This window comes from Macrotis lagotis, chromosome 1, assembly GCF_037893015.1.
Source record: "Macrotis lagotis isolate mMagLag1 chromosome 1, bilby.v1.9.chrom.fasta, whole genome shotgun sequence".
NCBI lineage: Eukaryota > Metazoa > Chordata > Mammalia > Peramelemorphia > Peramelidae > Macrotis > Macrotis lagotis.
Genome location: NC_133658.1, coordinates 410,438,862 through 410,499,809, shown reverse-complemented (window position 1 = coordinate 410,499,809; position 60,948 = coordinate 410,438,862). Strand labels below are relative to the sequence as shown.

The following is a 60,948-nucleotide window of genomic DNA, read 5'->3' as shown; positions in this document are numbered from 1 at the left end:
CAAAGACCTCTTACCTTATACATATGGGAATCCACTGGTAGTAGAAAATATATACCTATGGGCATCACAGAATTAAAGTGGAACTAAGTACACAAAAGTATATAAGATTAAAGGTGAGTCAGAGGTTATTTAATCCAAACTCTCCATTTTACAGATGAGAACATTGAGGTCCTGAGTAAGTGACTTCCCTGAGTCATAGGTAAAAATTAGCACTAATATGAATTTGAACCTATGTCATCTGATCAGAGAAGGAAATGGCAAACCATGATAGTTTTTCTGATCAAAAAAACCTTCTCCCCAACAGAGATGGATAGATCATGTAGAGTTGGACATGACTAAAAAAAAAATGACTGAACAAAATCTAATTCCAATCCAACATGGCCTTGCTATGTGTTTATTTTTGTACTGACAGAGCAAGTGTTTTCACTTGCAGACCTTGACAGAAGAAGAAATGGCTATAGAAATGGAAAAGAATGACTATACCCTCAATTGGACTGGATTTAAATCAGACCTAATCAGTAACTAGTGACTTTGTACCAGTTACTTAACCTTTTTGTCAGTTTTCCTTTTCTGTAAAATGGGGGGGGGTGTTAATAATACAGTACCTGGCTCACAAAGCTGTTGGAAGGAGAGCCTTCTGGGGTGTTGTGAGACTGACTGCCAGGTTCTGTCTCTGCCTCTCACCTCTAGACAGTAAGGACCCCACCCTGCTCCTCTTCTCCCAAGGCAGGCAGTACTCTGGTGCAGTCTATTTTCGGAGCTAGGTGCCGCTACAGGCGGCAGATTGGGTTAGGCTCTCTCTGAGGCCACATCCCTCACCTGTGTCATTCGTTAACATTCGTGGAGCCTGAGGCTCTTGGGAGGAGATGCCGACATATTAAACCAAGCTATGATTTATGAACACTGCTCTCCAGAGAACAGCCAATTAGATGTCCTCACTCCTCCATCTAAGAGAGACAAAGTTTGTGGAACCTGGAATAGTCAAGAAGAGGGAAGAAGAGGAGAGAGAAGGAAGAAGGAAGTTTTCTTGACCCCTGGGGTCCAAGCAAGACCTAAAGTGTCTTCCCTGAGTCCCTCAACCTCCCTTGAGAATCAGGAATCAGACTCCTGCTATCAATCCTACTCATTGAAGTGAGTCCAGAGAAACTTTCAGAGCACCCAATTCACAGTGGAGATGGTGTCCCTGGCAATAGTACCTGTTCAGGGACCCTGAGACCTAAATTTGAGTACTGCTAGTTCTTCCACTGGACAGTAAGTTAGTAGGAACTGTGAGGGTGGATGGTACTGGGAGGAGTTGCTGGGTAATCCTGTGGGTGTGAGGTGGGGTGCTGTGGGACAAAGAGGGGCATTACAGACAATCATCTGGATGGCTTGTGTCAGGAAATCATGGCAATAGGCGTAGGTGGCTGGCAGGAGGGGATAATCAGAGATAAAGAATGTGCCCTTGGCTGTGTCAAGGGCCGAGTGTGGAGGGGGACAGTTGGTGTACAAGGGTCCCTGTGCTTAAATAGGTATTTATGTCAGGGAGACTGTGGGAGTGGTGGTGTCAGGGCCGATACTCAGGAGTGTAGGACTGCGTGGGTGGTGGTGTCACATAGCCGAGCCAGATCGCTGCTGCTACCCACGCTTTGCTATTCAGAGGAGTCTTTGTTTTCTTTATGTCTGGAGGCGACAGGAAGCACCGGATCCAGGTGAGAGTAGAGAAAAAGAGAGATAGATTCAGAGACAGACAAGAGAAGAAGTCAGGATAGAGAGATAAAAAGTCAAAGCCAAGAGTCAGACAGAAAGGTCAGTTAGAAGGCAAGGTATAGGACTCTAGGTGGAAGCCAAAACCTCTTTAGTCCTTATCAACCCGGAAATCCATTTGGAAGATGCTTAGTAGGTCCAAGTAAGTTGCTGCTAGGTAGTCTGGCCTACCATCCTCATCCCCTGAACACCCTCCTATGACAGCAACTGAAATCTGACACCACTAACACAACACTTTGGTATAGTGCCAAGAGCACTGGTACTCATAGGCAATAAACCATTCATCATCTCCAGAACCCAGATTCTGTGAATCTCCATGGGGCCCACTCTCCAGGTTGCTAAGTCTTCACAGACTCTAGCTGGCAGTGGCCTGGCACATAGACTTGTAAATGAGTTTTTAGGCATACTGTCAGAGCAGATTATACACTCCCCCCCCCCACTGTGGGAGCTGATGATATTTTAATAACCTCTCATAAAGATGCACAACAACAAAACACAGTTCTGGAGATGGAAATCAAGACTGAGTTCTGGATCATAGACTTAAGAGCTCAGTAACCAGGGGCCAGTCAGTGAACTTTTCTGAGCTTCAGTTTCCTCATCTGCAAATTGGGGGGTGGTGCTAAAATTCATACCTCTCATAATCATGTGTAATATAACTTATAAACCTTAAGACACTACAGAAATACAGTATCATTAACCTCCTGGTTTCATAGGATTCCCCCTAGCACTTTGTAGCTTTCCATCCACCTTTAACATTCTATTTTGCATTATAGTTATCTGTATCTCATTTTTTTTCATAGATTATGAGTTCCATTTAGGTAGGTACCCTATTCTACAGATTTCTGTATCTACAGAGTCCCTGGGCCCAGGACCTTGAACACAGCAGCCACTCAGTCAATGAATATTAACTGTTGACACATTCTTCTCCTTCACATACTTTCTGCCTCCAGCCAAAATGGATTTCTTGCTGTTCTTAACACTACAAATTTAGACATTCCATTCTCTTGTTTTTAGGCCTCTGCACTGTAGGCTAGAGTATAGCCCTTCCTTGTTTCTGTACCCTTCAAATTCCTAATTTCTTTTGAATCTCAGCTCAGGCCCCACTTACAATGACAAACCTTTTGAGATCTTCTCAACTGCCAGTACATAACCTACCTTCTTCCCTTTCTGGCTACTCCTTCCATTATGTTATATTTATTTTATGTATGTAGAATGAAAGAAGCATCTATTAAGTCACCTGCTAAGTGCTTTACATATATCTCATTTGATCCTTCTAATAACTCTAGGTAGGACCTGATATGATCTTCATTTTACAGTTGAGAAAACTGAGGCAGACTAGAGTCTTCCTGACTCCAGGTCCTGCACTCTTACCACAGTGCCAACTAGCTGCCAAGTTGCCTCTTTATACTTACTTGTTTTGTGCATGTTGCTTCTCTTGGAGAATGTACCATACTTGAAATTATTTTATTCTTTCTTTGTATCTATAGGAGCATAGTGCTTGTCTGGCAAAGAACAGGCCTTAATTCATATTTGTTGATTGATGGATTGATCAAAATGGCTGAACAAATTATGGTATATGAATGTAATGGCGTGTGAGACCACGACATCAGGAAGGTGATACCATGACAAGCACATGAATTGGATTTGAGTGAGGGGGTGCTGTGCTAAGTCACCAGTCTCACTCTCTCCTTCGGAGTCATCTGGGTCAAGTGGCCAGGTTGACTGGAGATGACCCTGATTTGAGGCAGTCAGGGTTAAGTGACTTGACCAAAGTCATACAGTTAGTTAAGTGGCAAATGTCTGAGGTTGGATTCAAACTCCTGTCCTCCTGAATCCAAGGCCAGTGCTCTGTGCCACCTAGCTGTCCAATGGAATACTATAACGCTGTAAGAAATAACAAAGCAGAAAGCTTCAGAAAAACCTGGGAAAACTTACATGAACTGATACAGAATAAAGTGAACAGAATTAGGAGAACAATTTATACAGAAACAACAATATTGTTAAGACAAAAAACTTAGGAAGACTTGCTAATACTGATGAATACATATCATGATTTCAGATTCACCTCTTGGCAGAGAGATGCCATCATCTCCTTGAACTGAGAGCTCTTTGAGTCATTTTTAAAAACATGACCAATGCAGGAATTTGTTTTGCTTGATTATATATTTTTTTTCAATAGGGTTTTGCTTTTTCTTTCTTCTCATGGGGGAAGGACAAGGCAGGGAGGTGAGGAGAAAAGTCAGATTTTCATTTTAGATTTCAACTAAAAATACATAAAGGGGACTAAATTGATAGTCAAGAATTGTAGATGTCCCAAGTTTTGAACAAGATTCCCTTCTAATAATATAAGGTAGTAGGTAGCCTGATGGACTAGGGAGGGTGATGAGGCCCATTCCTAGAGCTTGGAGAAAAGAAATGAAAAATAGCATAAACTTAGATAAGAATTTTCTATCCACTAGAGGAAAGTGTTGAGCCTTGAACCTGGTAGGAGAGGATCTTCCATCCCCCTTTCCAAGTTGAATGGCAAATGAAGATCAAATATTCATTAGCTGACATTTCCTTAAGTGACACATTTGCTGTGTCGGATGGCATTTCAAAGCGGTAATGCCGGCTGTGCATGAGGTCAGAGGGCAGCTTTGGCCTCTCACAGGTACAGACACCTGCCATCAAGACCCCATGTTCATATCCCCTTCCCCCTCTTTGAGTGCATGCATATATGCCAGTGCCCTTTCCCAGCCGATGTTCGGAATGAGAGACAGCTCATGGTAGTATTAGAGGGGGACAAGGGGCCCCCCAGAAGCTAGCAAGGTTCTTAGCCGTCACCTCCAGGGCCTGAGACATCCCTACTTTGCTCAGAGGAATCCTAACTCAAGAAAGTTCTTCTGACAGCGAAGGGACTACAGACTAGGCCCAAGGATAAGTAAGAGATTAGCATTGAGGCCCTCCACCACGACCCGACCGACTGGAGCAAGGGAGAGGCTCGGGCTAGAACACGGACTAGGAGGGACAGGTGCCCCAAGCATTACTGGAGTCTTCCTTCTCAGCCTCCTCCAGGTAAACTCTAGTGGGCGGAGGGCATCTTGGCCGCTCCCTCCAGCCCTCCCCCCATTCCACCTCCGGAGTTGCCCGGAGTAGACCCTGAGGGCTTCTCCGGGCCTTCCTGCGGTCAGTACCGGGCTTTCGGAGCCTCCCCAGGCCGGCCTCGGGAGAGGCCCCGTAGGGCAGGCTGCGGAGGCAGGGAGCCCCCGCTACCCTGGCCGTTCCCAGTCTAGTCCCGCTCAGCCGACATCAGCTAGGTCTGGCTCAACTCCGGCTCTTTCCTAGGCGGACCTGGCTTGTTCACTCTCGAGCTTGGCGTTAAGAGATTGTCGCCGTAGAGCTGAGCCGAGAGGCTGCGCCCATAACTTACAGCTGAAATCTCATTACAGTCTGCGGCTCCGGGGAAGTCTGGCTAAGGCGTCCGGCCGCAGCTCTGGTTTGGGGTGGGGTGGGGGTGGGGCGGGAGCCTGCCTGGGGAAAGGGGGGGCGGAGTTTAAACTGCTAGAATGAGGTTTGGGGTCGTCCCTTTGGGGCAGAGACCAAGGCTGAGGTACAGCGCAGTGCGGAGGGAGGATCTAGGCGGTGGGGATGGGGGGGGGGGCGGGATAAGGACGTCCCCAGGCTTGGGGGGGGGGGCTCAGTGCGGAGTGGGAGTGGGGAAGAGCAGAGAGAAGCGCTTTGCTTGGGCAGCCGCAGGCTTTGTCTCTCTCCACCTCCCCGCCCCCCGCACCCCACCTCTCCCGCCGGGAACAGCCCTGCTCCCTCGCTCATTAGGCAAAGATGTAAAAAATAAATGGATAAATAAATAATCACAGTAATAACTGAGCGAGAAACAGTTTTCTCCCTATTTCTTTTTTTCCAAAGCTCTTTCTTTACAGACTCAGATTCCCGGGGCTCTTGTGATGGGATCTGTAACCGCTCTCCCCTCTACTGTGGTCCCCGGCTCCAGAAATAGGGGGCCTGGGACGCTCAGAGAAGGGCAGGGAGTGGCAGGTGTCTCCTGGGGAGGCCAGAGAGAGACCCTATCTCTGACTAGAAGGCCGGGTCTGGCAGCAAATCTGGGACCTTTGCAGATTGCAGATGGAATACAATCCCCTAGTGTCCCTTCTCTGGCAGGGTCCCCGGAGTCCTGGTTAGAAGCTGAGCAGCAACCCCCGCCCCTCTATTCCAGGGATGTTGGCAGAAACAGGGAGCTGCAGGGCGGGGAGGGGGGAGTGGGGGGGAGAGACAGACTAGGAGGTTGGGGGGAGGTGTGAGAAAAGGGAAAAGCCGGATGCTGAGGGAACTGAACTAGGAAGGGAGGGAGCCATGGAGAAAGAATGAGCCAAGAAGAGCTGGGAATAGTGAAGGGGTTGGCAGTGGGGAAAGAGACCAGAGGTAAAGGTAAGAGAAAAAGGGGTCCTGAAAGGGAGGGCAGGAGACTATGAGGCAGTCAGTGAGAGAATTAAGGGAAGGAAAGGATGTAGGAGGGAAAGAAACATTCCCTGCTCTGTCCTCTGAGGAGACTGGATGTATCTGAGTTACTCACAGCCTCCCTTTGCCTTAAGATTCTTCCCTTGAAAGAGATAGCTGGAACTATGGAAAGAGTTCTGGGCTTGGAATCAGTAAACATTGATTTAAGTACTACTACTACTCATTACCTAAGTGATTTTATTCAAGTCACTGCCTCAGTTTTTTCACTAACCAAAAATGGAAATAATAGTTGTACTATCTACCTTCTAGGGTTGTTGTAAGAAAGTACTTAAACTTTAAAGTGCTATAGAAATGTGACCTAGGTGTATTTTTTTCCCCTTCTCAAAATAGGAAATCCATCCTTCCTTTCCCAAAGCCCTTTCAACACCAAAGAAATTAAATAAATTAAAAAAAACAAGGTAGTAAGATTAGAAAAGGAACAGGCAAGGAGTAGGGGAAGCTTTGGAATCAAAGATGAGAAAACAGCTTTTTCTGGAAATGTTCTGAGTTTGAATTGAAAGGTAAACCCAGCAGCTGAGTCTTAATGAAAGTGGAAGCTCAGGATGAGGATTCAAGTTGAGGTTAATAGTTTCCTGTCTATGCCTGTTATCTGCAGCAATCTGGAGGGGTGGGGTAAAGAGAGACTTTAGTGGGAATGATATAAAGGATGCAATGGGAAGAGCAGTGGGAGAAATATGTGAAGTTCAGAACTCATCTCTGGGGCCTGATCAGAAGGGCAGAAAGAAAGCAACTTGTAATATTAGAACATGTAGCCTAGGAGCCAAGATCATGCTACCCTAGGCCTAGAGCCTCGGATCTAGGCCCAGAAGACTTGTTCTGTAGTAACTTGTGTTCCCATTCCAGCATTACCCCAGTTTGGTTTTATGAGTTTACCCCACACACATACATACACTCTTTCCAATTCTTTTTGGATTGCTGAGGAAGCCAAATTTCAGAAATCCTGGGAAATCCCTGGAAACCTTATTCTAGGAAGATAGATGAAAATTAAAGCAGGTGAAGCTAGGCTCCCAATTGGAAGAAGCAGAGAAGTAACTGGAGAATGTACTAGAGCATATGTTAGAGCTTAAGCCTGTCCTTGGACTTGAGACAAAAGCATGTTCTACAGTATTTGAGATACTAAGGCATGTCTGAGAGCATGGGTTAGAGTATTGCTAAAGTGAAGAGTGTTGTGAAAGGGTTGCTACAGTATGTAGTGAAGTGGGGTTGCTAGAGAATGAAATGGATAGAGTATAGGACCTGAAGACAAAAAGACCTGAGTTCAAATCCATCCTCAGACATTTACTAGCAGATTGAACCTGGGAAAATCCCTTAACCTCATTCAGTCTCAGTTTCCTCATCAGTAAAATGGGGGTAATAATAATAGCAACTCCCTCCCAGGGTTGTTTTGTGAATATCAACTGAGATAATAGTTGTAAAAAGAAATTATCACAATGCTTCTCACATTATTTTTATTGTTTTTGCTAATGAGAACATGTTCTGGAGTGAACATGTGTTAAAACATGTTCTAGAATGAACTGTGTTAGAGCATGTTTTAGAGTGATCATGTATAAGAGAATATGCTGGATCTAATTGTTACTGAAGCAAGTAAAAGGTTAGGGGTCCCTAGTTCCCAAGAATTCACTAATCATTGATGCTGTATACAATATATCTTTGGTTAGAACTCAACTATGTCAATTAGGTGGCATTTAGAAGAGTCAGAGAGCAGTTTTGGCCTCTCACAGAAACAATCATCCACCACCAAGATCCCCAAGTTCACATTTCCTTCCCATTCTTTGAGCATATACATGCCAGCACATACTTCAGTTCTCAACCTGAATTTGAGTACATTAGAGATTGGCAAGCTTCTTAGAGGCCATCCCTGCTTTGCTCATGTGGAATCTCCCAAATGGGAGGTGACTAAGGGACTCCAGACTGGGGCCCAGAATAAGAGACTGGGCTCAGAAATGTGATAGCAGTTAGATGGCATAGTGGATAGAGGTTTGGACTTGAAATCTGGAAGACCTGAGTTTGAATCTTGATTCAGATACTGACTTCAGTCATTGTGTGACTCTGGACAAGTCACTTCTTTCTGTGTTAGTTTCTTTATCTTAAAATAAGGATAATAATGGCACTTCAAACGAGATATTTTCTAAAATATGTTGCAAACTTTATAGTGCTATGTAAATGTTGATGGTTATCCTGGTGGACTCTGATTTCTGTGGTCTCTCCTTAATCATCTCACCCCTTTTCACCTAACTTTGGTTTCATTGCTCAGTCTTGGACCTCATCTGTCTCCTGGAGCCCCAGAGGCTCCATTGATCTCTGGGTACTTCAGACCTGGATCTTGCCCTGACCAATGAGTTCTCATGGCTGAAGCATTTCCTCATAGTCTTAGGCTCAGAATTCTCCATTTTTCCATATCCCCAGGCCTCTGTCTCCAACAGTTTTTATCTATCCCCTATGTGACCCCAATTTTACCACCATATCTCCTGGAGGTATCACAGTATAATGGGACATTCATGGAACTGAGTAACAGAGAATCTGGATTCAAGTCCTATCTTGTTCACTGTGTGACCTTAACAAATCACTTTACATCATTAGGCTTCAGTTTCTTCCTCTGTAAAATGATTGGGCTGGACTGTCATCTCTAAAGTCTATTAGTGCTCTGACATTTTGTAAAGCTATGATGTCCCAGTCCAGCTCTATTAGTTCTCCCTCCCCATTTTCTGGATGGGTAGAGAAGGTAGGAATATATAAATTACATGAAGAAAAAGATCATCGAGCCCCCAATCTCCAAATATTACAGGGGCTTTTTGATCACCATCAAATAGAAGTGATTATCTTGAAAAGGAAGGAGTCAGAGGCAAAAAATTAGTTGAAGGGTATTCTGTAGCCCTGGAGAGAGATGGTATATAGACTTCCCCACCCCTAGTAGTGGTCTAAGCAGAGAATAGCTCTTGGCCCCCTCCTTTGAGAAGCTGGAGAGTGGAAATGGGGAAAGATCTTCAGGAGAGCAGAGGAAAGGAGAGAACTCCTAAAGCTCCAGGGTTTTAAAAATGGATTTTGCTAAAATGGAAATTTCCACCCAACCCTGAAATAACCTGCAGAATTTAGTCAGCAAGGCCCAGTAGCCCAGGGAACTGTGTCCATGCCCAGGGAACTGTAGCCAGGTCTGCTAAGGACACATTCCACACCAATTCCACACATACCTATCCCCTTGATACCCACTCCCCTTTCACACTCATATTTCACAGCTCACTCCTTACACAATTACTCTTCATATTCATTTCTCTAGCACCCACTCCCTCTTCACACATTTAACTACCTGGGGAAATCCAGGGTGTATGTTTATTGGGGTTGAAGGTTTTCATGGGATGGGGTTAGCCAAACTTGTAAGAGACAGGATCATGGAGTGAGTGGGGATATGGGAGGAAAGGAGGCAAGATGTGTGTAGTGGGGGAAGTGGGAAAGGGGTGGGGGTGGGGAATTGGACTACAAGGTTTTCAAACAGAGAGATATTGAATTAACTCACCAAGCGGCTGGGCGGGGAATTGCTGCCCAGGGAGATGATGCGGAGCTACAGTTCAGCCAAGCCGAGGCCTTCTCCCAGGCTGCTGTCCAGGTGCTGAGGGGAGAACTGCGGAGGTCCTAAGGGTGGGTAGGACTCGAGAGTGAGGGGTGGGAAGGCCTTTATCCTGAGACGAATTAATTTTAGTTACAAGGGACGAAGTTCTGTGGAGAAAAGGGAAATCTTCGGTGGACAGAAGGGTCAGATGTAATGGGGGGGGAGAAAAATGGAAAGGGGAATGTTAGGTCCCAGTTTTAAAGTCGACATACGCAGTTCCCGCCCCTTTCCTCAGTAAGTCTAAATCTCAACCTTCAGGCGATCATCGGATTTTAGGGGACTGCTGAGAACCCCAGAATTCTTGTCGCTGTCGCCATGAGCTGCAGCCACTGGAGGGCAACGTGATTCCGCACCTAGGGAAATAAAAAAAGAGGAGGGAGAAGCAGGAAGCTGTGATCTGGGAGTGGGGGAAGAAAGAGCTGGAGGGAGTGTGAAAAGAATTGACAGGAGAAAGGGCAGCTTTAGCAGCTGAGTGAATGGAGGAAGAGGGAATACTAGAGGAGGAAAGGTAAGGATTGGAAAGCAGAAAATGAGAAGGGGAGAACAGGTGGAGGAGGGGAAACATAAGAAAATGGTACACAGAAAGGAAGGGCTAAGGAAGGAAAATAGAGGGAGGACTATATAGAAAGAGTGTGGGAAAGGGAAGCATAAAGCTAGAGAAGTAAAGATCCTGAAAGAACAATGATTATATATTTTGTTTGTTTATTAGAACATGTGTGTTCAGGAGCTATACAATAATGAAGAACAGTAAAGATAATAAATGTTTTGCAGTGCAAAAAAAAGACAGGCAGAACATTTCAATAATACAGTAAAGCTCTATGGGAAAAGAGCCACTGTCCATAGATGCCACTGGGAGGGCTACTCTGAGATGAGGGGAGAAATCAAATATCATGGGATAATTGATTTAATCTAGAGGCAATTTAAAAAGCTATCTAGTCCAACTCTCTTATTTTACAAACAAGGAAACTGAACCCCAGATAAGATAAGTGAATTATCCAAGGTCACCTAGATAGTATCAGATACAGGATTTGAACTCAGGTCTTCTACCTCTAAAGTCAGTACATTTTATTTTTATTTTTTTTTATGTTTTTGCAAGGCAAATGGGGTTAAGTGGCTTACTCAAGACCACACAGCTAGGTAATTATTAAGTGTCTGAGGTTGGATTTGAACTCAGGTACTCCTGACTCCAGGGATGGTGCTCTGTCCACTGCATCACCTAGTCGCCCCTTAGTCTCTACATTTTAAGCTGAACTACACTGCCTTTCTAATCAAAATATCAATGAATAACATAAGGAAGTGGAAGTAACAGCAGAATAAAGAAGTTGGACTAGGTGTAAGGTTAGTGGAGTTGGGGGAGGAGATAGAAGGAGAAAGAGCAAATATTAGCGAAGAAAAAGTAAGGATTGGAAAGCAGAAAATGAAGAGAAGCAGAGAACAAGTGGAGGAGAGGGAACACAGGGAAATGGCACCCAAAAAGGAAAGGTTAAGGAAGAAAATTAGAGGGAACCCTATTCAGGAAGACAGTAAGTGGAAGCTGTGACCATATTATTTTGGATTTACTTTAAATAAGGTGATATTTAAGGTATCTCTCATCTTTGTTCTCAGTCATCAAAAACCCAGGCCTAGAGTCTATTTAATCAATGAAATGGGTGGTGCTAAAATAGAGGCTAAATTAGGTTAAATGTGGAATCATAGGAACTTTTAACTCCAGTCATACTTTAGGGACTGAACCCAGTACAGTTCCATGAGATCTGCTTGGAAAACTTGGGGTGAGTTTGGAAGACTTTGGTGAAATGCCTATGGTCACTGGAGACAAAAATTGTAAAGGAGGTATCATGTGCAGAATAAGGCATGGGATGACAGGGGAAACTTCATGGATGTAACAAAGAAATAGGGACATGAGAGTAGGAAATAGGGACATGAGAGTAGGGCAGTCAAGGGGATGTGGTAGGAGTATTGACCTAGATACACTGTTGGTAGAAGTACAGAAAGGTAAAGGCAAGTATTGTGTATGGGATCCCCTTTCCCATGATCCTCAAAAAAGAGGTAATTGAGAGTGGCAGTAAGGAGGGAGAAGAGATCTCATACAGGTGGGTTGATGGAGGTCATATTTCCCCTTCCTGCAAGCTGTCTCCAAGTCCCCCAGGACCATGCCCATCAAGCACAGCTGAGTAAAGCAAAGCCCACATGTGCCTTAATCCTCTAATTACATGTTGACTTATTACTCGTTATTAATTAAACATGAGCTCTGTGCAGGGGCTGAGGATTCCTTCTTCCCTAGCCCACAGAATCCTCCTCTTGGAATTCAGAGTTAGGAGAAGGCACTAGAAGAAAGAAGAGAGGGAGCATGGGGACCAGGAACAAAAGGAAGATGCAGAGTCTGAAGACATGGAGAACTGTGTGTGTGTGTGTGTGTGTGTGTGTGTGTGTGTGTGTGTGTGTGTACATGTGGGTGTATGTATGTGTGTATATATATATATATATATATATATATATATATATATATATATATATATATATGTCTATATATGGATGCCAACTCAGTTTGACCTGAGGTAGAATCTTCAGGGTTTGTGCTCTGGGTAGAAAAAGTCACTTTGAATTGAAGGATAACAAGAAGGGATTAGCAGGGGGGAAAAAAGATTTGGAAGTACAAGGGATGAGAGGCCCACAGCATAAATTGAGAGAAGGGAGAGTAGAGACAAGAGGGGGCTTCCCAAACCTACCTACCTACCAAAATTTTCATAATCTTTCTTTCCTTAGAATCCAGGGTGGGGGGGGTGGGGTAAGAGGACACAGAAAGTCAATGTCTCTCTCCATAAATGGCATCCCATTATGACTTGGTTGTAGTCCCTGGACATCTGTGTATGGCTGTGCCCATAGTCTATTCATGACTAGATTTGTGATTGTGTGTGATTGACAATGTATACTACAGTATCTGGCTCTGTTGCTGTGCAAGTTTCTCTCAGTGTGACTGCATAACTGTGACTGTCAACAAGTACATGTGTATAACTTTGTGACTGTGGTGGAGGCTGTAGGATTGTCATTTTATTAGTATCTGTATGACTCAGTCATAAAAATCCAACACTATTGGAGGGGGAAAGAGGAATAGAAAAGAGTTGACTTCCCTGCTTATTTTCTCTTGGGACATGACAGGTGGAGCTCTATTTATGGTCCTATCATGTTATTCGATTTTGAACTCCACTAGAGGGCAATGAAGCCTATCCCAAAGGACTTGTGGTGTGGGAGTCAGGTTTGTCCTTTCAGTGGAGAGGAAGCAGCAGGGCCCTGAGCCCCCTGGACCCAGTCCAGTGGCCTAACATCATGGAGTTATGCCTGAACTCCTCTGGGAAGGGTGTCTGGCCCTAGGACAGCCACCTGTCCCCCAACTAGTGATGTGTCTGAAATTGGCTTAGGTTCTAAAGCCAGAAAGAGAGAGATATCAACTGTAGGTCTGACTCAGAGGAACAATCCTTAGAGCTATGATTACTATGAGAGAAAGCAAAGGAAAATGAAAAGGAAATGTATGTTTTGAGTGACCTGGGTAGGAACCTACATATCGGAGGCTGAGGAGGAGGAGATAGAGAGGAGAGCTCCTTCACAAGAACCTGGGGAAGGGGGCTTCTGAGAGAAGGGACTGAGGAGAAATGGATGTTTGTGTCTGTGTATTTACTTAAAGATTTTGCTCTGGTTATCGCCTCATTGGCCAGACATCTGGTTTTCCCAGGCATCTCTGGGGGATGGAAGTCAGACAACATTACTTCAGCAGATCTAATGCCATCCACCCTGCACATCTCAGGAACACCAGCCTACAGACTATGGGGAGCCCAGCCAATCCAGGGTGTGAGGAGCCCTCGCTGAGAGATCAAGGCTGATGCTTGTTGTCTCTAATCACAAGCTCCTGGATGGGAACAAATGGGGCCAGACACCCACGCTCCCCACAGCCTGTTGTCTTCATTCTGGGATGGGTAGAGGCAGCCAACAGGATGTCATTGAGTAAGAAAGGGCAGAGAGAGGGAAAGAGGCAACAGAAGACAGAAAAAAAGATGAGTGACTTTAGTAATTAGAGTTGACTAGGGCTTCTGGTGGCAAACTGGAAGAACAACTTCTTCAAAATTCCTCCATCAGAGACCCTGGAAAGTCAAGAAAACTAGAACACCTGCCCCAAATTTCTACTGAAGTGCCTTTAGCAAGAGTCCTAAGTCTAGGCCAACAATGTTTTAGAATTCTGAGAACAAAGTCTTCCTTAACTAACCCACATCCCCATCCCTAAAGAGAGGTAGAGGTAGGGTTGTGTGTGTGTGTGTGTGTGTGTGTGTGTGTGTGTGTGTGTTGGGAGAGAGAGAAACTAGAAGTTACTTAGACATGGCAAATGGAGGTTTGGGACCCATGATATAGCGTTTCATGGGATTTTATAGCAATTTATGGCTGCTGGCTCCTTAGGTCAGATACCTATAAAAATGGTATATCTCTTAAAAGATCATCTACTCCAACTTTTTTTTTGCAAGGCAATGGGGTTAAGTGACTTGCCCAAGGCCACACAGCTAGGTAATTATTAAGTGTATGAGGCCCAATTTGAACTCAGGTCCTCCTGACTTCAGGGCCGGTGCTCTATCCACTGCGCCACCTAGCTGCCCCCAACTCCAACTTTTTACACGGAGAAAACTGAAGTCCGGAGAAGTTGAAGTGATTTGCCCAGAGAGAAAGCAGCAAAGTCTTAAATTCGAACCCATCTCCTCGCCTTCCAAATCCAATGCTCTTATAACAAAACTAAACAGTGCTGCTTGGAGATCCTGGGAGTCAGGGTGGGGGGAAAGGGAAGAGATAAGGTGGGGGGGATCATGTCTGCACCGACATCCGACAACCCCCACACACACACACACACACATATACAGTCTGACAGGACGAGCCTTGCCGGCATCACGCCTATTTTTAGTCAAAACTGGAAGGAAACTCAGTTTGGGGGCCAGGTTCTCAGTCTCTCCACACTCCCCCCCCAACTCCCACGCAGCCGGCGCCCGGCACGTGGTGAGTGGGAAGTTGCTTGTGCTGGGGCCCCTCCAGCACTCCTTGTCCCTGGGACTGATGGCAGAGCCAGGTTGGGGAGTGCGGGGGTGGGGGGCTAGGGGCGCTGAAAAGACTAAGACGCCTCATTCCAGCATGACACGCCTCCCCCCCCCCCAATTGTGAGCAGCAGTTCAAAACCACTTGGCTACGCTTTAATAATTTGGGAGTAGACTGGAATCAAACCATTAGTTGTAAGCTTTCTGGTGGAAACACACTGGTCTCCAGAAATGGGACTTCCAGAAGGTACTCTGAATTGTTTCTGTTGTAATATTTGCTTTCTTTCTCAAACTTTTGAAAATGATCGCCATTAAAAGCTGCCTGAAGTCTCCCACTAGCTCTTTTTCCTACTGAGTTGGGAAGAGAAGACAAATCCGAAACTAGCGAACCCGCATCCTCCAGCCCACTCCCCACCCTCCCCCTACTTCCCTTCTCCAACTCTAACGAGGTGTGGAGAGGGGGCGGGAGGAATTAGGGGAAAATCCTCTCGGAAGTGGTCACGTCTGGACAGCGAACGTTGCTGCCAAGTGGTCCTAGAGTCGTCCTGTCTATAGCTTTACCTAAACATTCAATTAACTAGACAGCCAATCCCCAGACCGAATTCTGCCCAGAGAAGCTTATGATGGATAGGCTGCAATAGGAGATGCATTAGATCTTCCTCACCTGCCTGTGTGGATGATTTCAGAAGATTCCTACTCTCTGGCTACGCAGCTCTTGCTGTTTTCTTCCTCAGCTGACTATTTTTCCCTTCAGTCCTTTACCATTCATTCACAACCAAATTCTGTACTCCTGCAACCCCTGACAGAATTGGAAAATGGGGCACCTGGATCAAAGGAATTCAGTGACTCAGTGAGATGAGGAAAAACATTTTTTTAAATCTATATTGTCATCCAGTGTTCCCCCTACCCTCAAGAAATAGATCTTCTAGGTTAGCATTACTTTATATTGATGGCAATGGAAAATAGAGCAGAGGATAAGGGATCTAAGGAAGCAGTTGTCCTGTTGGATGGTATTCTAACAGGGAAGGTGAGGGTTTGGGGTGCAGGAATTTAATAGGGAAGGGAACTTGAGGAGCAGCTCACCCCATCTGGAGATGTTGGGTTGGTCCAGTGGCCTAAGGAGCCAGCAGCCATAAACTGAGCCACATCCTGCTACAGACACAGGAGGCTGTTGTCATGGCAACTTCATATTTATCCACTTTAGCTCCTAATTAAGGGGAAAAGCATATAACATATTGGATGTCAAGGAGGCTTTGTGAGCCTCAATTTAGCTGCCGTGCCGGGATGTCAAACTCCAGCATGATTGCTGTTAATCACCTTCCAAATTACTGAGACGGGTCACAAAGGAGACAGATTCCCAGGCAGCAATGGCAGCTGGGCTCTGGGGGTGTAAGGGGAAGTAGAGATGGAATAGTTTGTCCAGTCTCCAGACCCAGGGGATTGGTGGGTGCATGTTGTCTCTGTGGGATACGTGTCAGACAGAAAGCTCTATGTGGACAGGGGCCATATCTGATCCAAACTCTCTGTCCTCAAGACTGGATTCTTGATCTTCCTGACTTAATTATTTTGGTTTGAATGCCTGACTAGAAGGGATAAATGACAAATCAGTAGTCCATGACTGGCTGGCCATGGGTAGCCATCTGATGATTGACAGGTGACTAAGAGACAAGTGATTATTGAATGATGACCAGAGATAGAACGACTGACAACCAATATGTGGCTGACTAGAGAAATGATGATTCTCTGATTGACTGACTAAAAAGTAATTGAATGACTGCCAGGGTCAGTCCATTTGTGACCCCAAAAAGGAGGGAAAGTAAATCTGAAGTATGTTCCAAGGGAAGAGGTCAAATTGCTTTCTGCTCTCAGAACAATTGTCTCTCCCAAAAAGGGGCAGAAAGTGAGGGCAGGAACTAGCTCAAGTTCACTTGACCTCTTTGAGGGCCCTCCCTGCTCTCAGAATCATCTTCCATAAACTAGATTGCAGTAACTTCCTACAGAGTTCTGACTCCTGCCAGACCACACCAATGGCAGTGAAGAAAATAGTCAGAAAGACAGAACCAATGAGTTGGGTGGACACAGGTGCTCTGATTCATGAAGACTTTCAGCTCCTGACAGCTGCCTGCATCTCTAACTAATTGTTCCTCCTTATAGAACCTATTCCTTGGCTAGGAAAGTATTCTAATGAAATGAGTTACTCAGTATTGAAACTAAACTGATCATGGATAGAGAACTCAATTGGGACAGGGCAGCACCAATAATTCAGATTGGTATCACTCTTCATCATCCAAATTCATTTAAAGAGTTCAGGATGGGGTGGCTAGGTGGCGTAGTGGATAAAGCACTGGCCTTGGAGTCAGGAGTACCTGGGTTCAAATCCGGTCTCAGACCCTTAATAATTATCTAGCTGTGTGGCCCTGGGCAAGCCACTTAACCCTGTTTGCCTTGCAAAAACCTAAAAAAAATAAAATAAAGAGTTCAGGAGACTAGAACCATGTCCCTGTAAACTTTTGTTAAGTTTGCTGCCAAGTGGTCCTATAGTCTTCCTGTCTCCAGAAACTCAACTGTGTGTTCCCCTTCTACTGACATTCCTTCCCTTTGGAAGCATCCTTTGTTTGGGACTGTGATGGTACTACTACTATAAAGGGGGGAGTGTTGTCACTTTAGGCACAAGAACAGGCTAAAGCACCCCCATGTCTGAGAGGTTGGAAGAAGCATGGGGAAGTGTCTCAGGACCTCCCTTTCATTCATTCAACCAATCAACAAATATTTGCAGAATATCTACTATGTAGAAGGTATTGTTTGAGGTAGGCATGTAAGGAATGTTGAGTTCCTACCCATAAAAGCTTAGTATTGAATTGAGGAAGCAAGATATCCCTATGAATATATAGGCGACAAATTCATTCTTCAAAAGTATTTATTGAACACCAGTTAAATACTTTCTCCCAAGCCAAGAAGTATCTTTCTTACTGGCAGCTTCCACTTTTTCAAGACAAGAATATTGATGGGTGGGGGGAGTAGAATTTCAGGTTTCTAATTCCTCACACCCCATCCTTCAAGTCCTCAATCAGCATCTCAATTCTTTCAGCAGACCTTTTGAAACCCATCAATTTATACACAGGCAATTGTTTCTAGGATTCATAGAGGAGATTAGAGAAAGTTGAGATGTGATGGAAAGAAGGGAGCAAGTCTGTCCAGATCTCAGATTTAATGTTTGCTGATTGAAATGATCATTGAAGGATAGAGTTTAGGACCTCACCCTTCATATCTCACATGCCACTAACTTGTATGTAATTTTGTGCATCATAGCTGAGTGTCTTTTTAAAAATGGGTTGATTTATTTTAAAGTCACTTTCCTTTTTAGATATAACCTTTCCTCTACCCCACCTAGCAAAATCATCCTTTATAGCAAAGAATAAAAAAGAAAGTGGGTAGGAAAGAAACAGCTCAGCAAAACTAAGCAACACATCAACTTAGTCTGACAGTATATGCAATGTTCCACACCCAGAGCCCCTCCCCTCTGCAAAGAAGAGAGAGGATACATCTTTTCCCATCCATTCTTCAGCATCAGAATGGGTCATTATAATTATGTTTCCTTCTTTACCCTGCAAAAGGTTTTAAGTTGGGACAGTGTCTCATCTAAATTTTGTATCTCCTCTAGCCCCACACAATGTTCTGAATGCAGTAGGCACTTAATGAATGTACCTTGAATGTAGGCATGCATGCATGAAGGAATGAATGAATGATGATGAAAACTGCTTGAGCCTACAGCTGTAGTTAATAGATGAGTGAAATAAATGTCTCCCTCAGGGAAGCCACTGATGGTATGGACTGAGACTGTCCTATTCCTCCAGATCCTAAGCATGGACCTCGGAAGTTACAGAGCAAGTTGAAAGACACTAGACAAGATGAAGGGTGGTCACAGGAGGGGGGTGGGGGTGGGAGCAGACTCAGAACAAGAGGAATAAGCTTAGTGAATTGTGTCCCTGGCCCAGTGGGAGGAGTTGCTGTGGCCTGGTTTCCGCAGATGTGGGCTGCAGGCGTTCTGCTGAATGGGAGGCTATTAAGGGAAAATACTTTGTGAGGAGCTGAGCAGCTGGGAGTGGAGATTTGTCAGAGTATTGCAGGGGGGGGTGTTGTCACTTTAGGCACAAGAACAGGCTGGAGCACCCCATGTCTGAGAAGTTGGAAGAAGCATAGGGAAGTGTCTCAGAACCTCCCATAAATGATGTGCAAATCCTATTCTATTTCCCTGCCTCTACCTACCTTCTCCCAAGCCCCTATCATTTCTGTCTTCTTGACCTGTCCTGCTCATTCCTCTCTTATCCATATACTCCATACCTCCTCCCTGTTTGCAGCCCACTGTCCAGGCAAGAAAAGCTGCTGAATCCATAGCTGGCTCTACCTCTCTTCCTCCAGGGCTTTTTATCTCTCTAGATCCCAACCCTGCTGAATCCTTTGGAGCTGATCAAGAGAAGGGTGAGAAACCCAGGAAGCAGAGAAACCTAAGGATTCTGTCATCTCTTTTCAGGATTAGAAAGATTATTTCCCCCAATGATCAGTGACTGGTACTTCCTCTCTCTAGTTTATGAGATTGCAGGTTCCTTGAGGACAGGTGCTATTTTTTTATTCTTTTTATATCCCCAGTGCCTGGCAATTGTAGGAACTTAATAAATATTTATTGATTATTGATTGATTGATCCATGGAGAGTTCCAGGACATTAGTTCTCCTGTGGGAGAACTAATGCTGTAACAAAATGATTCTGGCTAGAGAAGAGAGGGACCTGGTCAACATGCTCCTCAAGAGTAGATAGTGACTTCCTTTGCATCCTCTGGAAGGGGGTTGGACAGAGAAGGAGAAAAACCTTTCCCTTAAACTCTCAGGGTTAAAGCTTCCTCTACTTTGCCAGTCAAGTTAGGGAGATGTGAGCTCATCCTTTCAAGTTTTAAGAACTAGACATATGATAATCTGTTCCAGGCTTATAACTATGGGTTGGAAGGGAGCAATGCAGGGAAGGGGGGGGGAGATTTCTAGGGTTCAGAGCCACCAATAGAGAATGCTCTCCTCATTCAGTTAACATTTGGTGATCTGAGCTTCCAAGGAAATGAAGAATTGGCAGCAAGCCCTTCCTGTACCAGCTCACCATCCTAGCAGAGAGTCAGGCAGATAGACAGACAGACAGACAACAAAATGACAGCAGGTTGGGGGGAGGGAAGGGTGGTTTAACAGCCCACACTGTAAAGACGATCATCTTCGTCACCGGGTGTCTTGAGGGTGTATGGTGGTGGCTCTAGCTAGGAACACTTCTTGGGGAACAGAGAGTTGTTCTTTCCGAGTGGTTGTTTGGAATGTTTTGCACATTTCAGGCTTAATCACTCGACATTTGATGAGTGTCTACAGCAGCAACTTGGCTTGGAAGCCAATTACAAGATTGACTTCTACTGTTCTCAGAAGGAAAATTTCCCCAAGCTTCCTAGAGCTCAGCAGAGCCAAAACTGACCTTTGACTTGATCCCTGCCTCCAGAGGCTCCTGGAGTCTGGACCTTTCACAGAATGCTCTTTTCTTTCTCAGGAGTGTGAATTTGCATCCTTTTAGCTTTTTTCCCCCCCTCCTCATCTGCTAGGTTGGAAGCAAACAGGCCCATTAGGCTCTGAGCTAGCTGTGTTTAAATTACCCAGCGAGGTGTGCCGGTGCAGCTGAGCAGGCAGGCGATGGCCCCAGCAGAGGCCTGCATTATTCACTGCCCCCCAATCCTGGAGCCTCCAAAGTGTTTTTCCAGCTCTTATTCTACTCCCCACCCTACCTCACCATCCTTCCAACTGCAGCCTGTATGGATAACACAGTGGCCAGCGTGGATTCCTGCTCCATAACTAGGCAATTCTGGGCCAAGCTGGATGAAGACCGACTTAGGAAAGGCTGGTGATAAAGTCTCCTGAGTCTCTCTAAGTAGCTCTGGCTTGGTGCCTGAAGTCATAGGACAATGGGAAACATGGGCAGGGGGGATATATACAACAGTGGAGAAAAACTCACCCTTTCACAAAGTTCATGGATTTGGTGCAAATGAGCTTTCCTCAGGTCAGCTTTTCTACAAACTAGACCAGGAGCATGGGGATGGTGTGATAATGAAGAACAAACAGAGAAGTGGGTTAGAGTTAGGATAAGAGATTGGTGTTGGGGATGGGGTTGAGGTTGCCTTGAGGAATGGTTTTAGAGTTTGTTAGTCAACAAACATTTGGGATTATTTAGGGAATGAGAATGGGAATGGATTTCAGGTAAGGGTTTGGGTAGGGATGATGATATTGCAAAATGAATTCCTATTCCTTTATCTATCAGGGTCCAATTTCTGCTTCCTGTGGGATATGTAAAGGAAAATGGGGGTGAGATGTCTCATTTTAAAGATGACCCTTCTTTCCCAGAGGACTTTATAGCTAGGTTTGAATATTTGACTCTCATAGGGGAGAAAGATCAATTTTGTTGACTTGGCCTTTGGAGGAGGGCTATGCTGAATGCATTGGGTAAAAGGTAAAAGAGGTAAATTTGAGCTTCTAAATCTGTTCAAGGATAGAGTGGGGTGATCTGCCTTGGGAGATTGTGGACTCCTCATCATTATAATTCTTTAAGCAAGGACTGGATAACATTTACTAAGTAAATTTTAGGCCAGTATGGAGTGGAATAGATGGCCACTGAGATATCTTCCATCTCTGAAATTCTGCATTGCTGGTTTCTTTTTGGCCTCATCCTCTTCTCTAGCTTCCTTCCCATTTTTCCTCTCTCGTTTTCCTTCACTCTGGCAAAATCAGAATTATGTCTTGCCCCCAGTTACTGAATTCCAGGATCAGGCTAAAGTCAAGAGACAATTCCTGGATTTCCTCGCCCTGGCAAAGTGCATGTCCTTGGGCAATTTTCTTTCCCTTTTGCTAAAAACTCAGAGAGGAGCTTCAAATAAGGCATTCTGAGTAGAAAATCCATCAGCTGCAGCCCCTCTCTTAGGGAGTGTAGACATTAAAGGTCACTTCCTCCCCTTTCTGGGACTCTGACCTCTCCCCACCCTTCTCCCTGGGGGCCCAGACTTCTCCATGCCCCCTCCACACCCTTTCTCCCTCCTCAGGTTGGCAGGCTGACTCATTTCACAGTGCTGCTCCTGGGTCAGGCTTTTAGAGCTGTCATCAGAGGAGACCTCAGCCCCTTTCTTCCCCCTCCCCTCCTCCCATGTCCCTTCATGTGGAAACTGCATCGGGGCATGAAACTGAGGACAAGCATTGTACCACATTGCATTTTAAATGCACGTAATTAGCCAATAAATAAAATATAGAACCAGCATTCCAGCCCCACTGCTGTCAGTAACTTAGCAAGCATTCCATTCTGGGCCTCAAGGGAGCTGTCTGACATGGGGTGCTTAGTCTGAGAAGGTAGAGAACTGCATCTCAAACATTCATCAAAGCAGGGACCAAAATGTGCCCCATGTGCCTAGAAATTGCCACTGATATGCTGAAGAACTGATCCATAACCCTGACAGCAATATTCTAGGAGAGTAGAAATTGGGGGTTAGGAAGGTTGGGGAGAAAGAGAGAGGAGGTAAAGTCCTAGGGAAGGGTGAGATAAAAAGGTAATGTCATCTAGATAGAAGAAACCATAATAGAGAAAAGGATATATTGGGGGGGATGAAATTAGAAGCAGAGGAACACTCAGTGAAATGGGAATGAAGTCTTTTCCTCTAAGGTTGTGAAGTGATTTAGAGGGGAGAATCAGTCCCCAAAGGCTTTGCTTCTGCTCTAGGCAGATCCCTAGGATTCAAGACTTGGGGTAGGACACAGTCAGCCCTGAGCCCTTAATTTTTGTTAGTAAGAACTAAACTCAGACGCTTGGTCATCAACATAGATTTAGGACTGAAGAGAATCTCAGAGAACACCTAGTCCAATCACTTTGTTTTACAGATGAAAAATAAGGCACTCTGAGTAGAAAAATCCATCAGCTGTAGCCCTTCTCTTAGGGAGGGTAGAGACATTAAAGGTCACTTCCTCCCCTTCCTGGGACTCTGACCTCTCCCCACCCAAAGAAATGAAATGGTCTACAGAAATAAAATGACTTTAACATGGTTACCCCAGGTAGTAAGAAGAAAAGCTGGGATTTGAACTGGTACCCTTTATCCCTCCCAATCTGCTGTTCTTGCCACTGGATCATAATATTTCTCTTACACAAGATTTTTGCAGGGCTGACTAAGGCTTAGTGTGTATTCACAACCTATGCTTTAGTGATTTGCTGTGGAGGTAAAATGAGCTTTCTCTCTTCTTGTTTCTGATCTATATTCTGGTATTCTGGACTGACCCTCTCCCATAAGCTGAGTAGGATATTTGGAACAGAGTAGAGGAGTGAAGCCTTCCTTTAGAGAAGCCCTACCATCTCAGTTTCTCAGACAAGGAAAACTGACCCAGGGACCATATTACACAATGCAAGACACAGGTGACCTGACTAGAAGAAACAAATAGGACATAAGTCATTCCTGGGCCTAGAAGATTCAAAAGTTAATTTCCCATCTGAGATTTTTCCCAGGGACTAAGACTCTATGCAGAGTTCATCATTCTTATAACATCTATAGGAGCTTCCAAGAAGTCTAATAGTAACTGCCAACATGATTTTTCTATCCATCTATCCTCCATACAGATGCCAAAGAGGTTTTCCTGAAGCACACATCTGACCATGTCATTAACATACTCAATAAATTCCTGTTGCTCTCTATTAATTTTAGTGTAACATGGGCCCCAAAGCCCATTGGCATGGTTCTCTCTCCTGAATGGTGAGGATCTATACCTCTCACCTGGATGAGGGGATTGGGCAGGGTGGTCAAGAATGGGAGAGCAGAGAGAACCAATCTCCTGTTTCTTCTGGCTTCCAGCTTCAAGAAAAAAATGTACGATACCACTTTCTCTTCAGTTTGCTGAAAGGAGACAAAGAATAGGAAGAAAAGTTATTTAGATCATAGTCTTATTCTGAGCTTACTAAACTAGAGACTTTGAGAGAATTACCCTTTATTTGAGATTTGGATCTTTTTCTCTTAGTTGAGTTACCTCACTGCATTTCCAATAGGAAAACTCCTTCAATTGTATTGTCTGTAAATATATTTTTACATGTATACCTTCTCTGATTTCTGCTTTTCTACTGACTTGAAAAAAAGAGTTCATTTGCTAAATGCTATGCATGTGTTCATTGTGGAACTGGTTTCTGATGGGAAGGCTTCAGGTTTTGGTTACATAACTTTGGACCCTTTACCCATTAGGAAATAGCAATCGGAATTTTAAATAAAACCTTAAAAATTATTTCCCCCTAGACCAATAATGTCAAATTCAAATAGAAACAGGAGCCACTAAGCCATACTGGGCTATATATTGACTTAGAAAACCACCCATTAACATTATATATGTTCTTTTTTATTTTTATTTATTTTCTTAAATATTTTCAAATTATATTTTAAATCTGGTTGCTGCCAGGAGTACTGTAGCTTAGGTATTTGAAACATCTACTCTATTCTAATAATATTTAAGGGAGCAAATAGATATAATTCTAGACTGGAATTCTCTCCAAACCTCCAATTGGCCTCCAACCCAACCTCCTCTCTCCCCCTCCTGGCCAGAATGAAAATCTCCTTTAGAGAAGGGTGTAAGAAGACACTTAGAGATATATCTTTTTGGATAGTCCCAATAAGCTCCACAAAACTGATTTCACCAACTCCATCCCATACAGGCAAGAGGCATTGAACCACCCCAATGAGAAGAGAGTCCTCTATACTACTAGACTTTGGAACTCTGGTTACATTTCAATCTCTTCTCTTTGGCAATTATAATCCTTCTGACCTATCACCTGACCCTTAATTTCTATTATTTTCCCTACCATACTTGACAGTTAAGCCACACCAGCCTTCTTAGTATTCTTTGTAAATAACACCTCATTTCCTATCCTCTCCCTTTGCTATTGTCTCCCCTATTCATATTATACACTACATTTCACCTCCACCTCTTAGAATCTCATTTCTTTCAAAAGTCTGCTCAACTAAATCTTTCATCTTGAAGCTTTTCCTGATCCTTCAGCTTCTTGGACATTCCCCAAATTTCTTTTATGTTCATTTAATCTGTTTTTGTGTATATGTACATAATAAGTACATGTTATTTCCCCAGATAGAATACAAGCTCCTTGAGAGTGAAAATTATTTCTTTCATCTTTTTTTTTGTTTTGTTTTGTTTTATCTTTGTATGCCTATCACCTAACAGTTCCTGGAACATAATAACTACTTTATAAATGCTTGTTGATTGATTATAGTTGCCTTCTAAGAAAGTACATGTGGACTTTCCTGGGGATGTCTCTCCATATCCTTAGCTCCTTTAAGGATGACCCAGTCCTTCCATCTTCCCTCTTCTTTTGTCAGTTGCTATTACTGTCCAAAGACCCCCCCCCCCCCACTGCCAGTGCTTACCCCAGGATAATAATTCATTGAGGACGCAGAAGACTGAGGTCAGGGGAGTTCAGTATGTGTATGTGGGTAAAGAGTAGCTAGGGGGCATTTGATCAGAAGACTGGCTTCCTGAAAGGTCTTAGAGAAACTGGGCAAGCTCTGCATCCAAGATCTTGAGCTCAGCCCTTTTCTTTAAATAAAAAGAATGACATCATCCTAGTGCTGAGAAGCCAGCCAGAAGGGAGGTATCACAGCAGAGAAGGATTTAGAGTTATAAAGAACCTCAGAGCTCATCTCATGAAACCCCCTTCATTTTTAGAGATGAGGAAACCAGGGTCTAGAGAGGCAAAGGGACTTATTCAAGGTCACATAGATAGAATGAAACAGAGCTAAAATTCAAATACAAATCTCTGGGCTTGAGGTGAGGTTTCTGAGAGAGAAAAAGGAGTAGAGGATGGGATGGGAAAGTAGTTCAGCAAAACCCCCTCCACCAAATGTGAAATGCCAGTTGAGGAATCCACCAGGAGAGGCAAGTGGGGAGGGATAATATTGGTTAAATATTTAGCACAATGTCTGGTATGCAGTAGATGCTTAATAAATGCTTTCCTCCCTAAGTTGGTAGAACAGTTAGAGAATCATAGACTTCTTAGATATTTATGGGCCCTTCAAGCCAATCAATTCAAAGAAACCTATATTAAATGCCTAGTGATTTGGAAGATATTTTAGTCTAGCCTTATTTTGGAGGTTTTAAAATGCGAGGCCCAGAGACATGAGGTTACATACTGAAGTTATGTAGAGAATTAGGGTCAGAACTCAGTGATCCCTCCAGTTCACTCCCCTGTCTTTTGAGGTGTGAATGAGACAATCTGAGGCACAAGAAGATGCTGAGGCTGTGTTTCCCAGGGTCTTACAATTCCTAAATCCCCATTTTTGATCCTGCTTTGTGACAAACTAGTCGGACCTCAAACCATAGCAACCTTTATTGGAAAATTTCCATCTGATCCAATTCCCTTCCACCTTATCCCTGTCCCTTCAGTGACTGAGTACTAGTCCAGAAAATGAAGGCAGGCTTGAGTCTGCCCAGTAGGTTGGAGGTCAGATCATTATTCCAGCCTCCACCTCCTCTGAGGCAACCAGACTCCACTTCTCAGTCTGCCTTCCTGGGTAGCATCAGACCTGGAATCAGGAAAACATGAATTCAAATTCAGCCTCAAATACATAATAACTAAATGACCCTAGACAAAGTCATCTATCCTTTATCAACTTCAGTTTCCTCATCTATAAAAATGAAAATAATTAGGGGCAGCTAGGTGGCACAGTGGATAGAGCACCGGCCCTGGAGTCAGGAGTACCTGAGTTCAAATCCGACCTCAGACATTTAATAATTACCTACCTGTGTGACCTTGGGCAAGCCACTTTAACCCCATTGCCTTGCAAAAACTAAAAAAATGAAAATAATTAGCAGCACTCTCCTAGAGTTGCTGTGAGGACTGAATTGTAAATCTGAAAGTGCTAAATGATAGCTATTGTTATTATTCTCCCAATCCCACACCAATTTATTCCTCAGGTATCTGTCTTTGTGGGCTCTGCATCTCCATCCCTCCCCATCTCCCCCTGAAGCAGCTGCAGGTTCCCAAGAGCCTCCCTCTGTTTTGTTTTCACTTCTTCCTTCCTTCCCTTTCTTTGTTGCTCAAGCTTCCCCTGCAGCTTCCAACTCCTGCTGTTTACCCTCCCCTTTGCCTTTGCTCCCACTCCCTCAACACTCTCTCCTCATAGTCCTCTCTTTCTTCTTCTCTGAATGTTGACATCCTTTTCTCATTTTCTCTCCATCCCTGCCCCTTTCTCTTCTCTCTCTCTCTTTTTTTCTTGGTTGTCTCTGACTATTTTTCTATCCTAGGTTCTGTCTCTGTCCTCATCCCTGCTGACCATTAAGATAAGTTCTTTTTCACTTCAAGTGGATGGAATCTGAAGATGCCCCTTTTGTGGAGAATTGGATTTAATTGTCTCTGGACTCCTTGACTCTCACCAGCAAAGACACCATGAGATTTTCTTCTACCCGCCAGTTCAGTCCCAGGGCAAGGTTCTGTTCATCTTTAAAGCAATCACTCTCCTGGGGGTGGGGGAGTATGGGGGCTCCTTCACAGCCTAGGCAGAGACCTCAGTGTCCTTCCCACTGGGACCAAGTCTTTCCTCTCTCTGCTTCCTGAGCAGGGGGTGTGTGGGTTGAGGGCAGAAGGCACATCTTGCCTGTCATCTGGAGAGACGTTTGTGCAAAATGTTAGGTTTGTGGCTGTGATTAAGCTCCTTTAGTGTCTGGCTTGCAGAATCAGGATGTTAGGGGCAGGGAGTGAAGGTGGATAGAGACGATGGAGATGTTTAATGGGGATAATGGGAACATGGTCTGGGATAATACAGATGGACAAGGATAATGGACAAGATGAGGATGATGGAAGTATTGTATGGGGGTGTTTAGGGATGGCATATAGGCTAGTTTCAGGATTCTTTTTGCAATAAGAGCATGTCTGACTGACCAGTGGTATTTTGATCACAGTTCTCTGACTCTGAGCTTCACTTGCTTTGGCACTCCCAGCATAAGAACAGACAGTTCCCTGTTTGCCTATTTGTGGTCAATTTGCATGGTGTCTACTGAGCTGCTTGGGATAGAGAGGTGTGAGGGTCAGAGGGGGATTGATTATCATGCAGACATCTTTGTGGGACTAGTGATTTAAACAAGAAATCCAATACATGCTCCCATGGAGGCTGTCCAGGCCTCAGATAGCATGTCCAGTCAACAAGAGGGCCAAGATTACTTCATAAGACCATAACTCTAGAGCTGGTGAGAACCTTAGAGACCATCTATTCCAACTCTTTAATTTTACAGAGAATAAAACTGAGGCCTGTGGAACTAAAGTGACTTGCCCAAGGTCATGTTATTTATTGGTCTCTCTTCTTGAGTACCCCAGAGACTTCAGTGAGGAAAGGAGGGAAGGAGAGGCTTAAAAGAGCCAGGGGGAAGGAGACTATCTCTAGATCTAGGAAGAAAGGAACAATTCCTTTATCCTGCCATTGTAACTCCAGAAAAGATAGAACAAGAACTGGTCACTCGTGCTTTTCTTTAGTAATATGAACCAGAGAAGAAAATTGGGCAATAGCACCACACACACACACACACACACACACACACACACACACACACACACATACCACAACCCTCAGCCCTGACCAAGATATGTTTCTTTCCAAGATGCTAGATCTCTACAATATTAAAGATATCATAGATGTCTGTCTTCAGTCCTGAGCTTGGAAGTTAATGATTGTTTAATTTTATGGAATTAAAAATGGAAGGAGGGAAGAACTAGGCAGTAATTTATATTTGGGATTCTTTCTTTGGGCTAAAAGTAGTGGCCCAAATACACAGAAACTTTCTACCTAGAGTCCTGACAACATGGGAATGTCCTTGACTATTTGTAAACAGTTCATTCCAACCTGTGGTTCTCTCTAACCCCAGTAGCACTAAGATCATGTGTTAGTAAAAGGTGCTTAGAGATCTCCCAATGAGCATTGCTGTGTGGGTGAAATGGGCTGTTTTGTTCCTGGTGGGTGCGTGATGATGACAGGCTCCCACCCAGCAGAGCCGTGAACAGAAGGGATGAGCCGGCAGTATCTTTAAATAACTCTTTGCTATGTCTCGTTCACAAAGCCCTGGTCCCCTTGTCTAGCTGGCCAAAGGAGTCACTGTGTGAGCCTCAATAAATAGGTTAGAAACAAAACTGAGACTGGGTGAGGGAGATCAGATTACCCCTTCCCAACAGACAGACAGACACACACACACACACACACACACACACACACAAAGAGCAATAACACCTGCTGGTCACGAAAACACCTGCTAAGTAACACCCGCTAATCACTGTACCCGAGACACAACATCCCACTTCCATCCTGGGTGGAGGGAATGGGGGTGGTGCAGGATCCTGGAAACTCCTGAGGTTTTAAAGGAAGCCAAGAGATAAGCTCCTCTGGAACTTATTCTTGGCAGGAGGAGAAGGAAGCAATAGGTGAATTTGAATCTGTTCCCCCACCAGACCATCATGAGTCAAGGGGAAATGTCACAACCATAAAACTAGATGAGCTGTCCTGTGCTGCACTGAGAGTTTATTTACAGATACACCCACAAGGGTTTCATAGACATAGAATTTCAGAATTGAAAGGCACCCTTAGAGATCATCCAGACCAGGGCTCTTAACTTTTTTGTGTCATGGGCCCCACTGGTAGTCTGGTAAAGCCATGGATTACTCCTCAGAATATCTTTAAATATATAAAATATATAGGATTATAAAGGAAACCAATTATATTGAAATATAGTTATCAAAATATTTTTAAAATAGGTTCATGAATTCCAGATTAAGAATCCCTACTCTAAACCATCATTGACTAGATGGAGAAACTGAGTCTCAAAAAAGGATAACTGATTTGCCAGAGCTCACAAAACTAGCTAATGGAAGAGCTGGGACTAGAACTGAGTCTCCTGAATTCAAATCCAGACTGGTTCCCTACAAATCAGTGACCTAAATCAGCAACCTCAAAAGATGTAAGCTCCCTCTTTCTCCCCATCACACCAAAGTTCAACATAACCCTACTTGCAAGCTTCTTTCCAGGCCTATTGATAAACCCCTCCCCCTACCCCAAGGAAGGAAAAGTCTGAGAAAGCCCAGAGCAAAGTAACAATCATTATCCCTCCACTCCCAATCTCCCCTGGTCCAAAGCCATGTGCTTTGTAAGGTGTTAATTCTCATTTAATGATTGATTAATTGATTGACAGTGTTCTTCCTTTTTCCTCATATAAAAAATGTATTTGAAGCAATCCTAAACTGGGGTTCAAGAAGGAGCTCTCAGCTTTGATCAGTGGTCACTTAAAGGACTTAATACCTAAATATTTACCAATCATCCTTATCACTATCATCATCACTGAATGTGACTGCACACACACTAGTCTCAGAACCACATAGACTGGGCATTCCAGAATCCCTACTCTCTAATACCTTACAGTCTAAAACACACACACACACACACACACACACACAAATATACAAGGGTATAGTTTATGCAGGTGACAGTGAGCTATAATGGAAAGAACATAGTTCTCTAATACAGGAAATGAGACTTGGGTCCTAATCTAGGCTCTACCACCAAGTCTTGGGTCTGTAAACTATCTCTCTCTGGGTCTCAGTTTCCTGATCAATTAAATGAAAAAATAAAATGAGGTGATCTCCCAGATCCCTTTGAGTTCACAGCATCCCCTATTAAGCATGAAAATTCAGTGGTTTCTCCATGCCACACAAAGGTTGAAGGAAGAGGTAAAGTCATGGTCATGGCATCTCCAAGTTATCCTGGTGACACCTGGACAGTTTGGATTAGCTCAAAGAGAGAAAATAGTTTTATATCTCAACCCTGCTATTTACAACCTGTATCCTCTAGGGACAAGTTATTTCAGCTCTCTGCCTCAGTTTGCTTATCTGTAAAATTAAATTGTTGGATTAGATGATCTTTCAAAGTTTCTTCCCACTCCAGATCCCATGATTCTAGGACCCTGGTTCCATCTGCTGGTCAGAGGGAACAAGCTTGCCTTCCCCATGCCCCAGCCCCAGTCTGGCAGCTAGAGGTAAAAACAGGTGAATGACGTAGACCTCCCCAGTTCGAGTGGCCTTAGATTACTGAAGGCCAGAGTGGAGTAACACTCTAATCTCCACCCCCACAGGGAACCCCCCATAAATCTGTCTCCCCACAGGAACCTCAAGCTCAATGCAGTAGGCTGGCTTAGCTTGTGAGAAGCAGAGCATGACTCAGCAATGGAGAGGGGACATCCATCACCCTGGGCCATTCTGGAGAGGGAAGAAAACCAGAAAGCCTCTCTGACGACAGCCACTGTTTAAAAAAAAAAAAGGATGTTTCTCTTCTCTCTTACCCTGAACACTGAATGCCTGTGATGGGAGAGTGGCAGGGACCTGAGGCTGGAGGGCACATTGGATGTGAAGAGCAGAGGCTCTGTCAGAGCAGGGAAGGGCTGCAGATCAGAGAAGAGATGGGGTCACAATAACTACCAAACTGTGCAGGGTGCAGAGCCAAGGGGACAGAAGCTGTCCATTCAGTCCCAGGGTGTTGAATGGAAAGAGGGAATGATGGATGGAAGAGTTTATGGAATGGGGAATAGTGAAAAGACCACAACTTTAAGATTTTTAAAGGGGAATGCAACTTTACATTAAGGATATGGAATTCATTACCCCCAAGATTTCTTATACATTGAAAATAGAAACTAGTTCAAGAAGGGTTTAGAGGGGTGGCTAGGTGGCGCAGTGGATAAAGCACCAGCCCTGGAGTCAGGAGTACCTGGGTTCAAATCCGGTCTCAGACACTTAATTATTACCTAGCTATGTGGCCTTGGGCAAGCCACTTAACCCCATTTGCCTTGCAAAAACCTAAAAAAAAAAAAAAAAAAAAAAAAAAGAGAGAAGGGTTTAGATAAATTAATGAATGACAGGTCCTTAATGGGTTATTATAGACAGTTAGGGATGCTAAGGATACCTCCCTATCTTTGTGAGATTACTACCATGGCTGGTAAATAACTCTCCTTTTGTGCCCCAATGTGATCAAATACTGAGTGATCTCCTATTTAACTTTCTTTTGAATAGGTAAGTTTCCCCCCTAAACTGAGGTTCCCAAATCTATTCAGACATCTCTCTCCTGAGCTGCAATTCAATATCACAGTCTGCCTGCTGAACATCCCCACTTGGATGTTCAATGGGCATCTCAAACTCAACATATCTAGATGGAACTTGCTACCAAATATACCCCTTTTCCTAACTTCTCTGTTTCTGCTAAAGAGAGCGAGTACTATCCTGACACCTAGGTTGTCAGTCTCAAAGTCCTTCAACTCTTCATTCTCCCTTGCCCCACTCCACCTCATGTCCAAGAAACTGTCAAATTCTACCAATTCTAACTCACAACATATCAGCATCTAGCTTTCTTTCTCCACCCACATGGCTACCATTCTAGTTCAGACCATCATTAATTGAATTAGATTATTTCAATGACTTCTGAACTGACCACCTTGTCTCCAGTCCATCCTACATTATTATTTCTGAAGTATGGGTTTTACCATGTCATGCTCCTACTTAAGAATTTTCAGTGGCTCCCTATTGCCTCTTACAGAAAATACAAATTACTCTGACATCTAAAGTCCTTCACAATCTGACTCTAATTTATCTTTCCAGATTGATTTCATATTATTCCCTCTACACTCTCTCCATTTCAATGAAACCAGCTTCTTTGCTGTTCCTGGCATTCTAGAAACATGGAATTTTACATAATTGTTTGCTTTCTTTTTCTTTTTTTTAAATTTTCTTTTCTTTTTAATTTATGAAATAAAACAAGATTTCCATGACAGAATAAAAAAATTATTGCACATGAAGCTGCAGATCTATTACATGCTAGTATTTTTAAATATATAATAAAATTAGCATATAAATTTTTCTCTTTTTTTCTTCTTTCTCAATGAGGGGGTGGGAAGGGAAAGAGGGAAAGAAACTTATTTATCTCTTTACAACTTCTGCCTATTCCCTGCTCCTAATTCTGCCCCTTGGGGAAAAAGAGATTGCCTATGAAATACTTAAGACAACTATCATGTCTCCCCTGAATTTTCTCTTCTCCAGACAAAAAAAGTCCTTCTTTTAATGGAACTTCATATGACATTCATTCACAGTTATACAGATGACAGAGAGATAGATAGATGAATAGTTGGATAGATAAATATTTGTCTCCTTCATTAGAAAGTTATCTCCTTTCAAGTAGAGTTTGTTACATTCTTTGTCTTATTATTCCCTTTGTTCTTATATAGAACCCAGAACAGGGCTCTTAATAAATGCTTTTTAATTGATTGTCTAACCCTAACCTCACCTACCTTCTAACTGTGAAGCTGATTTTTTTAACGTTAGTGTAAGACTTTACACTTTCACTAATGAATTTCTTCATATTAAATTTAGCCCAATGCTCTAGCCTGGCAAGATCTTTGGGGATCCTGACTGCTTCCTAGGGTATTAGCTAGCTCTCCTAGTTCTGTGCCATCTGTAAATTTGATGAGCATTCCAATCTATGCTGTTATTCAACTTCTTCCTCATCTGAGGATGCTCAAGTTGTGCCTCAATTTGGAACACCATCCTTCCTCACCTTTGTCTCTTAGAATCTCTAGTTCCCTTTAGGTTCAAATGCCAGCTTCCATAGCTATTAATGCTCAAATCTGTTCCTTTACATTTCCATCTTATTTACTTAGTATAGATTTTGTATTGATTGACCTATGTATGACCTATTTCCTCTTCGTAGAACATCAGCTCCATGAGGTCAGGGGCTCTTTATCTTTCTAACCCCCAGTGCAGAGCAGAGCAGTGCCAGCTCATAGCTTAATAAATGTGGGATTGAATTAAGGTCAATGATGCTCTCTAAATCTTATATCTTCTGTTTGCCAGCCCTTCAGGTCTCCCTTGGGGACAGATGGCTCTGCTTGGGGAATGTTTGCTGGGGGCTGGGAAAAACTTCGTTTGCTGATTCACAAAACAGCCTAGGATGTTTCAACCCAGACCTGCTGGTTTGCATATGTTCTGATTTTCTGAGTGTTTCCTTTCCTACCTTTTTTCTCCCCATTCCTTCAATATAGCTATTTTTGCAAGGTCTTCATTACTTCCTAATTATTCATATTTCTTTCATTTATTTGACTTGTTAAATACAATTCCACCAGCAGCTAACTTTCTCATCTGTTTTAGATTCATCATTAATATTATGCCCTAGTCATTCACCAAGCAGGTTTCACAGGTTCTGCATAGCCTAGAGAAGGAACATGCTACCTTTTCTTCTGGTCTCACCTCTTGCTTGTCCTGTAATGTCTTTTTTTAAATTTAGTGACCTGAGCTATATTTGCCCCCACCCCCCACCCCCATCTCTGCCAAACTCCATAGTTCTCCTTTCTAGGACAATCTTTCTCTCTCTCTCTCTCTCTCTCTCTCTCTCTCTCTCTCTCTCTCTCTCTCTCTCTCTCTCTTGCTTTCTCTCACTCTTCTCCCTTCCTCCATGCCTATATGTCTCTGTCAATATTCAATGGTTCCTCCCTCTTTCCTCCTGGATTCTCCTCCCCAGCTCCCCAGTTCCCGACCAGGTTCTTCCCAATCTTTGGCCAGCTCTCCTCTCCTTCCAAAACTCCTTCCCTCCTAGCCCTTCCCCCTCCCCATGGTATCTCAGCATCTGGGTTGCCTACCCATCTCTGAGTAGTTCTTTATGAGTCACATTGGGTTCTTCTTGTTCCACACATTTTCTCCCAAATTATAATCTGTTGTTCCTTAATTGTGCTGCATCTCTCTCGATCCTCTAGCTCTGCGGCTCACTCTAGATGTTAATACATTTTCCCAGAGCGCTGCACAGTCCTCATTAAATTTCTTAATCCCCGACAATTCGCTTCCTTAAAGCCTAACAACCTCACAGGCTGCAGCAGGCTGTGCAGCAGCCCCCTTCTCCTGGCACCAGATTGAGGCAACTCGGGCCCCCAGGAGTGGTGCCTCTGATTTCTCTTGTTCACATGTTGCTATGTTCCCTTTCCCTCTCATCAATGCCATGTACCCCTGGGGTGGTGTGATTCCCTTGTTCCCTAGCCTGGGGTTCCCTGCTCCACACATGCTTCAAGCTTAACAATGTTAGTCCTTAGCCCCCAGGAGGGACAGCAGCTTTATCGAGGGCCAAGTAGGCAACTCATGTAAGCTTGGATCTCTCTCTAGAGTCTTCCAGACTGGGCCCAGCCCCCTACTTACACACATAGCTGCTGCCAATGCTGAGATTTTCATCCTGATTTCCCAGCTCCAAAGCAAGGTCTGTCCCTTCTCCCTCAATAGTCCTGATAGAGCTAACTACCCATTTTAAACCTCCACCTAAATCCTTTCCTTTGCTAGCCTGACCTCCAGGCTGTTCACATTCCTGCCATCCTTCAGCTGATTAGGAGATGAGGTCACACATTTTCATCTCCAGGCAGGTGACCTTACTGTTCTCACTTCTTTTCCCCTATCCTCCCCAATCCACATCCCTGCCAACTTTCATCCCTTCCTCTTCTGTCTGAGCTAAGGATGATTATTTCTAGTCTAGGTGATTCAGGCATGGTTTACAATGTAAAAATCAGTAGGAATCAGCAAGTCAACAAAAATGTATGGGGGGGGGCAGCTAGGTGGTGCAGTGGATATAACACTGACCCTAGGAAGTTCAGGACTGTTCAATGACTCAGGAGTTCTTGAGTTCTAATGTCGCCTCAGACACTTAATCATTGCCTAGCTGTGTGACTTTAGACAAGTCACTTAACCCCATTGCTTTGCAAAAAAAAAAAAAATGTGTTAAGGACTAACATAGTAGGGCTATGTCCTGCAGATAGATACAAGGACAGGAATATATTCCTTACTCTCAAGGAGTTCACAGTCTAATGTGGGCAAGATGGCATGTAAAATAAGTATATGCAAGTTCCATATAGAGCAGATGGAAAGAAAGCCTCCAGGAAAAAAAAAAAATTTAGCATATTTCCCACTATTTCCCACTATGTCTTTGAGAGCTGGTCATTGTAACTACCCCTAGCTTCTAAGATCTGAGCAGCTCTGTTCCCTGGCACTGGGATGATAGTCATATAAAGATCAGTTTGTTCAACATTCTCATTTTATTGATAGCCAAACTAAGGTCATGATGGGTAAGAAACCTACCTAAATCCTGTGGGATAGCAAGTAGAAGATCAGGATTAAAATTCAAGAGAAAATCCTAGGGGCAACTAGGTGGTGCAGTGGATAGAGCACTGGACTTGGAATCAGGAGTACCTGAGTTCAAATCTGACCTCAGACACTTAATTACCTAGCTGTGTGGCCTTGGGCAAGCCACTTAACCCCATTGCCTTGCAAAAACTAAAGAGAGAGAGAGAGAGAAAGAGAGAGAGAGAGAGAGAGAGAGAGAGAGAGAGAGAGAGAGAGAATCCTGTGCTTCCTCCACCACTGCAGGTTCATTGCACTGATTCAGCCTACCTTGGCAGTGCTTCTAGTCTAGCTGGGGAGGCAGGACTCTCAACCTGAGCACTCACTTCAGAGCAATTACAAAGCAATTGTATCAGTCAGATGTGGGACTTATTGTGTGTGTTTGAGCCAATGAATAACTAAAAAGAGAACTTGCTCTGGTCCCTCTTTTGCAGAGTGATGAGGAAGCAATAGATGCCTGAGCAAGATTTGCTCAGCCTGGATGCCAGGGAAGTAGGAGTGATATAAATACTTGTTGATTGGTTGATTGTCCAAAGTGGGGATCATTTATCTCAGGTTAGTATTCTAGGGGTTAAACATCTGGGAGATGTAGGCTAATCCATTTGGTACCTTTCCCATTGACTTCACCCCAAGAATAATTGGTAATATGAAAATGCTTACCACAAAGATTACAATTTTTAGGGGCAGCTAGGTGGCGCAATGGATAGAGCACTGGCCCTGGAGTCAGGAGTACCTGGGTTCAAATCTGACCTCAGACACTTAATAATTACCTAGCTGTGTGGCCTTGGGCAAGTCACTTAACCCCATTGCCTTGCAAAAAAAAAATCCTAAAAAAAAAGATTTCAATTTTTTAAAAAATCTTCTATTGGGGAGATCTAAGGAGGAGGAGACTGGGGGAGGCAGGGCACAAGATCTAAGGAGATACTTTCCCAGTCTTCTTTCAGCTTTCAGGGAGAGGAAGAGGAAGAAACATATACTTACTATATTAATAGCCAAATAGTATGAATAGTCAGGGTGCTGAGGAAAGGAAAGGTTATTAAAAATTACCCGATTTCTAAAAAGTCCTCCAACCCTCTCTATTGTTTCTGTTTGTATGTATGTGTGTCATTGTCTGTCTCTCTGTCTCTTTCTATCTCTCTCCATCTTGCTGTCTTTCTGTCTCTGTCTCTGTGTCTTTCTGTGTCTCTTCCCTATCTCTGTCTCTGTCTCTCCCTTTCTTCCCTTCCCCCCTTTCTCCCTGTCTCTCTTACTGGGCAACAGGCATCCAGCATCTAGAGAAGAGCCTCAGGGCCTGCAGCTCTGACCACAGTCTTTCTAGTAGGTGTCTTCCCATTGCTCCTATTGCCTTTAAAACATACAATCATCTATCTCCATAACCCCTCCTTGCAGCAGGTAAATGAGGATTATTACATATTAAAATTTGAAGCTCCCTTCTAATGGGGCACTCCTGGAGAACACAACAAATTACCATACCACCCCCCCCTCTTAGTGGGGAATAATCATTAGTGCCATAGGAAATTCTAAACAAGTGATTAAATCATTATGAGGAAGGGCACCATGAGCGTGCTTTACCATAAAGAATCAAACATACATTAGGAAAAAGCACCTGTGAGCTATGAGATAGAATTGGAAGAGGGAGGAATCCAAGATTCTCCAGGGCTCTCATTGATGAGAAAAGGATGTATTGGGCTTCAGCTTATAAGGCAGAATCCTACTAGACTATTTTCTCTATCCTAGATGAGTCACAGACTTGGGGTTGAGAAGAAAGAAAGATATCTCCACCTCCCTCTAAAACCCTGACCGTTCCTTGGTTAAAGTCCTCAACCCATTCATTGTTCATATTTCACATCCTGACTATGCCCTTGTTTTGAGTCCACCTCCTAAACCTAACCCTAGTCTCACCACTGACCACAGCCTGGTTTCTGGATTAAAGAAAGGACATGGTTTATGCTCACCAAAATCTGATTATAATAAATTGATATCAGAATGAAGAATCAACTAAGAACATGTGCAACTCCATGCCATAAGTATCCTGGGTCCTCTTTGTCCTTATTCTGGTGGACATGACAACATGAGGAGGCCCAACCAGGAGCAGGGCACCTCAGCCATGCCTTACAAAGTGACCTTGAGTGGCTTCTTGGCCCACCTTCCCCCCTTCTCTCTAGGGTACATTCCTTTGTACTCCAAGGTAAACAAGCTATTCTGGTGCCTTTTTGCAACTGCACCAATCCATGATAAGAAAACTCCCTGCCCCTTTGAATATGCCAATTAGAAGTATGCCAGATAAGAATAAACAAACTGGCTGGTACAGTTTCTTTATTTACCTATGAATTCATGAGTTACTCTGACCCCTTCTCTTATCCCCTCCCTTCCTCCCTCTGAGATATGGGGATAAAATTCTGATTAGATTTTCTCAATCCCAAACATATATCCTAAGTCATACCCCACACTTAGATCCATAGCCATGGCCCGCTTTGAGTTTTTGTTGAGAGAAATAAAAAAGGAGAAGCATTGAGGTAGAAAAGAATAACAATTGCTGACATTTATGTATTCTTTTAAGGTTTGCAAAGGACTTTACATACATTATCTCATTTGACCTTCAACAACCCTATGATGTAGGCTCTACAAGTATTATGATCATGTCTATTTAACAAATGAATAAAATGACACTCTTAGAGGTTAGATAAAATTTCCTGCTAATATCAAAAGCAGAATTTGAACCCAGGGGTTTCTTGACCTCAAAGTAAACTCTTTGTTCCCTGAGCAGGTCATTTGCCCTGCTCAGCCAGTGCCTCTGCTGTTTTCCATGCTTGGAATTGCCAGTCTTCACCTGTTGAATTCCTTCCCATTTTTTGAAGTCCAAACCAAATATCACCTCCTCCATGAAGTCTTCCTTATTCCTTAGATACCACTTGACACTGTATCTTATACTTCTCTATTGCACTTACCATTAATATGGCTCCAATTTATGTATTTATGTCTTTTTACCCCTACTAAACTATAAACTCAATGAGTGGAGAGATTAGATGCACTTTGTATCCTTCCCCCTGCTCAGGACCTAGATCAGTGTTCTGTACCTATCAGTGTTCAATAAATGTTTGCTGAAAAATTGAATAAATGGACTCTGTCTCAGGTTCTCCTATGAGCTGATTTTGTGACTCATTTCTCTCTGAAGTCCCTTCCTACTCTCAGATCCTTCCTTCTCATACAGTCTATGGTTCTATTTATGGCCTTTGAAGCCTGTTGTAACCAGGCTCCAAACTATCTTTTCAGCCTCATTATGTTCCTCCTCTTCATGTCCTCTTCAGTTCAGTCACTCTGGCCTCCTTGCTGTTCCTTACATAGGACATTTCATTTATCCTATCCATGTCTTCCATCCTCCCTCCAGTGCCACTCCTCCTTCTGCCATCTAATTTCCTAGATGCCCCACAGGGGCTCTGAATTTGCAGCTAGAGGACCCAAATGGGAATCTTACACTACACAAATAATCTTAGGTAAGTCACTTACATTATCTGCAAATTGAAGATGGTTTAGCTAGATGACCACAAAAGTGCCTGCCAGATCTAAAATTATAATTCTATAATCTTGGAGAGCCCACCTCCTGCTCCCCAATACTCTTGGGAAGAGAAAAAAGAAAAATTGTATATCTCAAATCAACTTAGTGCAAAGGGAAATATTACAGTTCAGAGACACTCCAGTTTCTTCCTATAACACTGCTGTAGACAAGAGTTTTGTACCAGATCTGAGTGTCTTGGAGTCTGTCCAAGGGAGTTATGGGACTGAAGTTCCTTCTACAACAGGGCAATGTGATAGGCGTTATCAGTCTGCCTTTATTAACTTGTCTATCTCTGTTTAAATAGACTGGAGATATAAGCCAGCAGCTACCCATGCTGCCCTTTTTCCCCAGAATCCAAGCTCACCCCCATCCCAGGACTCAGCATAGTTTCTGTTACTACCTGTTAGATTCCTTTGAAGATCACTGAGGAGTCTCTGTGTAGATATACATACTTTTTTTGGTCAGTCATTCAATAGTGTCTGACTCTTCATGATAACATGGACCACAGCAGGTCCTTTTATCCTCCACTATCGTCAAAGTCTGCCCAGGTTTCCTTGATGCTATCTATCCATCTTTTCCTCTGATGTCCTCTTTTCCTTTTGCCTTCAATTTTTACCAACATCAGGAGATACATACATGCACACTTACCCAACCCAAGATCCTCCTTCCTGGCCTTTGGATGCCAGAAGGTAGGCATCTAGGGAAAGGAGGCCATTGGGGATCTTGGGAAACTTGGTCTGGGTCTTAGACTCTGCGGTGACTAATGTGCAGGATACTTAGGAGGTTGTGGTAAATTATTCACACAGTTTCTGTGAATTATTCACACTGTTATTATTTATTTTTCAGATGTGCCTGCGGCAGAGCCTCCAGGCCCATGTTCAAAGAATGACATAACTCCTGATTCTAGATTGTCATGGACCATAGAGACCTGTCTGAGATTCGTTCCTGGTCAACTACAAGACTAGTTTCCTTCTTGGCAGAAGGGGAGAGCAGAAGCACCACCTGAGAGGAAGAACAAGGGCTATGGACCAAAGAAGCCCCCCCCCCCAGCTATGCCCCTGACAACTTGACTCTTCCTAGGCACCTATTTCCATGTGTCCAACATGAGTCTCCTCTTCTCTTCCCCCGCTTATGGCCAAATACCTTCTTGTCCATGAGCCTGAATTTTTATGATCTAGGTATCTTAGTATGTACACATGTGGAAACATACAACCACTAAATGTCAGTCATGAAAGAAACCATTGAGATTATAATAATTAATAATTAACACATATATAATATCTTAAGGTTTTTAAAGCACTTTATATGTGGTACCATTTGATCCTCACAAGAGCTTTTTGAGAAAGAGGTCATTATCATTTCTGGTTTGCAGATGAGGAAACAGACTGAGAGGTTATTTGACTTGCCCAGGGTCACACATTCAGCAAGTTTCTGAGAAAAATCTCAGGTCTTCCTAACTTTAAGTCCAGTATTCTATCCACTTCACCACCTAGATCATAAAAGCAGCATGATCCCATGGGGGGGGGGGGGAATTGGTTTTAGAGTAAGAGGTGCTGAATTCAAATAGGTTGGACTTTGGTCAACCTATTTAACTTTCCTGCACCTCAGTTTCCTAATCTGGTGAGAAAATTGAGGTCAAAAGAGAAATGATCAATACAAAGTCACAGAAATAGTAATAGAGATCTTTAGGACCCAGACCCTCTGACTCTAGGGTCCAGTGTGTATTCTCCTATGACATATTGTCCCTGCATGTGTCCCTGCACTCCTCTATACATGACCAGGACATTTGTCCTGAACCCCACCTGCTTTGGGTCAGTGCCCTTACATTCACACACATGGTTCACAGGGTTTCCTGATGTTACTTTGAACTCTCATGATTTGAGTGGTGAGTAGGAAGGTGGGTGTTCTTGCTGGCAATATGTCCTTGTCTACCTGGCCCCACCAGCCTTGACCCCTCCTGGGCTTCAGAGCCGGCAGCCGTGGGCTGGATACACCCAGCAGCTCTCCCTTCTTGTAGGGACAAAGCAGAGCTGGAGTCTCCATGGCAACCAGAATCCAGACCAGCCAGAGCTTGGCAGATCCGGGCCAATAGCCTGGATTTCCCTCAGAGGTGGAGATGTAGCCTTTGCCTATGGGAACTACAGACTTTTCCTGTATGTGTGGAAGTCCTGTGGCCACTGACCAGGCAGAGGATGAGGAGGACAGGCATAAAGAGTCAGCCAAGGAAGGCCAGGGTGGTTCAGACAAGCTTTGCAACCAGAGCTCCTTTCCTCCAGGAGACTAAAATTGCAGACTTACCAGGAGTTCCTGAACATAGTAGTGAATTTTAGGAACACGGAGCCCCGTAAAGAGGTTTTGACTGAAAATGACAGCACCTGAACTGGAATGCTTCTGCTTATTCACTTGTATGACCTTGGCCAAGCACTTGAGTCTCTCTGAGAATCAGCTTATCTGGAAAATGAGGGGCCTGGATTAAATGATCTCTAGGGTTCCTGTCAATTTTAAATGTTTGATCTTATGGGAACTGCACTCTGCCTTTTTTCCCAAGCACCAGCTATCAGTCCCTGCCCTCAAAGTTGCCTAGACCTTGGAAAATAAAATCTTTTCCATTCATTCACCAAAATGTATTGGTTCTTATCCTTCAAAGGGGCACTTGCATCTTTAAAAAGGTTTCTATCAAGGAGGGCAATTCTTTTTTTTAGGTTTTTGCAAGGCAAATGGGGTTAAGTGGCTTGCCCAAGGCCACACAGCTAGGTAATTATTAAGTGTCTGAGACTGGATTTGAACCCAGGTATTCCTGACTCCAAGGCCGGTGCTTTATCCACTACGCCACCTAGGGAGGGCAATTCTTAACCTGAAGAAATTAATTACTGTGGAATTTCAGGCATTGGGGGGAAGATTTCTCTGGAGGCACCTATTCTGCCTGTGAGTGAGGCTGTCCTAGAGACTGGGGCCTAAATCTTCCTTTTGTCTACATCATAACCAGCCATTCCATGGAAGCTATTCCTCAGTTCTAGGTGCCTTTCCTCACTTCCTTAAAGTAGAAATGAAGAAATTCAATTGTACTGAGTCATCCAGGGCCCAGGAAGTCCAGGTTTATATTTAAACCCCAAAGCGGCTGCCTCAGCAGGCTTCTGGGTTGCTCCGAGCACCTGGACCCACAGTTCTCCGGTCTTTATTCTCTTTGGAAGGAACCACTAAGTAGGGCAGCAAGGGGGAGTACTAAGGTGGAACCCCTGAGAGTCAGATCCCTAGTCCGAGTTTATTATATTGGTGTCCTTGGCTAATCTGGTACCATGGAAGAACCACATCCTTATTGTGTTGGGGTGTGGCCTGGGGTAGTAAAGGTAGTTCCAGTTACACCTCATCCAATGTGTGTGTGTGTGTGTGTGTGTGTGTGTGTGTGTGTGTGTGTGTGTATGTCCAGCCCCAGCTCTGTAACCTCTAACATAGCCCTAACTTCAACTCCAACCTCAAATTGCCCCATTCTCCAAGGTCCTAGAAAGGCATGGAATAGAGGACAAAGAATAGATTTCTCAAACCTTTGTGAACCCACCCCCCTCTAGCTACTCAGAGGTCTCTGTTCTCTTGTCCTTCTGCTCCAGGCTGATAACTAAATTAGTCGTCACCAGGTTCTCAGCTCCAAACATCCAGCCCTGAGCTCCCTCCTGCCTCCCCATGCTCAGATGGGGGCCTTCAAAGCTAGCTCAGAGCTGAAGTGTATCTGGTGCCCACAGCTGGATTAAGCTGGTATCCGGAGGCTGCCTCTGAATGGAGGAATCTCCTCCTGAAAGACATCAACAATGTAGCCAATCCAGCTTCCTCTCAATGGGGCGCCAGGCTGATGGAAGGAAGAGCCTTCAATGGGATGTGCTGTCCTTTATCCCAAGGAGAGGGGGAGGGGGGCTTATAGATACCTCCTTTTGTGGCTACACAGCTGATGAAATTCTGGGCAGCCACCAAGGCCATAGGGAGGGAGAGGAAGGGAAGAACACAGGGACCATTGGGACCATTGGGATTTACAGGACAGGGGATGTTGGAGAAGAAGACTGGGAAGACCCAGGGACTAAGATGGAATTCCTCACCTACCCAGTGGTAAAGAATAAAAGGGGCAGGGGAAGGAGGATTTATGTGTGGACCTGGCTCAGTTAGAAATGAAAGGACAGATCTCCTTTTAACACCTATGACATTCAGGGAATACCAAGTATTCAGGGAGAATTTGGAACTTGGGTACAAATTACATATCCGCTTATAATATGCCCTTGGGCAAAAACTACTTTGAGCAAGTAGAAGACTCAGTGGATCTAATGCTGAGCCAGGAGTCAGGAAGACCTGAATTCAAATACTTACCAGATATGTGATCCTGGGCAAAACACTTAACTTCCGTTTGCCTTAGGAATTGCTCCAGTAGCTTTACCAAGAAAGCCCCGTGGACAGTATGGTCCATGTGGTCACAAAGAATCAGACAACTGAACAACAAAAATTACTTCACCTGGCAAGGATTTAATTTCCTCACTTAGAAAATAAAAAATGTTGTGCTAGAATGATCCCTAGTGTCCCAGCTCTATATCTTATGATTTTAAGACCTCCTCCACACACAGTCAGAAATCTTCATGTTCCCATTTTAGACCATTAGGAACCTTTGGGTTGGTTCCCTTCTTTTTGCCTCACTCCTTCTGGTCTCTGCAAGACAGTGCAGTGCCCTTTGTCAAGACCCTGAGATGGACTCAAAAGATACTGTCTCATGGCCCTTTCCCTCCCAAATCTTACGCTATTACTCCAGTCTCTCTCTCTAGACTTGTTGTTCCCCTTTACTGTTCAGTGAGTCTCTTTCCCTGTAGTTTAGGACTTTCCTGATTCTAGATCCTTCCTCTACCTCTCATTTTGGAGTTGGGGCCTGGGTCTCAGAGGTGGTTCCTCCTCCCCATAACTAATTATCCCTGTCTCTGATGCACAGAAGGAATTAGACCCTAATTGTACCTTAAGCAGGGATGTTATTAATCTGTGACAGTCCCTGGTGTCTAGGTCTGCCCTTTGGGCATTGCCTGTGGAACAGTTCTCCAATTCAGATTACTGATGGATGGAGTTTGTGTGTTCTAAATTATGAAGTCCTGGGTCTAAAGGACTGACATCTCCCCCCTTCCCTGAACACACTGCAGCTCCCCTTCCCTTCCTTAATTCTCTCCTCTTTCTTGTTCTCTAATGAGGAAGACAGATGTATTAGCCAAGGAGCTGTGTCTCTTCCCTCTAGAAGCACCTGTACATTGATCCATAAAGGACTTCACTATTATCCTAAAAGGAGACAGCATTCCAACCAAGTTCCCGTGTTTCTTAGTCAGATCTCTGCCCTTGCCTCTGCCTCCATTCCTTTTCCTGATCCCTTCTCCTGGGCAATTACTCACCTGGAATTTCACTTAGAAAGCACTTGGCAACATCGAAGCTCCTCACTGTTCAGAATAAGGAATGAGGCCTGGCCCAGAAAGGTAGAGTGTCACTTAGCTAAGGTCACAGAGCAAGTTAGTGACAAAGATACCAGATTTTCTGACTCCCACTAGAGTGGTCTTTCCACTACAGAGCATAATCTCCTCACCAACCTCCCCTATTTAGTACACTGCTAAACTCCCTTATTTTTAGGCCCCAGGACTTTCTCCCTATCATAGCCCTGGGGTACTGATCTGACCATTACTGCCCAGATCTTAGCTGGGGAGGAGAGAGACTGTGGTGAGGAAGAGGGCCTTGAAAGTCAATGTCAATTTTTGGTGGAGCTGTGAACTCATTCAACCTTCCTGGAGAGCAGTTTGGAATTATGCCCAAAGGACAACAAAAATATGCATACCCTTTGATCCAGCAATACCACTATTGGGTCTATACTCTGAAGAGATTATGAAAAAGGGTAAAAACATCACTTGTACAAAAATATTCACAGCAGATGTTTGTGGTGGCAAAGAATTGGAAATTAAGTGAATGTCCATCAATTGGGGAATGGCTTAATAAACTGTGGTATATGTATGTGAAGGAACACTATTGTTCTATTAGAAGCCAGGAGGGATGGAAATTCAAGGAAGCCTGGAAGGATTTGCATAAATGGATGCTGAGCAAGATGAGCAGAACCAAAAGAACATTGTACACCCTAACGACAACATGGGGTTGATGATCAACCTCAATGGACTTGCTCATGCCATCAGTGCAACAATCAGGCACAATTTTGGGGTATCTGTGATGGAGAATATATTTTATTTTTCTTCCTTAAGAATATGATTTCTCTCTCATCACATTCAACTTAGATCAACGTATACCATGGAAACAATGTGAAGACTAACAGACTGCCTTCTGTGGGGGTGGGGGGAGTAAGATTAGAGGGAAAATTGTGAAACTCAAAAATAAATAAAATCCTTCTTTTATTTAAAAAAAAAAAGTCATTGTAGAGATACATCTGACCATTAGCCAGGCCACTCTAGAGGACAAGTTTTGTGTTGGGGATGTGTTTCTCTCTTGCTTTTAAGTGATGGAGATTTGAGTTGACCATTCTCTGAACAGGTCTACTCTGGAGTCATTCCTGGGAGCTGGAAACAAATGGAAAGGGTGAATGTTAAAAATGGGTGAGGTTTAAGACAGGAGCATGCTTACCACCAAATCCTTTCTAACTCCTGTGTTGACTATGAGCTGGGCATGGGTCCATGTTCCAGGCTAAGCCTCAGAGAAAGCTCACCATATCTATCAAAAATGACACCAGTAAGAAGTTTGATTCTCTAATCCTTGAATCTTCTTGAAATCTCAAAGCTCAGAGCTCTTCCTGAGGACTCTCTTTGCTATTCATGCCCTGGGCTGTGTGTATGTCTATAAGTCTATATGTCTCTGATCCTGTGTCTAACTGTCTCTGTCTCTTTTTTTTTTATCTGTTTCTGTTTCTCTGTCTCAGTCTCTTCTTTATCTTTCTCTCTCTCTCTCTCTCTCTCTCTCTGCTCCTGGACCTGTGGGGACATCTGGAGGAGAAAGGGCTGCCTCCTTTCCTTCTGCATCAACCCCCTTTACATCTGCTAGTTGGCCAGTTCTTTTTCTTAAAGTCCTCTGATGGGTCTGGAAGACATCCTTAACTCAAAGCTGAACTGAACTCATGCCAGAAGCCTTTCTCAATAACCAGGTTCAGCCTGGCACAGCATGCATGAGAATAATGTTTTTATGGATGCCCCCTCATCTGCATAGAGAGACCATCAAGTAAGTGCTTTAGTTAAAATGGAATTCCATGGCCCCAGTGAAGAAGGGAAGGGTACCTTGAGTAAGGCATTTTTGATTCTCAGTTTCCTACCCTGTAAGGCAAGATTAGGCAAGAATCCAGGGATCACAAACCATGTTCTGAAATCCACATCTGACCAGTCTGTTTTTTGTACAAAATAATTTTTACATTTTTAATTGCAATAAAACTTCATTTGAAGATTTTTTTAAAACCATTTTTAGCTTAAAGGCTAGCCAAAAAGAAAAAGTTATTAGATTTAGCCAAGGGACTGTACATTTATGACCCCTGGATTAAATAACCAAGGTGCCTTCTGATCATATAACTGTTTCCAGTCCAGAAGGTATAGGTCAAGGAAAGGAATGTGTCTGGAAGGAGCTGGAAAAATGCAAATTAGTCTCATGTGAGAAGAGATCAGTGAACTGAAGGTGAACTTCACAAGTACCAAGGAGGAAGCAGCTGGTGGTGAAGAGGCCTTCATGGTACACGAAGTAGAAAGGAAACTAGATTTGGAATCATATGACCTGGGTTCATATCCCAGCTCTGCCACATACAGTCCCAGTGACTTTGCACAAGTCCATACCACTACCACCCCGCAACCCAGGTTCAGGTTCTTCATTTCTAAAATAATTGGATTGGATGAGATAACTTCTGAGGTCCCTTCCACCTTTAAATCTAGGATCTCATAGTTCTCATACCATCCAAAATTCATTTACAGTTCTATGTACTGAGCCAACTAAGGATGTCCTTTGAACATCCATCTCACCAAGTGAGCTCTGAGAGAGCTGTGTTGCAGGGGTGAGGAATGTCAATCCCATGGAACACTCCCTTCCCCTGTGTAAAAAATTATGGCAATGGTGAAGGAGTCCTTTACCCTGCTAAGCCTCTCTCTCTCTCTCTCTCTCTCTCCAGCTCCTTCAGAAGCAAGGGAAACTCAGAAATTCCCCCAATCCATTTACTTCTCAGGGCAGAAATTAAAGTGCTGAATTTAATAGCAAAGCAAATTTGACTAAAGAGAAAATGAGATTTCTTTGTCAAGGTGAATATGTCTGGGAGTGCCCTGTATGAGCCAGGAATGGGGGAGGTGGGGGTGAGGACTGGCATTTAGGGGGATGCAAAGAGAGGGAGAGAGGATCTGGAATTATTAGAATGTTGATTATGTCCTCTTGATTGTTAATGAAATTCTTCACCTTGGATTTCTGGACCACGGGGAAAGACTCCTGAAGCTCATTTCCTAACTGATGAGAGTAGAAAAAGAGGGCAGGAGGGATCAGAAGACACACCACTTCAGAAAAAATTAAATCCAGACAAAATAAATAGGATTTGGTGATGCCAAATGATTCTTGCTTTCAGGGAGACACCCCCATTGTGACTTCCCCATATGCCCTAGATAGAATGACCAAAGGTGGGGCTTAGTCACCTCCAGATCCAGGAGTATTGGACTGAGCTCCCCTGGACTCAGGGTGGGAAGGGGCCAGTTCTGAATATTGCCCTCCTCATACTTAAGAGGGAGAAGGAGGATTTTCTTAATCTGCTGGGTGCCCCAAAGTGATCAGGATTCACTTTAGTAGTACAGATTTAAATAAACTACTTGCTTGATGACCCCCTCCATGAAGGTGATGAAGAAAAACAGAATAATTCCCAAAGAAAGAAACCCAAAATTTCATTGTAGGAGATAACTTCAGAGTGAATTTTTCCATTTTTTCAGATTAGCTGCACTTTGCCGCAAACATAAGAACCCACTATGTTTCCTGTAGTGACTTTAGGCATGCCAAGAAATAGTGGTTCTGTTCTCTGACTCTAGGATTTCATCATTTAGAAGAGGTGACCAGAGAGATTATGATAAAAGATAATATACCTAGACCTAAAAACTATAGGACAACTGCAGGGGGGAAACACAGTGACATTTCTGCAATGTTGCCCAGTCAAGGTCATTTTGCAACAATGCTAATACAGTGTGACTAGATACCATCATGTCATGCAGCTCTGTAGTTAGTAATCATGTTCCCTCAGTAGCTTTGTGATAGACATTAAACATTACTAAGAACCTACTATGTGTACCAAACATTGTACTAAAGGTTCAGGATATAAAATGAGGTAAAAAATAGCCCCTACCCTCAAAGAACATGCAATCTAATGGGGGAGACAATAAGCAAACAAACATGTATAAACTATAGAGAGAGTAAATAGGAAGTAAATAGGAGAAGGAAAAAAATAAGAGGGATTAAGAAAAGCTTCCTGTAGAAGATGGGGAAGCAGGGAAGCATCAGGCTAAGATGATAGAAGAGAGCATTCCAAGCTAAAAGGACCACCAGAGAAAATTTCCAGGGTCAAAATAACAGCAGGAGGTCAGTTTCACTGGAGGGAGCATTGTTCCTATGGAAATAGCTAGTCCCTATGATACAGTCTGGGAATCTAGATGGCAAAGTGGATAAAGCATTGGCCCTGGAGTCAGAAGGACCAGAGTTCAAATCCAGCCTCAGCTACTTACTAATCTGTGTGACTCTGGGCAAGTCACATAATCTTGTCCGACATAGTCCTTGACTGCAAAATATACTAGAGAAGGAAATGGCAAACTACTCTAGTATCTTTGCCAAGAAAACCCAAATAGGGTCAGGAAGAGTCAGATAGTACTGAAATGACTCAACAATAAAGCAGTCCTTGTCCCATTTCAAAGATCACACTTGGTGGAATTGTTATTTATCTTCCATTCTTTTTTTTTTAGTTTTTTTTTTTTTTTGCAAAGCAGTGGGGTTAAGTGGCTTTCCCAAGACCATACAGCTGGGTAATTATTAAGTGTCTGAGGACAGATTTGAACCCAGATACTTCTGACTCCAGGGCCGGTGCTCTGTCCGCTGTGCCACCTAGCTGCCCCTTATTTTTCATTCTTGAAGAGGACCATGACATCAGGAAGGTGATGTCATAACTTACAAGTGAATTGGATTTAAGTGAGGAAAGATTGTATAAAGTCACCAGGAAGGAAGGAAGAAACTGAGTGATGTAGCTCCTACTACTCACAGTTTGTTGTTTTTCCTTATTTCTCAACAAAAACCATGACTAGGTGGGATATACCTGTACTCAATTTATCTGGGTCCAGAGGCAAAGAGAAGATTTGCTACTCTCTATGGTTCCAGATTGTATAGGGGCAACAACAATCCAAAATAACCAATTAGAACAGCAATAACCTACATGTCCAGAATTCCACCTCCTACACACACACACACACACACACACACACACACACAGACATCTTTCTACTTACATGGCCACAATCATAGCACAGGTCCTCACACCCTCCTTAGCAGACTATTCCAACCACCCCCAATTGGTTTCCCTGTATCCAATCCCTCCCTCCTCCAATCTAACCTACACAGAGCAACCAAATTGATCTTCCTAAAATATAGGTCTTAACATGCCATGACCCTGCTCAAGAAGTTTTACAGTTCCTTATTGCCTTTTGGAGAAAATGCAAACTCCTCCATCTGGAGGAGTCTTTCCCAATATGGATTTCTCCTCCTCTCCAGGTAATATAAAAAAAAATACCCCTTCAAGCACTCCAAGTCAGACAAAGAGATCTACTTGCTATTCCCCATATAAGACATCCCAAATCCTTCTTTCCAAGCCTGGAATGTATTTCCTCCTCCCCTCCACCTCAGCTCTATCCCTATCAGGAAGCTTTTCCCTAAGTCCCTAGTTGTTAGAGCCCAGCCTTTCTCTACTCTGCCCCATCCCTAAAATTATTTTGCATTGACTCAGAAGAATCTTTGAGAGCAAAGATTATTTCATTTTTGCTTTTTATAAAGTACCTAGTATAAAGCAGGCAATTAATAAATGTTTATTTAATGAATGGAATATATGCCACATGTTCAGGACTGTGCCAGGAATCAGTAAGGGAGCCTGAAATAAGCTTCTCTCTCTGCCTCCCTTCCCTTACTGTCTATATTCTTAGTTTTGTTCCTGAAACTCTCCCCAAGATCATGAATCTGTAAGGGACTTTGTGGTAAATTGTCCCAACAGAGGATGGAAATACTTTGTCCTTATTTGTAAACATTTTTTATTTATTTATCTTTGTAGGTATTGCATTATCTCAAAAGCATGTAAGCTTCTTGAGGAAAGGAAGGGAGGGAGGAAGGGGGGAAGGGAAAGAGGAAAGGAAAGAAGGAAGGAAAAGAAAAAAAGAAGTTAAGAAGAGAAAGAGTAATGGAAGGGAAGTAGAGAAAGGAAAAGAACATTTTACTAATATTATTTCATTTAAGACCCACAAGGACCCTGGGAGGTAGATGCTGTTAATACACCTATTTTACAATTGAAGAAACTGAGGCACACAGAAAAAAATTAAGCCACATACCTTGGTTCACATAGCTAGTAAATGTCTGAGGCCAGATATGAACTCAAGTCTTCCTGAATCCAGACCCAGCACTCTTATCCACTGTCACCCAACTGCCAGGGTAGGGACTTTTTTTATTTTATGGCTTTATATTCCTAGCCCAGTTTCTGGCATATTTTGCAGTAGCTTAACAAATGCTTCTTGAATTGAACTGACACTGGACTTAAACTAAAAATTTCTCACCACCTCTACAGACCTACTCCCTGTTTTTCCCCATATATACACCCACATGTACCAGTTCCTTATATTTGTATATACCTATTTCTGAGACCCAGTCAGCACCAAAACCCTTATGTAGCTCAGACTTCTACCCCTGGGAACTGCTCCCATGGGCCCAGAGTTTCTTTTTACTCTTAACAATCACACCAGAGCCTTGAGAAAGCCTCCCTTGAAGAGAGGGCCCATTTATAGTTTCACTTGTCCATTACTCCTATGCTGGATCCCCTCTACCTTCCTCCCCAAGCCTTTTCTGCTTCCTTTTGATTCTTCCCTGCCTCCCTTCTTCCCTCTTCCTCTGCCCTGCCCCCAGTCCTCTGTGCCCCCCAACTGCTCCCAGTTGTGGAATCACTAGAGCCCCTAAACACTTAGCTCTTTCCTTGAGATCCCCAAATTTGCCACTAGTTACATATTGATCCTGTTTAACTTTCCCAATGGATAATAAACAAGAAATTAAAATGACTTCCTGGAATATTAATGTAGTAAATGGCACTATTAAAAGAAAGAAAATACAGCTCAGAAAATTCACTTTGATGTAGAGTTTCTACAGGAGGCTCATTTATCTGCAACTGAGACTTTAGAAATGAGATTCTGAAGGTTTCTCTGATGTCTCTTATTTTTCCCTCACCCAGAATTCAAACAGTATTGGAATCACAATTTGGTGCCATAAAATACTAGGACTTTTTCTCCTCTCTCCCATGAACTAAAGTAGAATCGGGGCAGATGGAAGCCAAAGTCTCAGCAAACTCAAATCCCCATCCTCTGGTTTTCTTAACAAAAAAGCTACCTCCCCCATCCTTTCCACTCTCTGAACCTTCTCCAAATTGGCCTTTTCCTGGCATCACCCCTGGGTTGCAAAAGGGAAAGTTTATGATGCTTTATCCCTTGTTGTTCTGCCTTGGAAGGATACCCAGGGGACCAAAAACCCAAGAAGAGTTCTCATGACAACTTGATCTATAATGTGGGATGGAGACAAGAGTAGGTAGGAGGATAGCTGTTCCATCACCCACTTCCTTGCTTTTGAATGGACTGGCTCCTGTACCTCAAAAGCTCTACTAACTCATCCCTACCTTTTAGAATCCCTACTCCATTCAAGACTAAGGTTTAAATGCCACCAAATTCTCTACAACGTCTTTCCTGATCCAATGGATTCAAAGTAAAAAGCCTTGGGTTTGAGTCTCATCTGGCCTCAGTCTCTTCATCTTTAAAAAAAGGTATTGGACTAATAATCACTGAGGCACCTTCAAGGTTTTCTTCCTGAAACCAATCCCAAAGCCTGGTGGGACTTTACCCCCTTTGACCTCTCCTTCCTTACAGTCAGACAAGACTATCACTCTACAATATCATAAAATTTTATAGTCAAATGGCATCCAAAATAAATCATCTCATCCAACCTACCTTATAAAAGAAGGGAAAACTAAGAATCAGAATGATTTCACTGATTGGAAAAAAATCATTGAACTTGGAGTCAGGGTTCAAATGGACAATTCACTTAAAACCTCTGAAATTTAGTTTCCTTATTGATATAAAGGATGGAGAGTGGGAAAGGAATAAGCATTTAAATAATTCCTACTATGCTCCAAGCACTCTGCTAAGTACTTTTCATAAATATTATCTAATTTGAACCTCACAACAATCAAGCAAATTAAACACTGTTATTATCCCCATTTTACAATTGAGGAAACCGAGGCAAAAAGCTAAGTGACTTGCCCAGGATCATAGAACTAATGTCTCAGAGTGGATTTGAATTCAGATCTTCCTGACCCAAGACCACCACTCTATCCACTCTACCAGTCAGCTGCTTCTAAAGGGGATAATAGTTATATCACTTATTTCACAGGGATTGTTATAGAGAATATATTCTGGAAGCCATAAAGGGTTTATTACTCAAAGTTACAAAAGTAGTTAATGTCAGAGTCAAGATTGGAAGCCAGGAATGTCTTCAGTCTAATGTCCAATATTCTATTCATTATAGCACACATTACCTTTGTCTTCTGATTTGAACTTCTGAAAACTCATTCTTCACTCAAAAAGTTCTTGTATAACCACAGATCTTCTACCATCCATTCCCCCTTCATTAAGTCCTTAGTGGGGAACAGGAATAGTTAATTCCCTTTTGTGTTCCAGTTACCAAGTCATAGACTCAATCTCATTTCCAGATAACACATTCTTCTTCCTGTTCCCTCACAGTCTTTTTCTTTTCTCCTCTCTCCTTCAGCTTCAACCTGTTTCTGGTAGACTCATTCATGCTTGACTCAAAGTTCAGGCAGTGAAGGTTAGTGCATGAGGTGTGACAGGCTCTCCATCTGAGTCAAGTGAATCCAGAATCAGAAGACTTGGGTGTGAATCCTGGTTTTGCTACTGACCAGTTCTACAACCTTGTACAACTTCTCTGGATCTCAACTTCCTCATCTCTGTAAGAACATAGAGTTGAACTAGCTTAGCAGTTCTCAGGCTTTTTGATTTCAGGACCCACCCTTTTGTACTCTTTTTTTTTTTAAGTTTTTGCAAGGCAAACAGGGTTAAGTGGCTTGCCCAAGGCCACACAGCTAGGTAATCATTAAGTGTCTGAGGTCGGATTTGAACCCAGGTACTCCTGACTCCAGGGCTAGTGCTTTATCCACTGCGCAACCTAGCTGCCCCAACCCTTTTGTACTCTTAAAAATTATTGAGGTTATGGATATGGATTATAACTATTGATATTTCCTAAGTTAGAAGATAAAAGTGATTAGTTTTAACATATTTACTTATTTAGAACAGTAATAATAAAACTGTAACATGCTGATAGAAAATATATTTTTTATGAAAAATAACTTTATTTTCCAAAATAAAAAATTTAATGAGAAGAGTAACATTGTTTTACTTTTTTTCAAATCTCTTTAATGTCTGACTTAATAGAAGGCAGCTGGATTTTCATTTCTGCTTCTGTATTCAATAAGGTGTGAGATGTTGTTTTGGTTGAAATATATGAAGAAAAAAGTTTCACATAGATAAGTAGCTGGGAAAGGAAAACATTTTTAATAGCAAATAACATCTTAGTATTATTATGAAAAGAACTTCCCCTGGAAGGTCATGGGGACCTGGAGGATCTGAGGACCATACTTTAAGAACTCCTAAAAATCATCTCTAAAAATCCTTCCTAGTTCTAATTTGAACCTGAAATCAGTTCTAAGTCCTGGTAGACTCTGAGACTTCTAAGTCTCAGAACCTTCTCCCTTTCCCCCAACCACATAGGACTATGTCCAGTCTATTCTTCTCTTCCTCTCCCCTTCCAGTCTCCATCACATAATTATATCCCTTACAGGCATCTCAGAAGAAGCCACCCTCCCAGGGCAAGGAGAACTCTAATCTAAATCCTCTCTTAATTTACTCACTAACCCCCTACATAAAGGGATGCATGCTCAATGTCTCATAGGCTCACAAGCACTGTGGAAGTCCAATGAGTCAGGAGAAGAGATAGAAAAGTGGAGCCTGGCTCCCTGGGGAACCTGCTTGCCAGACCACTTCTTACCCTGGTCAACCTTCTCTTGGTTGGACTAAAGGTATGGTAGCAGTAAAGTGAGGGAATAAAACAGAGAAAACAGAAAAAAGCAACATCTTCAGGAAAATACAAGGAAGGCCCCTGGGCAAGATCTGAATCTAATGGGATAAGGGAAAAGATCAGGAAACATAGAAGCACAGCTATTTGTTTGTAACTGGAGATCAGGGAACAATTCCTTGTGCCAGTCAGACCAGATCACATCTATTCTATACAAACACACAGATAGATAGATAGATAGATAGATAGATAGATAGATAGATAGATAGATAGATAGATACACACTATGGGCATGTGTGACCACAGATGACACCTGTATTTGTTACCAGACATTGCCAGAATCTTCACCAACATCCATATATGCCCATCACTAACTTGTAAGGACATGCATTCACATTCAACCATCACCATTTATGTACATATGAACCAGTCACAAACATACCTTCAAGCTCAGACATGAAGTATCCCATCATCTCTTGGCATGCCCATACACACCCAATGTCTCTAATTCTTTGAACCCTCATCAATCTTGCTCCAAAGGGTCTAAGACTTAACTATGGAAGCTATTGATTAGAAAGCTTTCCCCTCCCCACTTCCCTTGAACCCAGACAGGCAGGGTCATATCCAATTTCTTTTCTTCTTTCCTCCCTTTTCCATCACACACCTAGAAGAACTCCCTACTATCCTTCCAAAGTCCTCAGGAATTATTTCCTCCCTTCCCAGAGCAGTCACTTTATTTTTCTGATAGGAAACTGAAGCACAATGAGGGCAAGTGACTTGTCCTTGCTCATACAACTGTTCAGTAGCAGATGCAGATCCTCTGGACAAACCCACTATACCATATCAATTTATCAAGATCTGAGTAGATTCAGATACTCAAAGACCCGTGGGGAGCCCTATCTAGGTAAAAGATTGAAAAGGTCAAACTAGGTATGAGACAAATTTTGAAGACTGAAGGAAGAGAAAAGGAAGGGATAGGTAGAATGCCATCAGTCACACCAACCTCTGCCTCATCCAGGCTGCCCCATTCCAGTCCAGCTTTCCAAAACAAAGAACCAGTCTTTAGGCTAGGCAGGATAGAGACTGGTTTGCTGGAGAAGTTAAGCAGAACCTGGGGATACATGACAACAGTAGCTCACTATTGTATTGTACCTTCTTCACAACAACCTAGGCAAGTAAATGCTACAACTATTATTCTTCTCATTCACAAAAGAAGAAACTGAAGCTTTGGCAAACTGACTTGTCCATGGTCATGTAACAAGTAAGAATGAGAGGTAGACTTGAATCTAAGTTTTCCAGTTCAAAGTCTAGTGCTCTTTTTTTCTTTTCTTTTTATGAAGGTAATCAAGGGTTAAGTGACTTGCCCAGGGTCACACAGCTAGTAAGTGTCTGAGGTCACATTTGAACTCAGGTCCTCCTGACTCCAGGGTTGGTACTAGATTGACTGTGCCACCTAGCTGCCTCAGCACCCCAGACCATTTAAAGGTCAGTCTTCAGTGCTCAACTATCATAGTGGGCAGTAAAGTTTGGGAGTTGGGCAAGTTCAGAAAGCTGAAAAAGCTCTTCCAGCACTCCTTGGTTAGAGCAACCACAGCATAATCCTCAAATTGTGGTTTGAAAACCTTTTAGTCTCAGGATTCCTCAATGCTATTAAAAATTGTTGAGGATCCCCCCCCCAAAAAAGAATTTTTGCTTATGTAAGCTACATATACCAATATTGACCATATTAGAATTGAAACATTATATGAGGATGATTATGAAAGCAGTCTTGACTTTGTGAACCTCCTCAAGGGGTCTTGGGCTACCCAGATCACACTATAAGAGCCAGTATTCTAAAGAAAATGTAGTAAGTATAAGAAAGTTACAAAGAGTTTGGAATCTCTGGCCTGTCTCTTCATCCCTGCTGACTTTCAGCAGCCAGCTCTGGGACCAAGGAACCCATTAGATAGACATTCAACACCAATTACTGTCATTGGGAGTGAGAAAGAGAGTGCCAGGGACCTAGGAGGCTACATACACAAACATACTCAGACACACACACATACACACACACTCCATCCTGTCATGGGGAGACAGAGCATCCCTGCTCCATGGAGCCCAAGGGGCCTGATTAACAGGAAATTTTCCAAACGCCAATTAGAGCAAAGTTTACTGAACAAATTGTTTGCAGTTGTGCCCTGTAACCATCATGAATTTTAATACTGCTTCGATTGGCACTGATGTGAGGTTTACAGATGCCTTCATGTAGCATCCTACCCCCTAACCCATCCAAGCCCCCAGAATACCCAGATGGGCTCCTGTAGATCTTAGTTCAAGGGTATTGGCCTCTGCTTGGGCTAGACTTCAAAGGGAAGGCAAAGGACAGAGGGGACTGAGGTGGGTAGCCTGGAATAATGGAGTTTCCTGCCAAAGCCCAGAGTGTCCTGTGATGGAGACCCAGAACATCACATTTATAACACGTGTACAGGACAAAGCAATCATCTGTGATGTCAGTGAAAGATACAGCAAGACTTGCCTGGAGAAGGGTTCAAGTACTGTTCTGATTCTTCAAGACTATTTCTCTGAGATTTCCTTCCAGTAAGACACAACTTATAATTACAGCATCGCAATTACAAAACAGGAAAAACGGCCAATAATAATATAGTGGTGATATTATCGAGCATCTCTATGTCATTTAGAGGTTTACAGAGCCCTTTACATACAGAGATTAACTCATTTGAACCTCAGAACAAGACAGTAAGGTAGGTCTAATTTCTATTCCCATTTTACAGATCAAAAACCTGAAGCTGAGAAAGGTTAAGTATTTACTCAAGATCATATAGCTAGGGGGTGGCTAGGTGGCACAGTGGATAGAGCACCGGTCCTGGAGTCAGGTATACCTGGGTTCAAATCCAACCTCAGACACTTAATAATTACCTAACTGTGTGGTCTTGGGCAAGCCACTTAACCCCATTTGCCTTGCAAAAATCCTAAAAAAGAAAAAAAAGATCATGTAGCTGGTAAGCATTTGATCTTCAGACTTCCTGATTCATTTGATTTAAATTCCTTGAGAACAGTTCAGTTCTTAACACAGTGCCTTGCACATAGTCTAATAAATGCTTCCTGACTGATTCCAAGTTCAACCTTCTATCTATTCTGCCTTTCAAGTTTCTGAATCTTCAAAAGAGCTGCAAGACCTACAATCCCTGAAGAATGGGGGGCTATTTAAAGACCAGGTAAATCCAAAGATGCTAAGCTATCCATTAGATTAGGAAACTGAGTCAAAGGAGGGATAAGTGACTGTAACAAGACCACACAGGAAGCAAGGAGTAGGGCAATCATTTTCTCCTGTTCTACTCACCAACTACCCCCAGGCATTTCCATTTGGATGTCTCTTAGGCCCTTCAAACTCAATATTATCTTCCTCCCCCAGCCTAGACTTTCTCCAAACTTTCCTCTCCCTCTCCTTTCTCCTAGATTTACAACCTTAGCCAAGTCCTCTTAGTTCTACCTCCACAACATCTCTCAAAACTATCCTCTTTTCACCACTCACACAAACATTCCCCAATCCCTTCCCACTTTTCCTATACCACTTGCTAGATTTATTGCAATAGTCTCCATCTTGGGTTCCTGGCTTTCAGTCTCTTTCCTCTTTGATCCACCACAGCTGCCTTTCCCAAATGTTCTTAATTCTAATGCCTTTCCTTAGTTTTGTCTCATTTATACTGTCCATAGATTGTTGGTGTGTATTTGTTTGCTTATTGTCTCCCTCTTTATATTGTGAGTTCCTTCAGGCATGGTCTTTTGCTTCTTTTTTGTCCCAGCTTTTAGCCTAGTGTCTGACACAGAGTAGGTGCTTAATATATGTTGACTGACAGCCAAAATTGTGCCTGACCAAGTCACTCCCCTTCTTAAAAACTTTAGTTACTTCCAATTAAAAATTCTTGTACTTGGCCCTTAAATGCCTTCACACTCTAGTGCCAGCCCTACCTTTTCAGGGTTACTTCATATTACTACACTTAATCTACTTATGTTTCAACAAAACTGGCTTATTTACTGCTCCCATATATGGCAGTCCTCCCCAGTCATGCCTTCGTACAGGCTGTCCCCTATGCCTGGAATATACTGCCTCTTCCCCATGCCTCTGAGAATCCTTGGCTTCCTTCAGTGTCCAGATCATGAGTCATGTCCTCTGAGAAGGCTTCCCTGATCCCCTTTATTGCTAGTGTTCTCTCCCTACTCTAGTTCCATGTATATATTTATTTCTTAAGATGTTGTCCTCCTTGAAGTCAGAGGCTGTTTTTCATCTTTTTTTTTTATCTCTAGCACATAAAGCAGTGACTCAAACATTTTAGGCTGATACTGAACTGTATGTGAGCTTGAGGAGACTATCAGAAGAGATTTGCATATTTTGGACTACTACCCAGATTCTGGAAAAATAGCATGAGCCTTCAGGTAATAGAGAAATTTCACCTATGAAGAATTTGTAGGCTAAGCCTTCATTCCTAACTACTCTCCATAGTATCCTCGGTCTCAAACTTATATAACAAGGATGATCAGGAGAACCTCTAGGCAGCTGGGTGGGTCCTCTGATTCACGTGACATCATTGGACATTCCCTTTTCTAACAAAAGTCCCTTCCCTGTAACCTGGGCAGAGAATCAATCAAGAGTAATAATTACAGGGCATGGAACTTTGTCATAAGAGGTACTTCCCAAAAAAGGGCTAGGGTACATGTATCTCAGCAAGGATCAGTGGTGAATGTCTACTTCTGTGGGAGGTATCCACAACTTACATAGGTCCAGGCCCCCAGTAATTTAGGGAAATCACCAAATTGATAAAGCATTTTTCTGATCAAATGAGAGACTTGTAAAGTGCTTCACACAGTGCCTAAGATGAGAAGTTATTAACAAATCCTTGTTTCCTTTCCCTTCTCCTGATCACCCTTATTATATACTTAAATGTGTCCCAGGTTACACAATGAGGGAGATATTGATGCCACTACCATCCCTTCACAAAGTTTTTCTCTAATATACATTTTCCCGCCTCCTCTTCATTCTCCTCCCCTTTCACAAACATTAATTTCTAGGGACCCACTTCCTGGTCCTTGATGATGAGGAAAGAATCCTGGCCTGGGAATCAGAAAACTTAGGTTCTGACTCTAGTTTTCTGATTTTTGAAAATCATTCAAATATTTTTTCATCTATCATATAAAAGTAAGAATTCCTAATATCTAATAGCTAGATGGTAGTGAATAGAATACTGGACTTGGAATTAGGAAGACTTGATTGTGAAATACTACATCAGACACTTACTAGTTAAGTGATCCTGATCAAGTCACTTAACGTCTCTCTGCCTCAGTTTCCCTTTCTTTAAAATAGGAGTGGATTCTGGAGAGCAATATGGAACTATGTCCAAAGAGCAACAAAATTGATCATACCCTTTGACCCAGAAATACCAGTACTAGCTCTATATCCAGAAGAAATCATAAAAAATGGAAAAGTCCAACATGTTTCAAAATATTCATAGCAGCTCTTTCTGTTGTTGACAAAGAACTAGAAATTGAAGGGATATCCATCAATTGGGGAAAGGCTAGACAAGTTTTGTTATATGAATGTTATGGAGTATTGTTCTATAAAGAAACCAAGAATTGGGGCGGCTAGGTGGCGCAGTGGATAAAGCACCGGCCTTGGAGTCAGGAGTACCTGGGTTCAAATCCAGTCTCAGACACTTAATAATTACCAAGCTGTGTGGCCTTGGGCAAGCCACTTAACCCCATTTGCCTTGCAAAAACCTAAAAAAAATAAAATAAAAATAATAAATAAGAAACCAAGAATGGTCAAACTCTAGAGAA

At 43.1% G+C, this 60,948-nt stretch overlaps 1 long non-coding RNA gene across 1 annotated transcript; it reads right to left on the bottom strand.

The window, feature by feature from the left end:
- Window positions 1-10,170: 10,170 nt before the first annotated feature.
- Window positions 10,171-35,319, bottom strand: LOC141506199 (uncharacterized). The gene is made up of 3 exons (XR_012473795.1): window positions 35,220-35,319; window positions 23,743-23,862; window positions 10,171-10,215 (listed from the first exon to the last, which is right to left on the bottom strand). It is a non-coding gene; the product is annotated as an uncharacterized LOC141506199 (long non-coding RNA).
- Between the last annotated feature and the right edge of the window lie 25,629 nt (window positions 35,320-60,948).